The following is a 60,948-nucleotide window of genomic DNA, read 5'->3' on the forward strand; positions in this document are numbered from 1 at the left end:
TAATTGAATAGCGTGTTTCGAATATCGAATTCGGTATTCTTATGCACCGAGATGTAAGATCATCATGACATCAAAACTTGCAGCCAGGAAACCGATATATATAAGGTAAGTTTTCCATGTTTAGCATTGGGGTTCATTCCAATGCTCAATTATCTTTTTGCTGAGATCATGTATATTTTTTTTTTGTCGTAATATCACATTCAGTGCTTGCGACAGGTCAAATTACAGCATAAATAAGTAGTATACAATAAAAAGTACAAACAGACAAAGAAATTCATAAAAAACTAACAATATTAAGAATAAAAATACAAGTTAAAATCACAAATTAAAAACAATAGGTGTACTGAGGTATTCCTCTATGGAGTAGAAACAATAAGCTAAAAAATGATTTTTTATAAAATTTTTAAACTTAATGAAAGGTAAGTGCTTCACAGCCAGTGGTAGTACATTATACAAATCTATGCGGGGGCTATTATTTTTGGATTTGGAAAGTCTAAAGTATGGAATCCTCAGATTTTTGCGTTCCTAGTGTTGTAGCTGTGTGTAGTGTCATTAGTTGGGAATGTAGATAACTTTTTGTGAATTTCTAAAAGAGCAGTATACATGAATATTGATGGCAGCTGGCAGTGTGCTCTAAACTTAACCCTTATCGCTTTCTTCTGCATAATAAAAGCTTTGTTCGATTTGGGAGCATTTCCCCACAAAGTTACTCCATACAGTAGATGAGAATGAAAAAGTGAGAAGTAGCAGGATATAATGGTTTTAATAGATATTGCCCGTTTTAGAGTTCTCAAAACAAACAAAGACTTGGATAGCTTCGATACAACATAGTCAATGTGATTGATCCACGTCAACCTATCGTCGACACAAATACCTAACACTTTGGCGCAAAGGTCTGACGAAATCTTGTTGCTGGCAGAGAATGTCAGGATAAACTACACCGATGGTGCACTAATAATAAAGTGATTATTAACTTGGACAAAACTGTGTTGGTTCCTTTTGGAAGTACACGTAGTATCTGTAACACAAAAGATCTTGGAGTTGGAGGCTTAACCTGTCTAGAGTCGACAAAAATACTTGGCCTGACTGTTTGTCAGGATGTTACATGGTCCTTGCATATTGATAACGTATGTAAAAAATTGCGAAATTGTTGCTATTCGCTAAATGCTTTAAAAAATCTTTGCACTAGATCTACGCTTCTCACCCTGTATCATTCGAACTTTCACTCGCACATTAAGTACAATATAGTAAACTGGGGTGGTAGTGCTCAAGTACAACGCGTGCTGATACTACAAAAACGGGCGATTAGAACCATTTGCAATTTACCCTTCAGAACTTCCTGCCGATCATATTTTAAAGAATTAAATATATTAACAGTTGTAGACACGTACATTTTGGAAATATGCTGCTTCGGGTATAAAAATAAGACTCGCTTTATTCAACCTGTACATAATTATAGCACCCGACATAAAACTAATCTAAACCCTGGTAAACATAGGACAGCATTATTCCAGAATAATTTAATTTACCAATGCTGCAAAATTTTTAATGTATTACCAGACGCAATTAAAAATATCCCTACCTTTAGACAGTTTAGGTTAAAACTCAAACAGTTTTTACTCCAATACACATTTTATTGCTTAAGTGACTACATCTCGTTATCGAAATAAAAAGAAAACGCTTTCCGTAGTTATGTTGGCATGTTAGTATATCTGTAGATAATTTTATTTTTATTTATATTGTTTCATTATATTTATATTTACATTATGTTATATTGGTAATTTGTCAATCTTGTTAGTTGTTATTCTTTTCTATGTAATTTCTGCTGTTATAATTTATGACAAATATTGCACATACATCTCTGTACTGAATGTACTGGCAATATACAAATACAAATACAAATACAAAAAGTATATGCGTCTTATCCTTATTAAGCATTAAGTTATTATTTGCAAACCAATTAGTCGCTTCTTGCAACGTGATTTTGGCTTTATTGCATAATGATTTAAAAGTTTTATCTTTAACAATTATGGAAGTATCGTCAGCAAAGGCTATACAAGTACTGGGGTATACAAATTGAAAAAAATCGTTTACATAAATAATAAAAAATAGAGGCCCTAAAATAGAGCCTTGTGGAACACCATGTTTCGTAGCAAGTAGCCTTGAATACTCTCCATTAACAACAACGCATTGCTTACGATTGTAGAGATAAGCCGAGAAGAATGTAGCCGCTAAGCCTCTGATGCCACATTGAATCATTTTATTTAATAAAATTTCAAAAGAAACGCAGTCAAATGCTTTTAAAAGGTCGCATAATATCAATGCAGCTAGTTCACCCTCCTCCAGAGCATTGATGATTGTAGAAGTAAGTTTAGTAACAGCTTGAATAGTGGAGTGTTTTTTCCGGAAACCATACTGAAAACAGCTTAAGATATTGTGATTATGCAAATAACTATATAGCCTCTTGTTTAAAATGATTTCAAAGATCTTAGCAAACATTGGTATTATCGTAATGGGTCTGTAATTTCCCAGATCTCCACAATCTCCTTTTTTAAATAATGGCAGTACCACGCTGACCTTAAATGACTCTGGGAAGTTACCTTCACATATGCAAAGGTTAAACAGGTTGACCAAATAAATAAGATATATGTCAACTGTTGCTTTAATGATTCTCGCATTAATTCCGTAATAATCGGCACAGAGGGAATTTCTAAGCTTACTGACTGCTTGAAGAACATCTATTTCGGTAATTGGATGCAAGAAAAAGGAGCCGTTTTTAGAGTTTAATTGAGCGGTAACAGTTAAATTGTTAATGTTGCCAGACAAGTTTTGAATTATGTCATTAGCAACATTCACAAAGTAATTATTAAAATTCTCAGCAGCGAATGGGGGCTGTATTGTTTTAGAATGGGCCTTGTTTCTTTCAAAGTTAACTAAATTCCACATATCCTTAATTTTATTATTTGAGTTATTTAAGAAATCATCGTAAGCTTTCTTTTTTTGAACAGAAATTGCACTACGATATCGCTTCTTATAGATATTGTATGCATGGTAGTCTTTATTGACATCACAAATAGTTTTGATGCATCGGAGAGTGTTACGCATATCTTTTAATTTTTTAGTAAACCAGTTAACCGGATTTTTCTTTCGACTACATTTTAGGAAGCGAAAGGGAAAATGCACATGAATTAAAGACTGGAATGTGGTTACTAAATAATTTGCTAAAAAATTAGAATCTTTTTGACTATTCTCACGAATGTGCCAATCAACCTTAGACAAATCGCGTTTGAAATTTTCAATGCTGTAAGATGGGTATAATCTGACCGTGCGGAGGATTTTATTAATTGAGTTTTGCGTTTTAAATATTAAGTACTGGCCCTTGTGATCTGATAAACATGGATCGATCACACCTGATCGATATGAGTGTTTCGGTAAATTCACAAAAATATTATCAAGACATGTAGCTGAACTTTCGGTAACTCTAGTATAATCGTCAATTAAAATTTCCATGCCAAAAGAATAAGCCACGGATAACATGGATATTCAACAAAATAGCAATTATTATTGTGCCTTGCATGATACATTAAAGATTCGATGTAAATGAACGCGTGGCTAATAAAAATTCAGATAAACGTGACATGGAAACTACAAACCTTACCTTGACTTTACAGTACAGGGAAGGGAGTTTTTAGCGCGTCGATGCGGATTGTAATTTGAATGCTAATTCTCATAATTTCCAACTGGAAATGTCATTTTAATGATGGGCAACATCATCATCATGAATTATATTGAATGAATTTATATTTATTGAAAATTTGTACTTATATCTCGAATGTTGCTGTTCTATATTTACGTTATTTACATTGTGCAGTATTGACATGTCAAAGCCACATTTGGTACTCTGACAATAAATGATTTGATTTGATTTGAACATGGAACAGTCTTATCTCGAAAGAAAATTAACACGTTAAAAAAACGCGCCAAATGAGGGGAGTAACCCATACGACACACCTGTGCATGATGACCGTGGTACCAAACGTCAACCGTACAACGACGGGCTGGAGTACACTACAAACTATACCGAGTGAGGCTGGTATCTGGGGATTTTTGAACATGAAAATGACAAATCTGGAATTAGTTTTTGAAAATTCGAAACCCTGGGTTTATTTGGAAAAAGTGATTCCCTCTATCACCCGATTTTTTTTTACATGCGGTCAAGTAACACCCTGTGTAGATTTTAGTTGCTTTCAAGAACCACAGCTTCAACGTAATGGCACATGGTGTAATTCAATCTAAAAACCGATTACAATAATAATGTTGCATCATTTATTCCTATACCTACACGATGCTTTACTTCTTTTCACTATCGAAAAAGACAATACAACGCGTAAAGGATACTCATTATCGCTCAAGATCGACAAACGAAAGGACTATAATAAAATAGAATACTTCGCATACTTACTAATACTAAAGATCGCGGCAAAGACTACTTCATTAGCGCGCGCCGCTTAGTTAATATTAAAAAAAGCTGTGGTTTACTGAAAAAGTTTTCATATAAGTCCTTTATTCTTATACTTTTTAATATCGAACATTAAAAAATTGTAGGGGCTCCAGAATAAAAGTATCTTTAATTAATCCGAAAACTTCCTTGTTTTACTTTAACTTCTGCATAATGACCTGCGAGGAAAGCAGAATTAATTAGATAATGCGCTATGGATATTCAAAATCTTTAACCACGTACAAGAGAATGAAGTGTGTGTTTGATCCAGTTAGCATTTGTGGAAAATCCCGTGAATAATCAAGGGTAGCAAAAAAGAAGTAGGCGGGAAAAATAGGAAGATCGAGAATTATTGATATTAGCGTAGTAACGTATTGTACCTACGTATTTGTTTTGTGAATCGTTTAATTCATTGATAAATAAAGCACTATTAAAATACCGTGTTTTACCAATTGTCGATGCTTTTTTTCATGGTGCCGAAACCCGGGAAAGAGGAAAGTGAATCGTGGAACTTTAATAACGGACAATTCGGTTTCTAACGGACGTGCCGGTATTGACAGTTAAAGTGTAAAAATTTGATTAACGTCATAACGTGAACTGTTTGTCAAAAATAGTGCATTAACGGAAGCATATTATCATGAATCAAGCGCTAAAGAAAACGTATCGGACGCAGCTAACGAAACTTGTGGATCGGGCTAACGAAATGTCTGATGATAACGCGCCGGTTGACCACAAGGAAGCTATTGTTTTAATTAACAGACTGAAATCGGTGAACGACTCGTTAAAGCGCGTAAATATTGAAGTGGCAAGTCAGATACCCGTCGATAAGGTTCAATCAGAGTGCGAGAAAATTATCGAATACGAAGATAAGGCGGTTGCAGCGATTGCCAGGTTGGAATTCGAACTATCAGGCGCGGGTGGAAAATATGCAGCCAGCATCGCCGACGCCGAAGAAGACGGGGGGTCCATTACAGCCGAAGGACGTGCAGCCAGAGCAGCTTCTACAAGGGCAGAAACCAAAAGGGCGGTGAGATTACCCAAATTAGAATTAATAAAATTTAACGGTGATTATAAAATGTGGCCTGCCTTTTGGGAGCAGTTCGAGACTGCTGTTCACAATAATAACGATCTAGGGGAATCTTCTAAGTTTACATATTTAAAGTCTGTTTTAACTGGAAATGCTTCAATAACCGTTCAAGGTTTAACGTCCAGTAGTTCAAGCTATAAAGATGCAGTTGAGCTTTTAAAGGAGCAGTACGGAAATAACGAAAAAATTGCCGATAACTACACTCAACAGCTGCTAGCTTTAACTCCAGTCAAAACCAAAAATGATGTAGTTTCATTGAGAAAATTATACAATACAGCTTCAAAAATAACGCGATCTCTGCAGACGCTGGGAGTGTCTCCACAAAATTATGGGATGATGGTGAAATCTATTTTATTAAAAGCACTACCCTTTACTATGAGAACTGAATTCCTCAAACGACAGGTTACAACTAATGATAATGATGATAACGAGTCTGTTGCTGGAAGTGTCATAAGTTCTAAAGAAATCTCATATGAACATCAAATTTCTCAACTTTTAAACTTTATTAAGTTAGAAGTAGAATCAATTGAACAGGCTAAAGTTTTGGAAGATGAGCCTAAAAGTAACGAGAAAAATTCAGTTCACAAAAATAGATTTCAGAAATCTAGTGATAAAACGTGCACAGCAGCAGGTTTGCTTACATCTGTAAAAGAACAGTGCTTGTTTTGCAACTCTAACGATCATGGCGCGATGGATTGTGATAGCAAAATAACGCTGGCGCAAAAGAAAGAGATTTTAAAATCTAAAGGGCGCTGTTTCCGATGCACCAAGTCGAATCACAATTCAAGGTTTTGTCGAGTAAATGTATCTTGCGTAAAGTGTAAAGCGAAACATGCAACGTCTATGTGTGATCCAGAGTATCAGAAGAAATCTGCCACTGTAACTGAATCCACGAAAAATGACGCATCGAGTAGTAAATTTGAGTCGACAAATTTGTTAGCGAACGGGTGCTTAGGCAAAATAATTTATTTACAAACCGCTTGTGCACAAATAATAACGAACAGTGGCGTACCTAAGAGTTTTTTACGTATGGTTATAGATGGAGGTAGCCATTTAACTTTTATCAAAGAATGTGTGTCACGAAAGCATAACTTACCTGTTATAGGGACACACAAAATATCGATAATGCCTTTTGGAAAATCTGAAAGGGCTCCGGCTCGCTTATGTCGAAAAGTATCATTAACGTTGAAAAGCGAGTATATTAACGATGAGGTGACTATCAACGCGATTGAAGTGCCCGAAATTTGTTTTGATTCATTGAGCGCACCGTCATTAAAAGAACCATTGATACATGAGTTCAGCATAAATTATCGATTAGCGGATTTGTGCGACTCTAACGTTAACGTTCATCATGGAATATCGCTTTTAATTGGTTCTGATTTTTATTGGAAGATAGTGACCAATAACACGAAGAAAATCACTGAAGACTTGATGGCGATCGAAACCAAATTTGGTTGAACAATTCACGGTGTAGGCAGCGGACATTTTAACGAATACGCGTTTTCGGTCGGGATTAACGTGGCGAACATTTTACACGTACAGTGCGAGCTCGATTGTGAGACTGTTGGTAACGGGTTAGAAAACTTTTGGACTCTTGAAACAATCGGGATAAACAATGATAACGTGACGGACAAATCTCATACAAAACACTTTTTAGATGAGAATATAACTTTTGAAAACGATAGATATTGTGTTGCCATGCCTTGGATAGAGCCAAACGTACGGGTTGATTCTAACTTTAACGGTGCCTTCAATAGGCTAAAGTCATTAACGCGCAAACTCAACGAACGCGGCAAACTTCGGGAATACGATTGTGCGATGCGTGAATACATGAACAATGATTGTGCCGAACTTTTACCGGAAGTGACAAATGACATTCGAATTTATTTTATGCCGCACCGGGCGGTATATCGGGATGACAAAGACACTTCAAAATTAAGGATCGTGTTTGACGCGTCGGCGCACGCCCCTGGTATGCCTTCGTTAAATGACGTACTTTTGCAAGGCGAAAATTTAGTGCCGTTTCTTTTACGAATTTTAATGAACTTTCGTGTCGGACGAGTTGCATTTACAGCCGATATCGAGAAAGCTTTCTTGCAAATCGCTATAGCAGAACGCGATCGTAATTCTCACAGTTTTTTGTGGTATAGCGTTCCTATTGATGACGTCAATAATCTTCCACGAATATCAAAATACCGAATGAAACGTGTAACGTTTGGGATTAAGTGCAGTCCCTTCTTGCTGGCGGTTACACTTAAGAAACTTTTACAATCGCAGCCGGAAAATCTAGCAGACACTTGCGAAATTTTGAGGTCTTCATTCTATGTGGATGACTTGGTAGTAGCAGTTGATAACGTAACTCAAGCCGAACGTATTTACTAAGAGTCCAAAGAAATTTTAGCTAAAGCTAATATGAATTTACGTAAGTGGAACAGCAATGACGTTTCGCTCAGAAAATTGATGAAACGCGAGGAAAACGTTAATGCCAAGAAAGTACTTGGAATTTTATGGTACCATAACGATGACGAGTTAGCAGTAGATATAACTTCAGTTTTATATGAAATCGATAATAAATCTATAACGAAACGTGGGGTGCTACAAATAGTATCGAAAATTTATGATCCACTTGGCTTTATGAGTCCCTTTTTGGTAAGAGCAAATAAGATATTGCTCCAAGAAATTTGGAAACTTAAGGTCGACTGGGATTCAACCACACCTGATAATATCACCAATGAATGGTTGAGATGGTGTTTTGAACTGAAATCTTTGAAACATTTTTCGTTTACCAGATGTGCACTCGAAGACAGAAACTCCGAAGTTTCACTTCACATTTTTGCGGACGCGAGCCCAAAGGCGTATGGAGCAGTGGCGTATCTCAGAGTAGTTAACGAAAACGAAGTCGAATGTAACTTTATCATGTCTAAGGGTAGAGTAGCTCCAATTGACAAAAAGGGAGATAAGAGCTTAACGTTACCAAAACTGGAACTCACCGCGGCAGTCTGTGCAACTCGACTTCAGAAATTTATACTTGAAAATATTGACGTTAAATTTCATTCCTGCACTTTGTGGACAGATTCGAAAATAACGATATATTGGATCATGGGCAAAGCTGACAGGTGGAAACCGTATGTTCGCAGTCGTGTAACTGAAATTAAGAAGAACTCAGTTGGAGTATGGCGCCATTGTCCAGGGGCAGAGAATCCAGCAGATTTACTAACGAGGGGTGTAACATCTAAAGGTCTTATGACATCGGAAGTTTGGAAACATGGACCTAATTGGCTGAAATTTAAACCAGAAGAATGGCCTGAAGAAGATATCGCGATAGGATCTGAAGCATCTGTTTTGCTCGTACAAGGAGAAGAAGTAATCCAGAATAACGAACCAATCTTCAAACTTGAGAGATTCAGTAGTTTGGAGAAAATCTTTAGCATTACCGCTTATGTTAAAAGATATTCCCATAATCTAAGAAATAAAAAGAACAAAAGAACTGGAAGCTTGAAGGCTCAAGAGTTAAAGGAGGCTGAAAGATATTGGATAAAGGTAACTCAAGGACAGCATTTTTCAAGTGAAATAGCTGACCTAAGAAGAGGTAAAAAAATTGAACCCTCTTCTCGAGTTTTAACGCTAAGTCCCTTTCTTGATGAAGACGATATAATGAGATTAGGAGGCCGTTTACAGGAAAGCTCCTTACCGTACCAAACGAAATATCCTGTGGTGTTACCTAAAACGTCATTTCTAACGGATAAACTTATTTCGAACTCTCATGTTTCCACAATGCATGGTGGAGTAAACGTGACGATGGTACATATAAGAAAACGATTTTGGATTTTACAATGCAGGCAAAGAGTAAAATCTATACTGAGCAAATGCATAATTTGCAAGAGATTACGAGCAAAACCTGGCAATGAACCTTTTGCACCCTTACCAAGAAGTAGGGTGTCTTCAGCAGAACCATTTAAGGTAACGGGCCTAGATTTCGCTGGACCTCTATACATTATCAACGAATCGAGGCGGCAAAAGGCTTACATCATGCTGTTAACGTGTGCTGTGGTACGTGCCGTACATCTTGAAATAGTTCCTAATCTAACAGCAGAGAGCTGTATTAACGCATTTAGACGGTTCATTTCAAGAAGGGGAGTTCCGGATATCATTTATTCAGACAACGCGAAAACATTTAAGAGAACAGCTTTAGAATTGAAAGAATTATACAAAATAATTTGCACCGATAAATTTCAAAATTTTGTCACAGGACGTTGCATTGAATGGAGATTTATTGTGGAGCGCGCCGCGTGGTGGGGCGGATTTTGGGAACGAATGGTCAAAACTGTAAAAGATGCTCTAAAATTGTCACTTGGAAAGAAATCCCTTGATTGTGACGAACTACAAACCATCATTTCAGAAATTGAAGCTACGGTGAATATGAGACCGCTTACCTACTTGGATGATCAGCCCGAAAATTTAATGTTTTTGACACCAGCACATTTCCTTTTGGGTAGTAACGAATGTGGATTTCATATCAACACAACCATCCGGATATTAAAAGAAACCAAATTTTGCAAAAATGGAAAAAATCGTAACAGTTAACGCAGAAATTTGGAAGGTTTGTTCAAATAACTATTTGCAACAATCACGACTGTTCCATAATCAACATCAGTTCAGTCTAAGAAGATATAAGTTGGAGATGTGGCGCTTTGCTACATGACGATAACGTACCAAGACTACTTTGGAAGTTAGTCCGAATAATGAAGTTATTTCATGGACGTGATGGAAGAGTTAGGGCCTGCGAAGTGAAAACTGCCGACCAGACCGTTTTGAGACGGCCAATTTCAATTACTATTTCCCTTGGAAATCACTGGGCCGGGGAGGATGTGGAAAATCCCGTGAATAATCAAGGTAGCAAAAAAGATTAGTTAGAAAAATAGGAAGAATCGAGACATTATTGATTTAGCGTAGAAACTACGTATTGTACCTACGTATTTGTTTTGTGAATTCGTTTAATCATTGATAAATAAAGCACTATTAAAATACCGTGTTACCAATTGTCGATGCTTTTTTCAGCATGAAGCGTAGCTGTTTGTGTACTTACCAAAAGTAAAGTCCTACTAAATGCCAACTGAAAGATTTTTGTACAAGATGCAGAAATGAGCCAAGTGGGTGGTGGGTTGATATTAGTAGAGACAAGTCACTAGTGAACGGTGGAGTGAGAACATTGAATGTTACATGTTGTGTCTATACGTAATAAATTCTCATCACAAGATTTACTTTTGCGATCATAAAAACGTGTAAAGTGAGAGGCAACAATTAGTCATCTTTCTTTGCTCAATACATTACGTAATGGTTCTAACTGTAATGCGGTTCAGGTAGTATCTGTACTAGCCAAAGTAAATGTTTTTGTATTATTTACTTCAAACTAGAAACTCTGGAGATTATTTGAAAAGTGCGCAATTCAAGTATTCATACTTAATTAGTGTCTATACGCCATATACAAGTTTATACCGGTTTTACGAATAGGAGGTAAAGACCAAGATATCCTCATTACAATTGAATTAAGGAGATTAAACAAATATACATTTGTACACCGCAAACTACTCCCTTAAAATATGTAAAAATATGCCCAATCCCCACAGAATTAGCATACTTTCTGAACCCGAATGAAGATTTCAAAGATGCAAATACTGGTAGTTGGCTAGGTGTGTTTTGCACTCATCAGTTTTTCATTAACTACCCAAGGACGAAAGTAATATTGTATCGAGCTGCACGTATATTGAAATACCTAGACAGGATTGGTCACGCTTATGCAAAAAAAATCTCAAAACCTCGAACAATTTTATCTTAACAGGCGACCCTTTCAAATGGAAGTAATTTGCATGATTGGTCCACCTCTGACCGCTGAGCATTCGACCAAAACGCAAATTATTCCCTTACATACGTAATGGAGGGTTAAACTTCTCGTATTTGACTTTTAATTAAATAAACAAATATAAATTCTTGTGAGAAATGTCATTGCCGCTTTCCTTTACGATTTCAATAGAAACGCTAAGTGGAAAATGTTTCAATAATCTGCTGGCAGAGACTTTAATTAAAATATTTATGACAATACGACATTTTAATAACGGTCTCAATTTTCATTCATGCCCTTTACTTCAAAAGTCCGATTACTTTTTGATAATGAAAGATAGTATGTACTTAACGTTGTTTTTCACATCAAGAGATAATTTTTTAAGAAGTAAACATACCGTTTATCATCAGTATCCAGAATATCCCACAGTTTGACGGTTGATTCCAACAAAACATTCTTAAGGAAAGTTCGAGAGTTTCGAAAACAATATTCACAAAGACGCGATCCACTTTTACATAAAATGCCACAGATTTGCGCGAAAGAATTTCAAAGACTGAGTCATTTGCTTCAAAATTTCCGGATCTTGTAATATAAGCGTCTGCGCCAAATTCCTTTTATGTAGTGATAACGCCAATGAATCATTTGCACATCAGACAAATAGTGCATTAAGACAACGTTAATTCCTCCAAAACACGTGACAGTGTAATCGTTAAATGACACCCAGACTCCGTTTTGCTAGACTTTAAGTTTCATGAAATGTCAGTGTTCAAAATAAACTAAATCAATAAATTTAGTAGACGTTACTGAAAAAGCATCCCTAATGAACGTTGTTTAGTTTCTTAAATGAAATTGACTTTAAACACTTTCACTCACCCCTCAATGTAACCCATGAAAAAATTTACACGTGTAAGGTAACGTAATGATGTCTTGTATGTTTTTTTTTTTTTTTTGATATATGCGTCGGCGTGACAACCGTAAACACGGCTCCCCGCGTTGTTATAATTTTGAGCGATTTTAAAAGGGATTACAATCGAGTTAAAACCAAAAGTAGTGAAGTGAGAAAAAGTGCGGAAGTGTGACTTACAAAACCTTAAAATTAGTTAAATTTTAGTAAAATTTACAAGCACCTGCAGCTACGTTACAAAGTGTATAAACATCAACAACATAATAAAACCTTGACCAGTATCTACTGCATACAGCGTGCTAACGGTAAGTGGGTACTACAGCACACCTATCGTAATAACAGAACTATTTTTTCGCGAAAAATATTTATACTAGTTAGTAAATGAGTAAAAACGTAAAATCTGATGCAGCGAGAAAACTAAGTGTAGGCTCAATAGAAGAATTCTTATTCAAAAGGAAAAGAGAAGAAGAAGAAGGAAAAGGTCAGGTAGCAGAAAAATTTGACGCCTTCAAAAAGAGCAAGGTGATGCAAAGGACACCACCCACCGCAAGCAAAACAGAGAAACAAACAGATAATAAAGCAACAAGTATGGAAAGACTAGAGCAACTGATTACAGCGATGACCTTACAAATGCAAGAAGTTAAAGAAGAAATCAAAGAGGAGATCAAAAGCGCAAGAAGCGATATAAGAAGTACAAACGAACAAATGAAGAGATATGGTGAAGAAATAAGGATTTTAAATGAAGAGCTGAAGAAAAAAGAGGCAGAGTGGCAAAGCGAAAGGCAAGAATTACGACAAGAAATTAACCAACTCAAAAAGAGACTAGACACCCAAGACAAAAACACTAAGAAGAATAACATAGTAATTAAAGGATCAACATTGCAAGGAAATAATATGAAGGAGCAGGTCAAAGAGTTTATAGAAGAGCAAATTGGAATAAAGGTAGAGGTAGAATGTAGAAACAGCGTATAAGATAGGAAAACACGAGACTAAAGTAATAGTAGCAAAACTAAACAATTTTGAGCAAAAAGTTGAAGTGCTTAAGCATAAATACAAACTTAATGACCAAAATATATACATTGATAGCGATCTAACCCAGGAGGAGCAAAAAGTACAGGCCATGATAAGAAAAGTTTCTAAAGAAGAGAAGGCAAAGGGAAACAGCACTAAGGTAGGCTACAAAAAATTGGAGATAAACGGCGTGAAATATGTATGGGATGAAGAACATGGAAAACTTAAAGAGGCAAAAAACTAACGAAAATAAGACCAAACGGATATTTGACGACGAAAACGGCTACGAAAACGAAAATGAAGATGGAAAACAATATATTTTTGGCAACCTGGAACGTAAGAGGCACTTATGAGGAAGGGTTAATTAACGAGCTAACAAACCAACTAAAAAGATACAAAATAGATATAATAGCGTTGCAAGAAACTAAGCAGAAAGGAAACGAGGTTTATGATATTAATGGTTATACTTTCTTCAAGAGTGGTGGGAAAGACAGAAAATTAGGGACAGGTTTCATGGTAAGCAATAAACTAACGACAGCGGTGACACAGTTTACACCCATATCTGACAGAATATGCTGTTTACGACTTAAAGGAAAATATCAAAAAATAAGCCTCATCAACATTCATGCACCGACAGCAGAGAAGGAAATAGACGACAAAGAAAGATTTTACGAAGTATTGGACAATATACAGGGTGTTTTTTTGGGAGCTTTAGTTAAAAGTTTCTGGGAAAGTAAAATAGGTAGGTTTTTGAAAATTTGTACTTAGGAGTTACTCTGAAGGCCGAATCGATGTAAAATATTTTCAAAATGGCCGCACTTCCGGAAACACCGGAAGTAGATAGTAACTTCGTTATTTTAAATGGCAACCCCTATTTTTTATTGCATTTTTGGATTCTACGTGAAATTTCAGTTCTTTTGATACCCATATGTCGATATCTGCCATTTATGGTTTTTAAGTTATTTTGACTTTAAGAAAAAAAATGGCGGATGCAGATGGTACCTTGATAATTGATTACTTGAAAACGGTTGTAGTCATGGCAACCTATTTTTATCAGTGAATAGAGAATGAATAGGGCTTTCTTTTAGTGCACTTAAAACAAAGTTAAGTTGCATACAACCGCACCTATGGAGATCCAAATTTAAGAAACTTCAAAGTCTATAAACTCAGTTTTTTTAAATGGAATGACCATGTTCTTAATATTGCATGAGATAGAGAATCGAAATTGGCATATTTTGACTATACATGTTCCTATAGCTATCTTTAACAGTTTCTGATTTATTCCCATTCCATTGAATTGATCTCGGAATTGATGCCATTTTTTTCGCATTTTCTTTTTAGTAGTTGGCCATGATCTTATAACAATCGAATTTTAAACAAATCAAGGAATGGATTCTTTAATACCATTGATTCTAGTTCTAGTCTAAATAATTCATTAATAAATAACTCATTTATTAAGGATATAGGACGGAAAATTTTTGAAAAATCTAAACAGAGTCGTTCAACTGAATTTCTTAAACAAGTCTGGAAATTAAGAGAGGTAATGTGATATCTGTTCTAGCAACAATTCCATACCAAAAATGTTTCAACGAAGTTTTTTATATTTTGCATTGAATTTAATATGTTAATCTTGCATTTGCAATTCAATTCATTTTCTTAAATATTCTCTTGTAGAGCTTTGTATCACTTGTGCTTCAACGGTTTGTAGTGCATTAGGGGTACAAAATTTCCAAAATTCATACAATTTCGTTCCAGTTTTCGAATGAATGTACGGAAAGCACGCGCCGCGATTCTGCCCATTTCACCATAAATAACAATTAAATTCCAAAATAGGTGAAACCACTGCGAGTCATTTTTCGATTTTTGAAAAACTTATGTTAACCTATAACAGTGGGTGATGGATTAGTGTCACTAGATTTGTTTAAAATTCAATTGTTATAGAATCATGGCCGACTACTAAAAAGAAAATCCGAAAAAAATAGTGTCAATTCAATAAAATGGGAATAAGTCAGAAACTGTTAAAGATAGCTATAGGAACATGTATAGTCAAAATATGCCAATTTCGATTCTCTATCTCATGGAATAGTAAGAACATGGTCATTCCATTAAAAAAAACTGAGTTTTTAATCTTTGAAGTTTCATAAATTTGGATATTCATAGGGGCGGTCGTACGCAACTTAACTTTTTTTTAAGTGCACTAAAAGAAAGCCCTATTCATTCTCTATGCACTGATAAAAATAGGTTGCCATGACTACAACCGTTTTCAAGTAATCAATTATCAAGGTACCATCTGCATCCGCCATTTTTTTTCTTAAAGTCAAAATAACTTAAAAACCATAAATGGCAGATATCGACATATGGGTATCAAAAGAACTGAAATTTCACATAGAATCGAAAAATGCAATAAAAAATAGGGGTTGCCATTTAAAATAACGAAGTTACTATCTACTTCCGGTGTTTCCGGAAGTGCGGCCATTTTGAAAATATTTTACATCGATTCGGCCTTCAGAGTAACTCCTAAGTACAAATTTTCAAAAACCTACCTATTTTACTTTCCCAGAAACTTTTAACTAAAGCTCCCAAAAAACACCCTGTATATGAAAAAATCCCCAGATACGATCTAAAAATAGTGTTAGGCGATTGCAATGCTAAAGTAGGAAACGAAAACATGTACAGGCCAATATTCGGAAAATTCAGTATGCATTTAGAGACAAACGAAAACGGAAGACTGCTGATAGATTTTGCGATGAGCAAAAATATGAAGATAAAGAGTACTTACTACCAACACAAAACGATCCACAAAGGCACTTGGAGAGCACCACATGGAAACACGATTAACCAGATCGACCATGTTTTAGTTGACATTAAAAATGAAAAACTTATTAAAGATGTAAGAAGCTACAGAAGGCCAAATCTAGACTCTGACCATTTTTTAGTTGGAATAAAGATGAAGCAAATGATACCAACTAATACAGCAATACATAATGCAAGGCAGAGGAAACAAGCAAGAATAGGTATACAGGAACACAATTCGCAAATAAAATTTGAAAAAGCAATGGAAGAAAAGTTAAAAAGGAAAGAACAACACAAAAGTATAGATGAAAGGGTGAAGTGGATAGAAGACAATCTAAACTCTGCAGCACGGACGTGCTTTACAAGGCCACACAGACCAAATAAGGAATGGTACGACGCTGAATGCCAACAAGAGGTACAGCAAAAAGAAAAAGCCAGGATGAAGATGTTGCAAGCAAATACAGAAGAAAACATACGCAACTACGATGAGCACCGGAAAAAGTGTAAAGCAATATGCAGAGCGAAGAAAAGAAAACACCAAGCTAAAATATTAGAAGATATAGAAGAAAAATATAAAAACAAGGAGATTAAAAACTTTTACCAGGGCACAAAAAAGGTCAAAAGAGGGTTCCAGCCGACAACAAAAATGTGTAAGGATAAAGATGGGAATTTAATAGGAAATCAAAAACAGATAATGGAAAGATGGGCGGAATATTTCGAGGATCTACTCAACAAAAGTCGAGAAAACGAGAAACCATTACAAACGAATCTATCAGCACAGGCAAGCAACGAGGCACATGTCGAAGCTCCGGAACTGGACGAAATAATAAACATAATACTCAAGTTAAAGAACAATCGAAGCCCAGGAGCAAACGGAATACAAACAGAAATGATGAAATATGGAGGAAGAAAGCTACATGTACAAATATTTGAACTGGTACAGGAAATATGGAAAAATGAAAAGATGCCAAAGTCTTGGAGCGAAGCATTAATCTGTCCACTTTACAAAAAAGGTGACAAACAAAACTGTGAAAACTATAGAGGAATAGCTCTGCTAGATACAATGTACAAAATCTTAGCCACTTGCATAAACAACAAATTAAAAACTTACTCAGAAGAAATACTAGGTGAATACCAATGCGGTTTTCGACAAGGACGATCAGTAGTAGACCAAATATTTGTACTAAAGGAAATACAGGCGAAAAGTTACCAGTACCAACTCCAAACGCACCTTCTGTTTATCGATTTTAAGCAAGCCTACGACAGCATTAAGAGAGAACAACTATACATGGCGTTGAAGGACCTTGGAATACCGCATAAGCTGATCAGATTGATAAACATGACCTTACAAGACAGGACAAATATGGTGAGAGTGAACGGAGAATATTCAAGAAAGTTCGGAGTCAAGAACGGTTTGAGGCAAGGCGACCCACTGTCAACTACTTTATTTAACCTCGTGTTAGAAAAGATTTTGAGAGAAAGCAACGCCAATCGTCAAGGCACAATTTGTCACAACAGGCATCAAATCCTCGCATTCGCAGACGACTTAACAATCTTAACAAGGTCAAAAGACGAACTACAAAATACTGCAAAGAAGATTATAACAACTGCTAAAAAAATAGGATTAGAAATCAACGAAAACAAAAGCAAATATATGGTGTGGGACAATAAAAAATGTGACCAACCATTTAAAAATCACAATAGACCAAAACAGTGAGTACCGATTTTCAGAGGTAGGTGTGTTTGTGTATCTAGGGACAGTAATATCAAAAACACCCGGGAGTGCAGATGAAATTAGTGCTAGAGTAGCTGCAGGGACCAAGAGTGCTTTCGCGCTAAAATCAATAATAACGGGAAACGTGTTCTCTAGAGCAGTGAAACTCCGAGTGTACAAAACTATTATAAGGGCGGTAGTGACTTACGCATCTGAAGTGTGGACGATAAGAAAACAGGAACAGTTGTTACTCAGTATATGGGAAAGGAAAATTCTGAGAAAAATTTATGGAGGTAAAAGAGTGGGAGACACATGGGAACGGAGAACAAACAAAGAAATAAAGGAGCTGTATGACGATGCTGATATAGTAGGTGTAGTAAAGGCACAACGAATAAGGTGGATGGGGCATTTAATAAGGATGAACCAAGAAAGAGTTCCCAGTAAAATTTGGACAGCAGAAATGGGAGGTAGAAGACGAGTAGGAAGACCCAGAACCCAGTGGAAAAAGGAAGTCGAAGACGATCTAGCGCGACTACAGGTTCGGGAGTGGAGGGCAGCTGCTGAAAATAGGACAAAATGGGCATCAATTGTCCACCGAGCCAAGGGCCTACAAGGCCTATAGTGCTAATATATATATATATGTCTTGTATGCCTGCCTAAACCGTTCATCCGATTGCGATGAAACTTTGGAGAATAGTTGGTCGTATGTCCGGGAAGGTTTCTATATAATAAAACAATTTCCGTCTGTCTGTACGTATGAATGTCCCTTATGCTTTCCTAAACCATTCATCCGATTGCGACGAAACTTTGGGTAATGATTGGACATATTTCAAGGTTTTTATGTAAATAAATAACATTGTATACGTCCTGTCTCTTATGATGCCTCTGCCAGCTGCCTAAACCGTTTATCCGATTGCGACTAAACTTTGGGGGTTAGACGTACTAAACTATTCATCCGATTGCAGGACGGATGTCTGCGAAAGTCTATATAAGTATATAAAAATGAATCCGAATAGTGTATTCCGAATAGTGTACCCACTGTAGTGTACAGTGGGTACGACGAGCTACTCATTGGTACGGGCTTTCTCTCGCTTGGAAAAAGTGTCCCAGATAAGCATAATCTATTAAAGAAACAAAAATGTACGGTGTACTACGTAAAGTAACAACCCTCGCAATATAAGAGTGCTTTACATGCAGATATGAATGACTTAAAAAATTTCTACTGGCACAATATAATCCTGCTGGTTCTAGTCGAAACCTCAAAAGCGGAAGGAATTCTGTGGAGTATTGGACTCGATCATCAACTTTTTGAAGACACTCGGGTTTACATTAGAACCTAGAACTGCCGAAATTATCACAAACTATACTTTCTTATATGGCCCGTGGAAAAAGTACACAATGTATTTTAAATATGCAAAAAAGTGATTTGACACATTGCTTTTTTATTTCCACACCAAAAAACAAAAGATAAAAAGTTTTTGGAACATTTCTGGAAAAATACAATTTTACCTTATATCGTTTTTTTTTAGATTTAGAGAGAACTACGAGGCCTACAGACCCCATTTTACGCTTAATTTAAAGCTAATTAACAACTTCTATTTTATAAGTTCTACTCATAGGATCAATAGTTCAGCCGCAATTTCGATCTAAAGAGGGTGTAAAACTAAAATGTTCACTTTTTGGAAAAAAAGTGCCGGAATTCGGTAACTAATTGACCTACAAAGCTCGGGTTAGGCGCAAATTGTTACACATTTAATACTATTCAAAAACGTATATAGTGACTTTCGTCGAAAAATGCATAGTTAAGGAAATATAACGCAAACACTGCAAAAAGTCCGAAAATTTCGCGGTTTTTTGTATACTACACTTTTTCCACAACTTTTAGAGAGTTGCAAACTTGAGTATACACTACCCCAAACAACATACTAAAAAATCAGAGATACGTCATGCTTTGTTGATTTATTGTCGATTTTGACTGGCCTATAAGTAACATCTTCCATTTTAAATGTAACCTTTCTTGCTGCTATGCGATTTAAATAAATAAAAAGGCGGTTTATGTTGTAAAATCTCAAATCTGATAATTTTCTGTGTGATTTGTGTACAATTTGATTGACAGTTATAATAAATAATGCGAATCTTGTCTTCCATGCTCACGGTACCTCTATAAAGGATAGCGCTATACGTAATTAATGTGCTGAAAGTGATGGTAATAGATGGTAGGTCCTTTTGAACTATGTTGGGGTATGGCTGTATCTATGTATCTATGGGTGCCACTAAAGTCACTAAATATAAATAATATAATAAATATTCTATATCTAGTGACTTTAGGTGTCACCACTTAGGAATACGGCATTTACATTTCTGTTCATATCCTTCTTTTTTAGCTGTAGGGTGCAGACATTGAGTTAGAAAACTAAGGTGCAGGTGATCCTCGGGTAATGGCCCTAAAGCAAATGACAGCCCAATTTGGTAATGAATTGTTCAAAAATCGCATTTTTCGTATTTATTTATTTATATGAAGCAAAAGTTTATGGTTTATTAGAATTAAGAAATTAACGTTTTGTAAAGGCGCGCGTGTTTAGTAGAATTTTCTTCTACCTATATGCGAAGCCAAGGTCGACGGTCCGATGTTACCGCACTCTTAGGTCTAGATGCCAGGTGCCATGTTTTGGCTTCTTCTACTTTTGATCGCAGTAGTGACTATTGATTGATTTTAGATTTAGCATCATACCGCGTCGTTATGGTAGTCTACATTTACAATTACAATAGTCCCATTGTCACGTAGACTTTTTGTAACTTTAGTCTTCTCTAGTTATACTAGTACAGTATAAGTCGACAACTAGTTAACGGAATCGCGAAAACTTCGATTTGGATGCATTAAGCAACGTAAAACAAAAGTCAAGTGTTTTTAATTATTGTTGCAAAATGATAAGGTTATTTACTAACAGTTTGAGATATGATATAACTTTTAACGAATAGCTTGATTAGCTATAAAAACTCCACATTGTTATTCAATGATACAGTGCCAGACGTATATAATTACAACCAGTTTTATTCCTCCAGTGCTCTTATAGCGCAAGTCGCTCCATGGAAAATATGTTCACAATCGTCGTCATCTGCGGATCCGCGCGTTTTGTAACATTTATCGGCAATCTCCTGTGTTAGTCCATTTATTTCTTCGATCATCACCTCATGATTATACGTTCCTTTCCCTTTATTGTAGAACTTCAGCCTTTCAAAGATGCACACCACCATGCATTTAAACTGCGTATCATCTGGAAACTCCATGTTTTCGAAAGCGCTGTCGAGTCTCTCCTTGGAGATATATTCTTTGTCTACACACACATCATGTGGCGGAAGAGTGAATTTGTGCCAGGACTGAACGAGCTCTGGTTTAACATTGAATTTCTACAATGTGAGTTGTATTAAAGCCATTAAGTACCTACAATTCAGATTGGTATACTTACAAAGGACGCCAAACTTGCGGCGAACAGTGAAACCAACACTACTAGCTTCAGCATGGTGTGTCTAGACGAATTTAGTCGGTGATGTGAGACTTTATTTATTCACTTTATTGGAGATAAACTTTGATCCGCAATGTCGAATTAGGAGTAAATAACAATAATTCTTTGTTGCTTTATTTATTGGCATATCATTAATGGATGTTATTGTAGTATAACGCTCTACTATGAAAAGCACTGGACAAAGCGGTCAAATTTTTGAAAACACGCGAATACAGAAACGAATTATTCAGTTTCATTATATTAGCTTTTGGAATGAGAAATGCAAAAAAATATTTTCATAGAGTTTGCATTTTACCTTTCAGGCTGTCAGAGACGCCTGTTATGCCTGATTAATGGAAGAACCATGCAGGAAACGATTCCACGTCATAAAACCCTTCATTGTATAGAATTTTTATTATTCATATAAATCGCTAAAATGACCATTTGAGACTTTGTGCTGTATAAAAATGTACCGCTATTGTACAATATTCGAATGTCACGGGTTCTATTGTTGCCTTTGTAAAATTGAAATCAAAATTACAATATGTTCTTTTTTCCCGAATCCCAATATTTGCTTTTAAAATAAAGGTTCCATCTTAAAATATTTATGATCGATATAAGAGTATGGTATGTTTATTTTTCCTAACCGGGTAATGTTGAATTACAAATATTAGAATCCAAATATAAAATGTCCATAAGTAGATGTCACCGTTCTTAATAATTCCTTACAGTGTCGATTGTCTCCACTGGAAAATAGTAGAAAGCTACAACATAGATACAAATATCCATGCAGCAAGAATTAATCCAAGTATTTCAGAGTGATGGCCAGATTTGACTAAAATCCATTGAATAAATATTGCTTACGTGTTAGTCAAAGTCGCGTTTAATTAAGAAATCTGCTGAAACTTTATAGGCCTAATTAAGGTTGTAAAGTTATAAAAACTTAACGTAAGAGACCTGAAAATTTTGGCTGGAAAGGCATAAACTTGCGATATGATAAAATATAATAATCATTACAAAATCTCTGTTGTATTTACATACCTACATAATTTTTTACTGCATGGCATAAAAATTTTTCTTGCTGTTTAACTTAATTGCGCATAAAACCGAGGAAATCGATTCTAATCTTGTCGTTTAACTGAGAGGGAAGATAATAGTGTTTAACGACTGCAGTGAAAAATTGTACGAATAGGGAATCAAACAATAAAAGCTTTACTGGTATACTGCAGTTTGCAACCCCAACACCCTAAACAAAAACTGGCTAGGAATAATGTTAAAACATTTTGGGAAGGGGACAGACCTAAAAAGTAATTGCTCTTGATTTGGAACACACCTAGCGACTTAATGAATAAATCAAAGAACATTTTCGCTTAAACCACCACATGTCCCTAATTACCTAACGAATGCCAGATTAATCCCAAGTTTTAAAGAGAAAAAAAAACATTAAATACAAAGCGAAAATTAAGTCGCCGCAAATAAATTACTTATCCCTTCAGTTAAATGGGTGTGTTTGTTGTATTCGGTAAAGTTATTAACATTAAGCATGCAGGTCTACAGTTTGCAATAAAAAAGGCCGAGTGTGCGAGCCCTTTCAGTTAAAGTTTAATACGATTTTAAGTAAAAACCACGATACATGCAATTTAAATTTTAAAACGCGATGAATTAAAATTTATCGTGGCCAGTTACGGAAATTTAATATTTTGTGGTTAATATAAAAAAGGAGTTTCCAAGGGAAAACGCAATTATGGGCTTTTGAATTACCTTGCTGAATTGCGCAATATACCAACTTTTATATTTTATACAGCTAATTTGATAACGGTACGTTTACGCAACTTGTCAAAGGTAGAAATTATGCACGCTAGTAAATATTTCAGCAATGTAACCGAAGGTACAAAAGGGAAATATTCTATTAAGCATAATAATAATCTCCACTGTTGGTTTAATTTCACATTGCTTTGCGTATAGTGTCACTTTTCTGCAAATAACAGCCCTGTTCTCTCTTCTGTATATATTCTATAGATTCTTCTCTCAAAATCCACGAATAAAGGCTAAATAAACTAAAATCATGATCTTTCCCGTTTACTTTTTGGCAGTGAAATAAATTTGATTTATACGCGTTTATTTTAAATATTGAAAACTATGATTTTATAATATTTTAGAATGTTAGAATTTTATTTAGGCGGGATGCAGAGGAGGTGGATTCTATAGAGCTGCAAAATCCTCTTCCATTATACAGGGTGTTACATGACCGCATGAAAAAAAAATTAGGTGATAGAGGGGATTTTCCAAATAAACCGAGGGTCCAACGTGTTTCGTTTGGGAGCCAAAGAAGTGGTGAAATTTGGATTTCTTCTTTCATTTCCTTTTTTTGTGACGAACCGCCCAACTTAGGAATGGATCATTCTAAATTCATAAAGCTTTCAAACACACCTTTCGTGCGACAGTGTGACAAGGCACCGCGCACTACAAAATAAAACAAAACTACTACTCTACTTGGCCTGCCCCGGCCTAAAGAAGTTTCACTTCGAAAAGATTCCAGTTGGAGTCTCGAAAATTGTATTATTGTGCATTTCTTAAACAAATATAATTTTTTGAAGCGTTTCAAAAAGTTGCATCACATTACAGTACGCTGAACTCGTACTTTAATCTTAAAAGAAAGGAAATGTCGTAATTTTTACAAGTAGGCAAATCTTTTATGGAAAGTAATGTTTGGATTAGGGAAAAACAAAGGAATTTCTTTATTTGCTCCCTCAGATAAGATTTTCTTAATGAAAAAGTAACAATATTATATTACCCCTTTAAGAATGAAAATGAGAGAGGTAATACTATGCAAATCTTATTCCCAACATTCTTATATCCCTGACATTTCACGTTATCCTGATTTTTATTATATCATTCCAAGTGTTGTGCTGTAATTGAATACACGAAAGCATACAGCGCATTTTTACATTGTTCTAACGTGCTATTTTGCGTGTCACAGTTGTGCGCTATGGCGACTAAAGTTAACACACGATCAAATGATAATTATAATTAATGTCTCGAGTTTTTTGCATCATATAAAATTGTTTGCGAAAATATTCTGAAAGGCGTCATCAAGGTATGAATAGTACGAACTGACAACGTCACTACTCCTGCACGGGTAACGCCGCGATAATTGTTTACGTTATAAATTCAACTCGGTAGAAACGCTTTCGATTGTCAGTATGTGTAGTCTGTCGTTAACCCCAATAACCTCGAGACCTAGAAGGAGGCATATATTGTAAGATAAATTATTAGACGATGTATATATTAATACAGACATGTTTTCTGATATCCGCACGCTCTGGACACAATGGTACGGATTCCGGAATATCATGTGATTACTCTCTTCATATACTGTCCGTTGATAAATTTGAGACAGATTTTTGCTCGCAACACGTCGCCGATGTAATGAAATTCGGTGTACAATCAATCTTTTAAATTATTTGGGAATACGCCATATAAATTATTCTTATCTTTACGCATTACGGCAGACGGCAGCGGAACGTGCTTGTAATTTTAATTATGAATTTAATATTTAATTACAACCCCCTGTAGTAGTAGGTAGTTCTTTTCATTTAGAATGCGTGTAGATAACCTAATCGATACTCTGTACGGTAAAATAGTAATGAACATATTATCCGCGTTAAGATTTACATACATCGTAAAGTCGTGAGACACGGACACCCTCCTTATTGTAAATTTAATGCCGCCTTGTAATATTTCGTTAAATAATAAATGTTTGCGTATAAGAGCTGTATTAAAATTTTGTGACGCCATTTACCTTTCTTGTCATTTACTTGCAATGGATTTACTGACGTAAGGCAACAGTTTTGTACCTATACTCTGCACGAGAGGAGCAAAATTTATGTTGCAAAGGGTGGTGACCGGCGTGTGATCTGATTTCTTAGCAAATATGAAAGAGAAAAGATTAATGTCAACCGATTTGTTTTCGTGGTAACACACCTTGTTTTTTAGTAGGGTGGTCAGCGAATAGGACATTTCAGTGTTTTCCTCATTTGGCGGACATCATTCCCATGTACTGCTGTACATGGTTCTTACATTTAAAGTTAATTTTCGCATTAGTAGCCCTCATAAATGCCATATTTTGAATCAAAAGTATTGAGAAACATTGCCATTGTGCGTTTTTAAAGAAACAAATATGCTCATATCTGAACAATCTTGTAATTTCGATGTAAGAATTGCAAAATACAACATGATCTACGGTAGAACCCATTAACAATACAGATCTATATAAACGAGTCGTTTTATACTTCTAATGCCTTTATAGCGCATTTCACCCCATGGAAAACGTGTTCACAATCATCATGTGGACCGCGCGGTGTGTAACAGTTATTGGCACGCTCCTTTGTTAGTCCAGATATTTGTTCGATCATCAGTTCATGATTATAGGTTCCTTCCGCTTCATTGTAAAAGTTTAATTTTTCAAAGAAGCAATGGAATAAGCATTTGAAATGTTTATCTTCTGGAAAATCCATATTATCTAATGCACTGTCAAACCTCTCCGGAGAGATATTTTCTTTTTCGAGACACACGTTATGTGGTACTGATAGCTTCTTCCAGGAGTTAACATGTTTTTGGTCGACATTGAACTTCTACAGAGTGAATTATGTTAGAGCTAAGTAGTATCGATCAGGTTAGTATACTTACAAAGGATGCCAAGCTGGCGGCGAACAGAGAAACTAACACTACTAACTTCAGCATGGTTTGTCAAAACGAGTATCTTTGTCCAAGTCAGTCTGCTGCAAGGAACTTTTTATACACAACATACGAAAGATAAACTTTGATCCCTAAAATCAAATTAGCAGATAATAATATCTTCCTTTAAAAGAAAACATTTATTTATAACAAAGGATGAGATATTTCGTTCGTGAGGCCAACACAAATTCTGTGAATTGACGCTGAAAACGAAAATGAGCTTACGAGGTGACGTCACAAACATTGTTTACCTATGTTTCTTTTTGTGAATCAGGTTTTTTTAGCCTTAGAAAAAAACTGTACAGTAGTTGGGTTATCAGTACGCTTTGTACCTTGTCCCAAGGGGTCTCGGTATGTGTGGCAATTACGACATAATTTTAAATTGTTGAGAAAAAAATAGATTTCACAATCCATGCAGCCATCGGAAACATTGGAAATGATAACCGTATGCATTTAAGCATTCCGTATATGTATTTTGCACCTAGGGGATGCAATTGGTCAATTTCAAGTCTGCAGCCAATCAGCATCAAGAGTGCGAGACGGATATACGGTCGAATGCCATTTGGTGCGAAACTCGGACACGGAATGCTCAAGAATATGATGTTTTGATTTTCTCAAATCTTCAATTATATGAGTAAAAAATATGGCGTCATAGGAAGCCTAAATACAAAAAAAATTCAAACGTAAAGAAACCTTATTTAATAAGTATTATCTATCGTATTTCTTTGTTTATACACATTTAGTTACCTCACACCTCAGTAATCAAAATAATAATAATGTAAGTTTAGTATTTATTGTGTGCCATGTTTAATGGCATTGGGCTTATTGACTTTTACGTTTGCCGCCAAATTTCGCGCTTTTTTCTGTTCTCACTCACTCACTTTCAAGTTTTTAAGCAAAGTCATTGACACTGATTGTTTTAATTATTTTGAAATCTCTATGGAAACAATTATATAAAGTGATTTTAGCATGCGTGATTAGGTATCAAAATTTCACACATATGAATAATTTAATTTGGAAAAGTTATCTACATGTTGCGGTTTCAGGTAAAATTTTATACATAATACGTCCACCTGACTTGGAGGCATTAAAGAGATGTAAACGACCACTTTCATGACTTATTATGTAAATAACTATTACAATATATAACCAATGAAAATAAATACAAAATGCTTCTCTTGCAAATGGTCGTCTACAAAATGAAATCCGAGATAAGAAATGGTCTATGAAATTCCGTATCTAAAATGTTAACTTGGGAACGGTGCTCCGATGCTTGCCCATGTTGTTAATACTAAATCACATTTATTCTAAATTTGAATCCGATTCTTTTTCAATATAGGAAATTATGGCAGAATTCGATCCATGGAAATGCACGAGTCTTTCCCAGAATCACTTCCTTTAATACTTCATACCTTCGTAACACGTTTTTATTACAAATATGGGATTTACAGAGTCTACTAATGCGACATTTAAGCTTAAAAATTATACCATGTGTCCAGACAAAGCGGAATATTTGTATTTGCGCCATTAAGGTACGGCACTGTCGGGGAGGGGCGCGTAAGTCTTGCGGTACTCTTCGGAGATTTGGTGGAGGCCATCGTGCTTGTTGGCATACGGCAATAGCATCAGTAGGTATAACGGTTTGTTCTTCCGTATGTATGGTTGGTTGCCTGTTAGAATCGAGTACAGATTCATTATTTAAATTTTCAAAACCTGTAATTGTCCTTGTCCTTGTGATAACATTCCTTTACTTTTATCTTCTTTTTCAGGTCACTTTTGATTTGACAATGTTCTATTGCTCTTTACCTTCTCTTATATATGTTCCTTACAGCTTTTTGTTTTGGATTAATTGTACGTCAAGTAACGATTCTGTATTCTTTCAGGATTTTCTGTGTTTAGTCCCTTTCCTTCCTTTTCCTTTAAAACGTAGTGGCGCTCTTGTCAATTTACCCCCGCGAATCCCTGAGTTACAGCATCGCCTCCAAAGTGAGCTAGACCGGAGCAATACCGGTCCTGGTTTGCGCCAAAACCAAACCGTTATATGGGTCAAAATCCATCTCAACCACACCACCGCAACGGGACGACGAAGTTGGTTCCACACTCTTTTCCTCATATAAAATGTAACGAATATCATATTTACTCTCTGTACTCCACTTTTGAGGTGCCATTGTTTTATAGAAGTGCACTAAACTGATGGTATGATTGCTCTCAACTTACCGTGTAGGAAGGATACTGCCAGCAATTTATTGTTTATCCATGGAATTATGTTTTTACTACTTTTTGTTGGCTTTGTAAGGCTTCATTTACTAAATAGGTAGATATAATCAGATCATAGTTAATTTTCTTATTCGCTTTCAACGCCAATGAGCCGCAATTACAAGATAGCAATCGGTGACGATCTTATTCAAGGATGCATTCGGTAGTAATTCGATTAGCCTTTCATTACATCCCATGATGTGCACGCTCAGCTTTGCCGTTTGAAACGCTTTGCGAAGAATTTAAATCACTTATTCGGGCTTTCTATTCAAGTCCGCACTAGAATCTGTACCCTTTCACCTCAAATAGTACGATTAACACAAACTTTACATTTGGAATTTTATAGCATTCGAAATGAAGCACTCAAACTGAAAGTACTTTGAATAATAGAACTATTACTTCACCCCGCTCAAGATGCATTTCGGTAAAATTCCGAGAGAGGTGAGCAAATAATACCGAGATGAATTGATTTTCAAGCATAACGTTAATAGTTTATAGGTACTCTGTAGGAGACAATCACCCGTAATGGAACAAGTTTATAATTAGAAGTTTGGAAATTGTGTCTGTTTCTCAGTCATCAATCTAATATTTTTATATAAAACGAAAGATAGAGAATTGTGCTTTATGTCAATTAACAAAAGAAAATTATTTGCGAACGCACAGAAAATTAAATTTGAAATTAGAGCGACGAGAGGTCTATTGTTTTACGACAAAAGGATAATCAGAGAAGTAACGCGACGCCATAGCGAATTGTGTTGATTGTAACCATCAGAAGTTCAAATATGTGGAATGAGATATACCTACCAGTTTCTCCGTTTTCGTAAAGGTGATCGCCTGTCTCAATGTAGCGTAATATAACCAATAGTGCAGTAGCGTAATATAACCAATAGTTGACTGGCTCTCCACTTGTAAAGGCGTACACGTATTTACTTTACATACACATCTAAACGTTCTGCGTTCTGCGTTTTACATTTCATCGAACGGCATTAATGAATGCTTTTGATCAAGTAATTACTGCCCTAAGTATTCGTTTTTTGTGTTCCTATAAACTGTACTATTTGAATGAAACCAATTAATGTTCCATTCTGATAGCAAACTACGAACTAAATTTCCAATGAAACTGTTTTTGTAAACGTAACGATTTGTGTGCATGTTTTAAATTAAATGCTGTAATTAGCACTGTAGAGTGTGAGGGACGGTTAAATGTAAATTTAGTAGACTCACTGCACTTCATCATGGATATACTATGCGATCAAAAATGAGTTGCTGTCGAGTCGCCTTTGAAATTTTTGTTTACATGGAAAGGCGACTAGACAGCAACTCATTTTTGATCGCCCGTTACTCGTGATAGTTTTACCATGTATATTGAGATGTTACCTTTAAATTTAACAAGATGGAAGTTCTACTTTGGCGTATGAAAATCGCAGATTATTTTTTTTTTCATAAATTTCCAGATTATTGGAATGCACACTTTTCAGCATGTAGTTAACCCATCCGAGTAATTGCAGTTTTAGTATACGTTTATCCTCCGTATCAGTCGTTAGCATTGCTACTTGGCATTATTTTATGTGCAGCGCGATTCACTACCCTTTTTATTTGTTTGTTACGTTTTTATCTGTTAGAGATTTGCAGAACGCGTCGATTCTTGATTTAACGGTTGATAAAGGCAGAGGCAACATTAATTTTTTGCAACACATTTTCCTATTGATGATCTAAAAGAGAGATTTTAAGCATTTTTTTGGGTAATATAAAAGTAAGTTTTTCTGTATTGAAAAGATATAGTTGACAGCCTTTCTCTCTCCCTTTAAATATGCAACTCATCATACGTCCAATTTTTCCTACAGTGACTTAGTCGTTTAAGGCAAATTATAATTGCCCATTTACGAATCAAATAAAATCTCAAACCGAAGAGGCGGCAACGTGCGGCATACCGAAATGTATTACACAATTTTGAAATTTTGTAGGTTTAATCAAGAACGTCTAAGTGTAAGTTTCCATCTAAAGTTCGGTCGTCGAAAACTTTTATTGAATATAAGCGTTCGTCGAGATGATATATTATTGCAATTTTCGGATAGTATGTCGTACGCATTTTGTAATTTCCCTTATTATACCCATCTTATAAATTAAGGATGATTGTAGAATTAAACGCTGTTGGAGGGAAACATCTGTTTCGCACCGATGCTTTTGCATTATTCAACAATTTATCATATACCAACCTTCCGCATTACTTATTTACTAAGAATAGTACCTTACGCAAAAGCGCTAGGATTATAATTTCCCTTAGAAACAAATGTCGGTTGTGTGTTTTTAAATTAAAAGGTTGCGCCTAATTGGCGTCTTTATACAAACACAAAGCGTTATTTAAATTAATGAGCACGCCGTTTGTAAATTTAGACTGAATCTAATAATATACTATGGAATAACATAAGTTGCCTCCAGTTCCAGCGTAGGTTTGTATTGTTTCATGTTGGAATTCTACACGTTTTTCTCTCTAAAGTGCACGTATCATTGAGACTGCTGCTATTAAAAATGTACTTATTTTGTGGTAACGTAACCGAATCTAAAGATTTCACAGAATTTCAATTACCGGGCAAAGGCGCTTTTCAGTGATTGTTTTTGCGAAAATTCCAATCAAATTTGCATTTTAATAGGACACTTACGCGGACGATTGATAAAAAAATAAATGGAAGTATTTTCGGTTTAAGTTAGGAAGTCCAATAAGAAAGAATAGTATTCGCATTTTTCGATAAAAAGATTCACGCCGTTAGTAATATTGAAGGAAAGTTCTTAGTAAAATTAGTAATATCGTATAGGCCTATCAAATTTCATCTTGACACACAATTTATAAAATTTGCGAATATAAAATTTCATGTCGGAATATGAAAAATGTATTGAGCAATGAACCATTTATTAAATTAGATGATATATTAACCTAAAGCGAGAATAGATTTACATAAAAATTTGCAGTAGACGGTGAATGCCGAAACTGCTTAAGCCGCCTTACAATTCAAATTAGATCTAATTGAACATATAATTTTAAATTAAAACGGATTTCTGAGAAAAGTTTCTTAAAGATTTGCAATTTAGATCTGTCTTAAGGTGAATTTTATAAATAAGTGTCGATACATTTTTTTAAATATCCACAGTTTTTAACTATCTTCTGTCTGGCGTTACCTTAATAATAATAATCCTATAAATCAAATTATAAACCTAACAAACATGACTCAAGTACTATTTTTTAGGTTTATGTGACCGCGATATATACATGCCGGCGGTAATTGTGTACAATTTGGGCAATTTGGCTGTAAGACTTTTTTCGGTATCTTTTATAGTAAAGGAGTTATAATCCGAGGGATCTTAGGTGCTACACCCTGTACATGAAAGAATGAAAGAGAATTTTATAAAAATAAACACTTAGGGCGGCTGTTGCTACCTTAGGCAGACGCCTCACTGTAAAGTGGGACATCGCCTTCATTCAAGATAATTCAGATAATTTGCAGTGCCTACTAACAAATCCCCAGGAATAGATGATTTACCAGCCTTCTTAATAAAGGACATAGTTCAAAGTATAAGCAAACCATTAACGCACCTTATTAATGAATGTTTTTCATGCGGAGTTTTCCCTACGGCACTAAAACATGCTAGAGTAGTCCCGGTAGCGTATTGGCATTCTGTACTATTATTCAGAGCAGCTCTGGTCTGATTCGCAGTATACTATGGCTTCACGTTATGCGCAATTTGATAATACATAATACAATTGATTCAGAGCACCGATATGGTTTAAACTTTAGAGTTCTGAAACACTGTATTTATAATGGGTTTCTATAAAGCGCGTCATACACTTACAAGAAGTGTGTTTTTATTGTTAGCTTTGCAAGAAAAGTATATTTTTTGTTGTTTGTGCGTAATCAAGGTTCTCAAACTGCACTAAAATGATCTATAAACAGGTATTGGTTGAGATGTGCAACGAGAATACGTTTTCAATGATCGGATATTTGGAACTAGTAGAACATGGATTTAAAGCGAAATTTAAAAAAAACGGGTGAAGATATTAACAGTGTTTGGTGCGACAAGTGGTTAGCTGATTTTAGTAATAAAACAAACACTAAACCATATAGGTGCTCTGAATCGCAGTACATAATGTATTATTCATTTGCGCATAACGTGAAGTCATAGTATACTGCGAATCAGACCAGAGCTGCTCTGAATCATAGTACAGAATGCCAATACGCGTCCCGGTACACAAAAAAGCAAAGGATGAGATACAAAACTACAGACCAGTTTCCATACTCTCCATATTTTCCAAGGTTTTAGAAAAATGTATACTGGCCCGTTTGTATAAGTATTTTGAAAAAAATAATCTCATAAACCAAACCCAAGATGGATTTATGCGAGGTGGTTCAACCGAACGAGCTATACTTTCCACTATCGACTTCATCTACAAAGCATTAGATAAGCGAGAATATGTTGCCGGAGTATTTTTTGATTTATCTCGTGCGTTTGATATTATAGACAATAGCTATTTATGTTACAAGCACATAATCTATGACTTTATTGGACGAGTCGAATTTTATTGGCAGGGCCAATAAAAAAGACGAGATAATAAAGTCTGATTATGTACGAGTTTATGTTCGATTCGGAAAATGTAGTATGTATTGAAAATTTGCTGAAATTTGGTATTTAATAACCAGAAATAACATAGTGTGCCTTTTGTGTTGTCATAGATGCGTTTTTTTTGGAAAAAAATCTGTTGATGTGTAGTGTCAATTTTGTTGGGTATTAACTAATTCTCTGTACCTAATCCCTAGATGAGTCCAGAAGAAATTGATGGGTCCAACAGTATACAACAATTAGCCTGCAATGCCAGAGAGATGCTTTTACCAAGCAAATCAAAAACTGTATACGAGGCGGCATACAGGGAATACCCCCTACTGGGGGAAGAAAATCAATTGCACCACGGAAGACTGTATATTGGCGTCCTTTAATAGGTCTCCTATAAAAGTTCTTCTTTATGGAGTAAGTACTCGATGTTACGATCGACAATTAATTTAAATGAGGGAGTGGATATATAAGCAAATTTTCCAGCCTAATTCCTTACCTCAAAAGAAAAGGAGATTCTGACAGAGATCTGACAATTCTAAAATTAGTGTTGCCAGCAAAATTTTGGGAACGGAAACCGTTATGGCAAATTCTTCGTTCATAAATTTAAAAGCCGTAGAGACCACCGAAATATTGCATCAAAAAGGTACATCGGTAATTAACATTACCAACAATAACAACTGTGTTATTAACATTAATTTAGTATAATTATTGAAATGTATAACATAGATATGTGTTCTTAAAATTATAGCATTCTGTTCCGTGTACTTCTTTAAAACAGATCGTAATTTTAAAACGCATTTTCCAAAGAAATTGACAGTGACAGGAGTCCAAATTACTTTATCATTATGGACTAGTCCAATAAAGTAGCAGATTATGGACGCTAAACAGTGTCATAACTCAGCGTATTATGATCGAGTCGAACATAAAGATATATTATGTAAAAAATTACAAAGCTATGGTGTTGAAGGCGAAGCTCTGAAACTCGTACATTCATTTCTAACCGACAGAACTCAAACGGTGGAAATAACGGAACATCACAAGTCCATAAGTAACTACAAATACAGATCACAAACTGCGCAGGTTAAGTACGGTATCCCTCAAGAATCGATACTTGCCCCCTTTCTATTCGTTATATTTGTCAACAAACTAGATGATGCTTTTGAAAAAATTGATAATTTAAAAATATGCAAATTTGCTGACGATACTTCAGTTATAATAGGGGCGAGAACGTTTACCGAATGTCAACATAAAGTTAACGAAGTAATTCAATGCATGAATGACTGGTGCTCGTTCAATAATTTAGTTCTAAATGTGGATGTGCAATTATTCAATTTCGGAATCCAAATAACAAACAAAAGTTTGTCGGGAATGAACTACGGACGGACTACGGAGGGGTTGAGCTGCAAGAAACAAGTACAGAAAGATGTTTAGGAATAAATGTCTCAAATACACTAAACTGGTCTGACCAGATCGACAAGGTATGTGCGAAACTCAGAAGTACAAGCTTTGCGGTACTATCGCTTAGAAATCTTGTAAGTGTCGAGTCTTTGAGGAGATTTTATTTTGCGCATGCGCAAGGCACAGCCACATGTCGTACGGTCTAATTATCTGGGGCATGGCTTCGGATTGTCAGCGAATCATGCTCCTGCAGAAACAAATTTTAAGAAGAATATCATTCGCTAGTAGTATTGAGCATTGCAAATCGTTATTTATTAGACATAAAATTATGACAGTGTTTACGGCATTCATATACAAGTGTATACTGCACACTTATACAAATTTACATACGTTTAAGAAAAATTCGTATTTCAATAAAGGTATGTCAACAAGGTACGCTGAAAAACTCAGCACACATGTTTATCAATAGTAAATTTATTTCTATGGTAATTTTTCTATTAAGCTGGTTGAGAGAAAACAAAATAATTATCATTCTGCTTCCCACATCCGTAACAAAGCTATTTACTTTTATTTAATGAAGTACTAACTAGATTTTAGGACAAAATAGGACGTTGTACGTTGGTTTTTGAATATGTTGAAAAGAACTTTCAAAGTTTTTGCTGACTGTTCACATGCTGTCAGAATGCAAATAGGGCACGAAACAATAAAATTTTTCATCTTCCCTTTTGTATACACGGGAAGATGCCGAATTAGCAATCTGTTTTTAAGCATTGAATTTAAATTTATTAATGCGAAGCATTATTTATTTAGCGATCCGATTGGAAAACGTTTACAAAACAAAGCAATTACACCAAATACCAATTTTGTGGTCAATTCCCCCAATTAGTTTTTTTAAAAATAAATTGTGGTAATTATCTTCGCTTATACATCCCTATAAATTAATGTACTTCATTACAGTAAACTCGGCAAATTTTTCATCTACTTAGCTTCTGAAGTGCGCGAGGGACGAAAGAATTCGGAGAAAAGGCGGAAATAAAATATGCCTTTTTGGCAGTTAATTAATTGGGGTTCTTTCGTACACATAAATTAATGTTGAACGATATTTCCCTAGGTATGTATGGCGAAGTGGTGATGATGATTTATAAAGATGTATCGCAGTTTCGGGATTACACACATCAATTTAATGTAGGTTGTCGTGGATTAAAATCGTTGCAGAATTATACGATCAATTTCCTTTGTAGTTTTGACGGTTTCGTTTGTGCTTCGCAAATGGCAACGTTTAAGATTAAAATCCGTTACATAGAACGGTTGAAGAAATCGCATTACAAACTCTCTGCTTAAGTAAAACTAATGAGTTTCAATTTAATTAATTGATAATTGTAATACAAAACGTCGCCCATCATAACGTTGGAAATTTGATTATTCTAGAATAATCTCTGTATGAGTCATACCGCATACTTGTTTACCTACTTAATAAATTTAATCCTGCACAATTCCATCGTTCGAGAATGTCTTAGACAATCCACGAAATTAAGGCCTAGGTGTAGGACGAGACAGTCTCAGTAAATTAATGGCAAAATTCCATTAATTAATAAGTAAGTTTGGAAAATTTACCGCAGCCCAAGGCAAAAAAACCTCAACTGTTTGACTTGAACGTTTGGTACAGGATGTGTATGTTTTTTAAATGCGTTATTAGATACCGCCGCCGGCCGCCGTTAATAAATTCAGCAAGCTTATAAGGTGTGACGATAAATTTTACAAATTTAGATTTAATAAGGAAGCTATCATTAATCTCACATTAATTTCGAGGGGATACTTTAATAAAACGTGGCACCTTTCAAAACTTTGTAGCGAAAAATTAAAATTTCAGATAACACTCGGTAAGGGGTAACTTATCTTAATGGATTATAGGTATTACGTTTTAGCAAGTAACGTATATTGCAAATCGGATAGAGATGCCTTTATAATTCGCAATTCTTCCAACTTTTCCTGTCTCAACCGGCAACCTAAATACAATTCACGCTAGATTTTCTGCTACCCGCTAAAAAGTACTCGAGTATAATACGGTACTTACTCTAGATACACTCCACGATCCTTCCCTTCTAGCACTGTTGAAGGGCCAAATAAATTTATGCAATGTTTTTAGTCGTTAAGAGCGTTTAAGACCATTGAGGAGCTATATGAATCATTGAGACTTTCTATAAGAGAGTCTTTAAAAATCTCCTGAGCTTTACAATTTTTACGATCCTTGCCTTTAACAGCTGTCAGCCGTTTAACAGGTTTTATGAGTCTTTAAGGACTTCAAGAGTATATAAAGGGTCTTCAATGGCCCTTTAAATCGTTTTAGACCTTAAACGTTTGAATTAATCTTTAAGAGCTAGGCCTTTAACAGCTTTTATGAGTCTTTTAGAAGCCTTTAATCGTTATGATGGAAAAATAAATGAGATTCTTCAAAACTATACGGTGGTTTTCAACCCTAAGGTATACGGAACTTATTATACACAACTAAAATGTGGTAGTTTCTACACATAGCAATACGGAGCCATCGGGAATAATGGTCATCCAGGGAAAGGTACTCTTCTCCAGCATAGTAGACCTTTTGGAATCGAGAAGTGGATGGTGGGTCGGATCTCAGTGGTTTCTTCTATTGGGGTAGGAGAAACACTGCATTTCCTACAACAGCCAACAACAGCCTTTAATCATTAGATATTCCTGCCCAAAATACGGTTTGTCGTGCTCTGCGGAGGGTTCGCTTTTGCCCTTGATGTGAATATGAAGTGTCCGACTCGGATGACCACAGGATTCAGATACGGCAGCCGAGAAGTATGAGGTTAAGTTGTTCTTTATTGTCCAGTACGGCGTCATGAAGTTCGCTTTTATCCCGGAATGCTCGATGAATTGTCGAAGACGTTTATATTCAACCACGATTCTGCGGCCTGTGGAACTGTTATGAGAATGAGATCGGCAACAATCTGGGGACCCGTCTTCTTGTTCTGCAAACTTGGAACATTTTTGCGTTCTTGGCAACGCTGTAGCACTTGCTGAACTCGTCGGATATGGGTCGGCAGGTCATATATGAGGATGTCCTTGACTATTTTTTTATGGATATCTTTAAGGGTTTTGTCGCCGCGGCGGTTATGCTCGTCTCCAGCGGACTCATCCCATGACGTTACGGAGGTACCGGAAGTGGCGATGAAGGTTGTCAGTTTCTTGCTCTCTTCATCCAGGCGAACCTGCCAATATCCTTGTCTGGCGTCCAGGGAATTAAATAGTGCTGGCCTGGGGAATGCGAGCTATCACTTCTTTTGGGACTTTAGTAGGATAGATAGGACGGCGAATCAATTTTTTGAATTCAGTAAGAGCTCGGAGTTCATCAGAGCCATTCTTTGCGACGATAACCATGAAATGGCACCAATCTATAACTTCTCAAACTGGAACAGGTCTAGTATCCTGTTGAGATTTCACAGAGTCTCCAGTGAAACGGGATGTGGGATGTAGTATGTAGTATGCGGTATAACGGAAATTCTAGAAAGATACTGCATTTTTAGAAAATGACAGACTTTTGATCGAATTATATTTTTAAGGCACACCGGGTCGTGTAAAGTGTCTAGACTTCTGTTTTTGGGGTCAGGGAATTCATTTATGATAACAAAAATAACCTACTGGCATCGGAACTGCATGAGAGGCTTCCCTACTGCACTTTTTGAAGACGTCGCACGCGGTGAAACCCAAGATATTCCAAAGTTTTAATATATAAACTTATATTATTTTATTTAATATGTATGTATGTATGTATGCTTTATTGGTGATTTATACTTACAAGTATTTTCACACGTCATTTTTTCACAGACATAATTGACCATAAATAAAATTATCTACCAATACAATATAAATTTAAAACCTATTTTCTTAGACAAGATGACAATTAGGTAAAATGACAAAGGACAAAATAAATATACATTTAGACAACAAAATCGCAACATCTTCACAAACAGAGCTAGCAATCTAAGTCATTGAAACTATTGTTCAAAAATTCGTTTAGTGAGTAGAATGCTCGACGTTTTAAATATTCCTTTACACTAGCTTTGAATGATAGTGAATCTAAGTTTTTAGTTTTCGTGGGTAATGCATTATAAAACTTCATCCCATAATATGATACGCCATCCTTTGTTTTATTGAGCCTATGAAAAGTTATGTAAATGTGTTCTTTGTTCCTTGTGTTATAACTATGCAAATCCTGTTTTACAGTTTGTGAAACTATGTTCTCTTTAATATAGAGTAGGCATTGAAGTATATATGTACAAGGGAGTGTCAAGATACCTAGCTCAACAAAACCACTCCTACAGCACTCTCTGTACTTGATATTTTTTATTATTCGGATACACTTCCGTTGTAAGGCAAATAAAGTATTTGCATGTTTCGAATGGCCCCATGCAAGAATTGCATATGATAAAATTGAATGAAAAATGCCATAATAGGCTGTAATTACAGTTTCCATTGAAGCAACTCTTTTAAGATTCCTGATAACAAATATAGCTTTAGATAATTTAGCACTTTGAATAGCTACATGTCTGTTCCAAGTTAGATGTGGATCTAACGTTACTCCCAATATCCTAAAATCTGAATTTTGATTAATGAATTTTTGTTTCCTTAGCGTTAGTGTCATGGTTTGTGTCTTTGATGCATTTAAAGCGCTGTGTTGTTTGATTTTACCCATTTATCAACTCTTCCTATAGCTAACTTCATGCACTCATTGATTTCTTCTTCACTATCAAATTGTTTAATAAGAGAAGTGTCATCAGCAAACATAATGTGGTCGGTGTATAGGTCACAATGCGGAAGATCATTAATATATATAAGGAACAAGATGGGCCCCAAAACAGATCCCTGTGGCACACCGTGCTTTAATTGTGACAATTTTGAAACACCATTATCGTAAATTACATACTGTTGTCTATTTGATAAATAAGAGTGGATTAACTGTGCACTTTTGTTTCCAAAACCATAATTTCTTAGTTTATCGATTAAGATTTTATGTGATACGCAGTCAAATGCTTTGGTAAAATCAAGACCTGCTAAACTAATGTATTTTTTATTTTCAAATCCTTTCATAACTGTTCTTGCTAAATTACTCACAGCCAGAGCAGTAGACTTCCCTTTTCTAAACCCAAATTGCGATTGACTAATTATATGATGATCCTCGAAATAAGTTTCCATTTGAAGTTTTAAAACAGATTCAAAAATTTTGCTAAACACGGGCGTCAAAGAAATAGCTCTATAGTTATTAGGATCAGACAAGCAACCTTTTTTAAAAATTGGTACTACTTTAGAAATTTTTAATACGGAAGGAAACGTACCACTCGCAATACATTTATTAATTAACTTTGTCAATGGAGATAGTATAACATCCTTCATTGACTTCACAATTTTTACAGTAATGTCATAAGGATCTTTGCTACAGCTATTTCTTAGTCGATCGATACACTCCCTAATTGTACTAAAGCCCACTTCTTTAAAGCTAAAGGTAAAATGGCTCAATTCCATAAAATCTAAAGGATCTATATCATGATCTATTGGAATATTGTTAACAATGTTATCAATTGAGTCAATGAAATAGTCATTAAAAATGTTACAATTCAGTTCAGCGCATGGCATAATAAAAATACACATTAACAAAACATAAGATATATTAAAAACATGGGGTAAAAAATGTATAAGCCTATGAAGAATCACCAAGTACATCGCTGACTTTAAGCCTTGCATTATAGCATTGTGAAATATACTATAAGATTCGAAAGTTCACTACAACCGTTCGTAAGTTAATAATTAGAATACAGTTGATTGCTGGAATCGCATTATGATTTATTTACCCAGTATATTAAAGATACAGAAAAACATATTTAGTTAGCCTTAAGTATAATATGTTCGTCTAATAAGTAAGACGTAGCTAGGTTGTTTTTAAAAAATGGCACCATGTCCTTATGCATATCTTACTATTTATTGGTGTCAAGAAAATGGTTTTACCGTAAGCAGTATTTGAGTCAATCATATATTTTTTTGTCATTGGGTTATTATTATATATATTGTCTTATTACAATTATTCAATTGTTATTATTTAGAGTCAAATGCTACAGGTAAACTTTTTGGGTCGAAATGTTACTATGTTAATAATAAATGCCTTCTTTTCTCTCAGTGTTTTGGGAATATTCACCCGGTATAAATATTAAAGGTGCGGTAGTAAATTAGGTATATCCGAAAGTATACAATATTCTTACCCTTTGTTTGAGCAATCTCCCATACATTTTTGGCATGCAGGGGAACATGGCAATCCGTGTCGCCGGTAGTTGCACTAAAGGGTCTCGCAGCCACACCTGTCCAGAGCACGGACTGCCTTCCATACTTGTGGCAGCTTGGGCTACAGAACTTTCCAGCCTTTGGCTTCAAGAGTCCATCCCCATCCTTCTGGACTTGTAGAGCTTCTCATCAACTGGTTTGCACATACCCAGATATGGCCAGCGACACACGCCGTCCTCCTTATGTGCTCCTCCAACTCGTGCTGCGGCGACACGGATTACCATGTTCCCCTGCGTGCCAAAAATGTATGGGAGATTGCTCAAACAAAGGGTAAGAATATTGTATACTTTCGATATAATTTACTACCGAACCTTTAATATTTATATGTAAAATTCCTTTTCAGTGGTGATAACGCAATCTCAGAGGAAGTCAGCGATGTACTTGGTGATTCTTCATAGGCTTATACATTTTTTACCCCATGTTTTTAATATATTTTATGTTTTGTTAATGTGTATTTTTATTAAATAAAATATTACAAATTTATATAGGTATTAAAACTTTGGAATATCTTGGGTTTCACCGCGTGCGACGTCTTCAAAAAGTGCAGTAGGGAAGCCTCTCATGCAGTTCCGATGTCAGTAGGTTATTTTTGTTATCATAAATGAATTCCCTGACCCCAAAAACATAAGTCTAGACACTTTACACGACCCGGTGTGCCTTAGAAATATAATTCGATCAAAAGTCTGCCATTTTCTAAAAATGGCGGCTTTTCACGGACTTCCTGTATCCGGATTACATTTCTGGCGTTACCATTGGATTCCTCGGGTTAAAATCATACAGTATCGACACCCAGATCTCGTCTCTAGGCCATATTTAGTTTTTAAAAAAATTTTACAATAAATCACCCCCACCCCCTCTAAAATCTACCCACACGGAAAATGTCAAGTGTTCTTCGGGCAAAAACGTCTAAATGGCTCTAAGGAACAGCTGTACCAAGTGGCACCTTGGTATAAGAAAATGCAGTATCTTTTGGTATACCGCTAGTACTAATGGAACCTTCGATCAGTTCAATTTTCATCGGGATTTTCGTTAGATAGTCGTTGGTGGATGTGGTTGTTTCGGATTGAGATTTGAATTTAGATCCAAGACCTTTCTGGGATTGGTGTAGCGGAACCGCATGTTAGTTTTTTGAATTTCCCGCTACATAGCCTACCAGTAGTACAAACAGGAAAAGTGGTAATAAAAAATATATACAGCTGTGAGTGTAGTGAAATAATGGCCTACTAACTCACCAGGTTCCTGGTTGACACTATGGAACTCTTGTCTGTCCAGTAGTGAGTTTCTTAGTCTTCTAAGATTATGCTTCCTTTTTCTCGAGAATGTCATCCATTTGGGTAGAACTTGTAATGCTAAGGTGAGAGCTACTCCACAGTATAGTCAATTCAGAAACAAACACCAATCGAAGGACCCCATGTTGAATATTTCCCTTGTGGGACGATTATATCGTTTATATGTATAATAAGAAGTTCGGTCGGAAGCACTCGAAATTAATAACGTGACATGGTAGTGAGATTCATCCACGGTTCCCGTAAATCATCGTTAAAAAAGGAATTACGAATTAGGTATTGTGGATTATTAATATGACCAGTTCCTGTTTCCGGAAACAGAGATAAAGCCATCGATTCGAAGAGTATGTAACCATGACACCATTAATTTTCTTTTAAAATTAATTCTTCCAGGGGCAGGACGATGCCACGATGTTTTCCAAACCTTCTTGTTTGTGCAATTGAAGATCACTCCTTCAGAGTTCTCCGAAAAATATTCAATTTTGGAGAACATTTCGAGGAACTTTGACCTTTAACTTTGACAATTGACAGCCATGAATCTTATTGCTATTCCTGTCGCAATTAGCATAGGAGCAACACACTGTCTAGACATTCAAAAATATAACAATATTTGATTTCACGGACACAATTTTTCTTTAACCGCAACTTGGATTTGTGAAAGTCGGGGGTCAGTGGTGGCAATTGTGTTTCAAAAAGAGAAAGTTTGACTAGGAAAAAGGACCGGCTTAATGCAGAACTTTATTTCGAGCTAAACAATTTAACAGTTTAACGATATCGGCACCTAAATCGACACCTTTACTCGTTTTGCAAATAAGAAGAGCCCTGTCTACGTCCTTCTTTGAAAAACTCGGATCGCGCAGCAGGGCATTTTTTAACAGGTAGAAATCGATTTTGTTATTGCCATCTACGAAACCGCCCTCCTTAAAGGAACACTCGTAAAATTGGTTTATGATGGGACTGTTTTCCTTGAGATACTCATCTTTGTCACTTTCGCTTACGACGATCGACTCTTTCTCATTTAATCTCTCATAACATTTTGCCATTCCCTGGGATAAGTCGTCCATTACGTCTCGCAACGCGAATATCTGAATAAGAAAATTTTATGTAATGTTGAAGATTTGTACATACTTATGTCTTACCTGGTATACCAATGGGTGTACGAAAGTTAACAACAAAAGAATGTTCATGTTGTATTAGCATTAAAAGAATAACAGCTAGGCAGAAAGTACTGCGCCAGTTTAGTTTGCTTACTCGTATCAGTTTTGTTTTAGCAATGAATAGTAAATGCTTTGTATAGAGCAACTGTCGCAATGTATATCAATGACCTACATACAACAGTTAAATACATCTAAAGTTGATATTTCTAAGACTAATTGATATTTGTGTTTTACACTGTTTATTGTTTTGGTGTGACATCTGAGCAGATTCACGTAAGTTGGCGTAGTACATTAATTTTTATTGTGTGGTCCACCATCCGACACCTGAAAGATAATCTGTGCGAATAGCTTTTCTTTTTCAGTTCTGACCATGCTTTGTTGCATGGCCTAAATATCTTATTAGGCCATGCTCTGTTGTATGTTTTATTAGCGATAAGAAAGATTTCCTTCATTGCATTGCATAAAAATTCATCACCCACTTGGTCCAATCATTATCACTGCATCATCTCATAATACAAATACAACTAATTCTCACCTCATCCCGATTCTTATTCCTTATCCTTTTTTCCTTACACCGATCCGGGTCCCTCCTTTCGGTGGCTCCGAAGTGACGTAGTTCTCAGAGCTTGGAAAGTGTGTTTCCAGGAGATATGTGAGATCTTCGTTTAGACTTTATCGGTCGTTATACCTGCGCTGACCGATCTTAAGATCTTCCCAGTCCGCAGGCAACTGAGTTCGTATGGTCATATTCCACCAAGGCGTTCTCTTTGTTCCTCGCTCTTATGGCATTGCTCACTAATGCGGCCGCCTCTTCCACCTGATCTGCTTTCTGACAGAGCAAAGTTGGTCCATCCAATCGCTCTGACAGTTTCGCCACATAGTAGACCCAGTCAGTAGATCGGGGAACTTACCGGGTCCGCGGTTGGATGCCAGGTTTAGTTAAAGACAATGCGCCTGTGGTCCGAAAGGGGCGGCTCATCAGACACTCTCCAATTCGTGATCATGCGATCTATTGAAAAAGAGTCCAATGTCAGATCGATAACCTCTTGGTTCCGCGTCGTGGCGAAAGAAGGGCTGCTCCCTTATTTAAAACATTCCCCGCGAGTTCGTGTTCGTGCTGCCCCACCCAATACGTTTGCATCACAGCCAACCACAAGATGGAGATTGGAGACCACTATTTCGACCAACTCAGCCAGCTCTCCAGTCGATGGAGCTTCCTCCGAGTCGTACGGGAGATAAGCTGAGCAAATCATTAAGTGCTTGCTCCGTCCTGTGCCATCTTTCAGCTGAAGTTTTAAAGCTACGAAATCTTCGAAACAGAGATCAGCCATTAGATAAGACTTTATTCTTCTATCGACATAAATGCAAGTCCTAGGGTTCAGAGTTGGTTATCCCTCTATAATAAAGATGGTCCTCCACCTGGCGCAAACATCGCAACCGTCTCTTACAAACCCAAGGTTTTTGTATGATGAATACGCCTGTCTGATTTACGGCAACTTGACGGCCTATTAAACAGGTCGCCTCTTTACTGTGCTGCCAATTGCTTGGATAATTTATTTATTTATTTGTGCTTAATAAAAACCTGCCGGTAGTAATCCCGACGCCTCTTCGAGGTCGATAGCGAGGGATTGAGCCCCCTCCGTCGCAACGGCACTGGGTCTCGCTGCTTCGGTGGAGCCCTCTCTCTTTTACTTGACGCAACCGGAGCCTTTCTACTACTGGACGCCTTTTCCCTCAAGGCATGCATCTTTCACGATTTTCTTACGCTTCCTTTCTTTATGCCTTTTTTTAAATCCACTTCTTCATGTCTATTTCCTTTACGATTGCCTTAAACCTTCTAATGTTACGCTTACCCCTCTCTAGTGCCTGCCGCTTGCTCTCTTCAGGCATTCTTCGCGCTCCCGTGTATATTTGCGCGCGACAGTCTTCTTTCCTCCACGACCCTGGACGCGTTTTTCACTTCTACTTCTACTCCTCTGCGTTTAGTTACTTTCCTTCACGCCTTATCTACGCCTGCTTCCTCCACGCCTTTCTGGTTCATGTTTCTTTCCTTTACGCTTCATTTAATCATGTCTTACAAGTTTCTTCCATTAGCACTCTCGCATTCATTTTATTGTATTTTTAATTGATTGTCTTTATTTTATAGTGGACGGAGTGTTAGCTAATTAGCTTCCCACTTATCCCAAAATTCACAAACAGCCATGCCTTATCTGGGATTCGAACCCAGGACCCTTGTAGCCAAAGTTAGGGCTTCTAACGTAAACTCACCTGAGCTACGCAGGTCGAACTAATTTTATCCTTCATGGTACTCTACTGAAAGGTCTCAACGAAAGGAATTAATTTCTACCAACCATAGCCCTCCTCCTCGACCTCGTGTTCTGGTATATTCCCTTATACCTCAAGAACGGATTGTCGGAAGAGGGTACTCACAAAGGGCGATTACGTCTGCAAGAAATACAACAACAGAAACAAAAGCTATTTCGGTTAAAAAAATGCGCTTTATCTGCACAGGAGTTATGCACAACTTATACTTGTTTACGTTTGGATCTTGTATTCTGCAATTACCACATCATCTTTTACGACTTCTTTCGCTAGGGCTTTTTCAGGCAACGTTCATGTTTTATTTATGTTTTTATTTATGTCCGAAACAATGCGTTTTGCTATTTTCCAATGAAATAGGCTACATCTTGGCGATTGCATGATCCTACCTACTACAGTTTTGATTTTTAAAGCAATAATACAAATCGACATTAACCAATTTTGATGTGAAAACGCCCAAACGCATTAGTTTCATACATAATAGTCGATTATTATCGTTTTATGCAATTTATTCTATCGGCTAGACTTAAGAAAACGCATTTCAGTGGCGTCTGCACTGAGTACATATTCTGACAAAGTTCTATGCGTTGTCGCAGCTACTTCCTCTGTCCGTTGGGCCGTTCCTACTACTTCTACCGTTTTCAAGATACTGACTGTGTAATGGCAGGTTACAACTGAAACAGTAATCCCTAAGAATCACTATGTTTGAAATGAATCTGTATGAATGTGTGCTGATAACTGATAATGGTCTTTACTTATAACTTCGTTGCCTGTTGTGAGCATCCCCAAGGTGATAACTTGAGAAAATTTTGATTGCACGTATCTAAGAACTTGTGCGAAAGAAAAACTCGTTGACTATCGAAAGGCTAGTTAAAATACAGGAACCTCCTCAGAGGTGACTTCCAATAGTTTTTGTTGGAGTAACGTGAGCGGTAACGTGAGGCTATTGAACCAAAGAAATTCCGTAGTGGTGTACATAATAAGTTTGGCAAGAGTCATAGTTCCGAGCAGCTACCTCCTCGTGGTTCCCGGTTCCCGTCGGTAACCTTGAGAGAGAGATCGTTTATTGAACCACTTTTGTGGTATAACATTGGAACAATTACAACTTCATATAAATGTATAAAGATAAAATGTAAATAGACTATAATATAGATCAAACAAACAACAACATAACAATATTAAATGTATATAAAAATTTCGATAAAAAAGTACAGTTAATAAATTGCGATATTTGTGAAGAAGTCTTCCAGTGAATATGGTGCCATTGTGTTAAGTATTTTCCGAATTTTATTTTTAAATGGGACGAATGCCGATATAGATTTGATATTTCTAGGGAGAGCATTGTAAAATCGTAGACCCATTTGTAGATGTGATGTGTCATACACTTTACTTTTGGAGGCGGTTATTGCAAAATTATTTTTTGATCTTGTATTATATTTGTGGTAATCGGAATTAAAGGAGAATAATGCCTTATTTTTAAAAACATAACACAAAGATTCAATAATATACAAACTATACAGAGTAGGAATGCGGAACTGTTGAAAGTACGGCTTACAGGTTTCCATTCGCTGTAGCGAGAATATTGTCCGAAGCGCCCGTTTTTGAGTTTTGAAAATGTCGCTAATTAAATTTTTATTGGTATTTCCCCACAGTAGGATTCCGTATCTCATTTTCGCTTCAAAAAGAGCATAGTACACTTTGATTAGCGTATCTTTATTGCAGAACTGTCTACAGCGCGAGAGCGCAAAAATTGATTGGTGTAATTTTGATTGTAGTTGTTCAATGTGTTCCTTCCAGTTGAGATTTCGGTCTAATATAACTCCGAGAAAGTTACAGGAATTACTTGTTCCGATTATTGTCGATTCGTAGGATATGTTTGAAATAACAGAAGTTGAATTTTTCTTATAGACAAGTACATTAGTTTTCTCAACGTTAATTAAAAGTTTGTTTGCATTAAACCAGTTGATTAGTTGTGCCAAAGATTTGTTTAAGGTGAATTTTAAGTCGTTTTGACTGCAGGCAATAGTTACACTAGTATCATCTGCATAAGTACAAATGTGACACGTATCTATTAAATTATTTGGCAAATCATTCATGTATATGATAAATAAAGTAGGACCGAGAATGGAGCCTTGTGGCACACCATAATTCACAGGTCGTACTTGTGACTTTACTTCAACTATTTGTCCCGAACTATAGACTTTGTCAATTACAACATATTGATATCTGTCACTAACAAACGATTTTAATAAATTTAACGGTACGCCTCTAATTCCGTGCGCACGGAGTTTTGACAGCAGTAATTCCGGATCTACCAAGTCAAAAGCCTTGGAGAGATCGCAATTTATCGATGCTACAATTTTACCCTTGTTATGGAAATTGTAAACAAACTTTAGCATGCTTTGTAGTGCCGTGTTCGTCGTCGTCCTCCTTGTGTGGAAGGGTTAAGTGCTGCGAAGGACTTACGTACTAGGCAAAAGGGCCAAACGAAACAGAAAACGTAATGCGCAACCCTTCCTAAAGTACAACGACCAGTTGGAATCCGCCGATCTCGCCACGTACTTGCCGATGGTTGTGATGGATGTTACGTACATACCTCTTTGAATACGCGCTCGACTTATTCCATTACTTCTGGTCAAGCGGACCTTTGTATTTATTGCTGTTATAGCAGATCGAGTTACATGTATGGGGTGATCATAAAGTAAGTGGTATATTTAAAAGTCTTATATAACTCTCGAACATTTACGTTAACCACTGGTGGACATAAGAATTCCTATTATGTAAGAAATCGTTTTCATTTCACATTCTATTGTTTTAGTTTGTTAAAAATACATAATAATCTGAAACATATCCCTTACTTTATGAGAATCTTCTGGTTTAACAAAGAGTTTGATGCAGTGCCCAACTAAGTGGAATTTTGTAAAACAACTCAGTTTAATCATTAGCTTTAATGAGGTTGTCTTTGAATACTCTACAATATTAAGTTTTTAATTCCATTCACCTTATATGTAGTATTATGAAGAATAACAATTGTAAATGCAAATTTCTTTTGCATAAATTAAAGATTTTCAACAAAAATTTCCTAGGTCACATGTTATCACAGGATCAATTCCAAAACATTGCATAACGGTTAACATCGTCTAAGAGTAATAAATAGAATGGCTAATAGGAATATAATCATTAGAAGTAATAATAAATAAGGTACAAACGTTTGCGCTCCCTCCACGAGATACGGATTTTGGTAAAGTACGGCATCCGGGTTGTAAGCGAGAATTTCGAACTCGTCGTGGTCATACCAAGATCCGTTTTCGATTGTAGTCAGTCTTATGCAATTTGTTTGACTGCATATTACTTTTCCAACGGTTAATTCTCCATGGGACTGTGCTCTGCCAATGTACGTATCGTAGCCTTTTTCGTAGCCGCCTTGAAAGAAATGTTTATCAGTCATTCGGAAGACTTCATAATATTTCACTTTAATCCACTGAAATCTTTCTGGGTGACGTGCACATAATATCTGTAACCATTTATCTTGGACCATGAACTTTGTAACATTTCCTTACCTTTACGCTCTCGTTTGCTGTGTACGCTCTGTAGAATTCGAAGTGTACTTTCGTGTCGCCATAGTGAATTTTGCCAGGAATCAGCTTGTTCTCGAACAAAGCTTGACCAACGTAAATTGGATCTCCATTGCGATCGGTGCCGCACTTGTAAGCATCCAAGGGAGTTTCGCCGTTGTAATCTCGCCAGCAGTAGTCTGAAAATGGAAACGTAAATCTCGGCCAACACGCTACTCTAAAGACCTTCGATGTAATTTTCGCTATTCACGCACGTTAAGTAACAAACAATGATGAGGAGGTATCGCTTCATTTCTCTTAGAGCAACCAGGTTTTACGCATGCAATGGCCCAGGACTTATGTTTTTGAGATGGAGACGGTACAAGAAGGTACTAGGATATAATCGGAATATGTTTACTGAATTTTCTTATTTAATTATTGATAATTGGGTCGCTGTTGATAAGTGGGGTCATCGATGATTTGCGGAAAAATTTAAATTCGAATTAATGTGGGCTATCGCTAATCGTATATGGAAGGCTATTGATGTGTTGCCTAGCTTTCATTTGTCCAGCTACAGTCTTAATTCTGGCAATCAGATATTCGGGTCATGTACGGTAGAAAATTAACGCCAGCTTCTATCTCTCGTTTTCATTAGTTATTGGAGAATCAGAAGTCAGAACTGGTTAACTTTAAATTCTGCTACTACATTCGATGATGCGTTTACTGTATTTTACAATACTTTTGTCTCTCATTTCAATTCATCGTTCCCAGAGACCAAAATTTTAAAACGTAATACCTCATATGTGAAAAAAGGATGGGTAAACAGCACCGTTAAAAAGCTTAGCCAAGATCTTAAAAACTTACCACCTCCAAAAAATGTATCCCGCGCTTAAAAAACTTTATTTAACACACAAATGTAAATACCGGCAATACATTATGAATTGTAAGAAATCGTTTTATGGTAACTTAATCAAATCCTCCGATAATAAAAATAAAACAGTATGGCGCCTTATATCTATACTTAACAATAATGAAAAGTCGCACAAAAATATCACTCTTAAAAATTCAGAAACAATCATTGACGATCCACAAACAATTGCAAATACTTTTAATGAGAATTTTATTAATGGCCCTCAAAATATTCAACATTCTATAAAAAGAAACATTTATTCGACTAGCAACTTTGAGTGTAATATGATTATTCGCGAAAGTATGTGTGCACTGCCTTTTAGTGAAACGGAATTATTAAATGGTTTTAAAAAAAGCATAAAAAATAAACATTCCTCGGGCTCCGATGATATACCTAGTTTTTTGCTTAGGTCAAGTTTGCATATTATAATAAAACCTGTCACACATTTAGTCAATATGCCCTTTTCAAAGGTTGTCCTCCCGAAAGAACTTAAGCTGTCAACCGTACATCCCGTTCACAAAAAAGGTTGCTCTCGAGATTGCTCGAATTACAGACCAATTTCTGTTAGCTCGGCGCTGTCAAAAGTTTTTGAATACGCCATGTTAGAGAGGCTAAGTAGTCACCTTGTTAAATATAACATTGTAAGTAATAAACAACACGGGTTCTGCAATGGGAAATCGACAATTACTGCCATTAACTCCTTTGTTAACGACATCATTTCACTTCTTGATAAAAAACAGAATGTCCTTGCTATATTTTGTGACCTCAGCAGGGCTTTTGATACTGTTGATCACTTGTTACTGTTGGAAAAATTAAATACTTACGGTATCAGAGGCGTTGTTGCCAATTGGTTTTCATCATATCTCTCTGGAAGGTGTCAACAAGTAGAAATTAAATTTAAAACCGGTTCCACTATTGCAAAATTTTTATCCACAGCTTTGCCTGTTAATATGGGGGTTTCATAAGGTTCTGTTTTAGGACCTATTTTATTTTTATTATTTATTAATGATATTGTCATGTTCTTAAATTGCTTGGTTTTATATGCGGATGATACGACGGCATTAATATCCGGAAAGAAGCAAGAAAATATATATCCAAAAGCTGTTGAGATTCTAAATAAGCTAAGTAATTGGTTTAATTTTAACAAATTATTCTTAAATCACGATAAAACATTTTTCCTACCGTTTACAACTTTTGGAAATAACCATTTGTCTGACTCAAGCAACAAAAACATTAATATTCTAGGCACTGGGAAGTTTCTGGGGATCTATTTAGATCAAAACTTAAATTGGAAATGTCACTGCGAAAATCTTATTAAAAGACTAAACACTTATTGCTACCAGATACGGAATCTTAAAGAATTAATGGATGTGAACCATACTTTAAATTATTACTATGCTCAAATTCAATCCAGATTGTCGTATGGAATAATTGTTTGGGGCTCGTCAAGCGCGGCAAAAAATGTTTTTCTGGTACAAAAACGAATAGTCCGGTGTATTGCGGGTAGTAAGAAATTTGATTCGTGTCGCCCGATATTTAAAAAATTGAATATTCTTACACTTTCATCACTCTATATACTTGAATTGTTAACTTTTATTTTCCATAATCAGCAACATTTCTTACGCCATAGCGCAGTTTTCATAATTACAACACGCGCAATAAACAACAATTTATCCACCCCTTTAACAAGGCTTAAACTTGCCCATAATTCTCCCACGTCAATGGGCATTAAATTATTTAATGCTCTTCCAAGTACACTTAGAAGTGAGGGAACAATAAAGTGCTTTAAAACTTCTTTAAAAAAATTTCTTCTAGTCAATGCACCATATACAATTGATGAATTTCTAAATTGTATTGATAAAAATTGCGGATCTCTAGTGTAATTTATATTGCTTTCTTTCTTTTTTGTCCATTGTATTGTGTATGACCAACATTTTTTAAATTGTATTTAATTAAGACTTTTCGCTCCATATTAGCACGATCCTATTCCAAAAGTCGCTAGGATCTTAAGAAAAACATAGATTGTAGATCGACACAAGGTGTGCTTTGACCGGCAATCTTTCCTGGCGAGAGTAATATAACAACAGCTTCGTGCAAGTTTACAAACATTATCAATATGAAAAAACCAGGTGAGATCATGGCTTATTGTTAGACCGAGCATTTTAATAGTATCGGAGCCCTTCAAAGTATTGGATTCAATTCTTGTGGCATCAAAAGGGATCACGGCAGTTTTACTGGAATTAATGACCAAATTAGTATAATTGAACCACTTATTTATTTGATCTAGCGTGTGAGTAATTTTTTGTTTTAAATCTAGTGCACTGTTTGCCTTTATTAAGATGAATCATGATTAAGATAACTCTCTTTATCAAAAGCTACGAGATCATTACTGTAAATGACAAATAAAGTAGGACCCAGTATGGATCCTTGCGGGACCCCTGACAAGATTGACGTTGCTACACTGCGCTACCCATTAGGTAATTCAACTAGCTGCGATCTGTCCCGTAAGTAGGATTCAAACAATTTTAGAATAGTTCCTCGAATACCGTAATGGGATAACTTACTAATCAACTTGTCATGGCAAACAGTGTCGAAAGCACCAGAAAAATCAACAAAAACACCTACTTTAGAAAAGCTGGACAGTAAGCTGATCGGCCCGTAGTTGCAGACGTCACTTGGATTTCCTTTTTTTAAAAGTGGCCTTACGATCGCTATCTTTAGACGATTCGGAAAAATACCGGTTAGTGCATTGATATGTTACATTTTTTTGGGTTTAGCGTGCGTTTGTCAGAGGACGCAATTTTATTTTTTAGATATCAAGGAGAGGTTAGTCTAAAGTTAAATCCAAGTTTGTGGGGTTGCAGCCCTTGTCCCGGTTTTTATGGTTTATCTGGCAAACTATTGGTCTCACAAAAAATTTATTCATACATTTTTGAATAAAAATAAAATTCTCTATAACTTCGGTCCAGTAACTTTTAGTCGTAGAACCAAAAATAACAAAGTTATAAACGGAAATTGATGAACATTTTGAAAAGAATTTTCATTTGGTCGTTATAACTTTTTTTTCTGGTCATTTTACAAAAAAAACGACGTTAGAGCATTTTAATAGAGGGGTTTTCAAGGAATAATTTTCATTACAAACTTTTTCAATTTTATTCATTCATTAAGATTTTATAGCGCCTAAGTATTAAACTATACATAAATATTAATGATTTTAACGTAACTTCCTAATGTTCTAAAATCTAAAGGACATGCGATTATTACTTCCTTGGTTTTTTTTATGGACTAGGCTGCCAATCATAATTTTGTTGATTTTCATTATCAAATAGTTGAGGGAAAACCAGAGAAGAAAATGGCGTCATTGTCGGCGGTTCATCTTCAAAATCATTTTCTTCAATTAATTTTGATATGTGCATTATGTTGCTGCAAGTCTCCCCCGAACCATGAAGGCACGCTGCAGAACACTTGTGACCTGCTTTCCGACATCCACACACTGCTCCACAGTTTCCTTTGCATCGGCAGAAAATCAACTTCAGAAGCACAGGGGGGTTTTGAGCTTTGTACTGGCACTAACAAAATTATATTTATTGTAAAGTGGTTTGAATAAATATTATTATTATCAATATTATTTGTCCATTTGTCCACTGGGTCTTCAGGGTCGTCGTAATTACCCAACCACGACTGGACTTGATGGTAGACTCGGAAGCTGTGAAAGCGGACTGTATCTTGCGTTGGAGGAAGTGAAGACAAGTTGAATGTACTCTTTGGCACTGACTTGGCGAATCATTTGTGCGACAAAAGCAGAACGAACAATGAGAGTGTCTGCATCGGATTGTGCTTGGTTGACAGTGAAACCCACCTCTGAGAATGAAGTTTTGAGAAGTACAATGAAATTAATTTTTAAATCTATGACCTTTTGTTGTAATTCATAAAGCTTCGGAGTTATCCATTTACGTTTACTCTTAGAATTTACCAGGGTTAGAGGTAAATTAAGATTAAAGTAATACATAAAAATATTAAAAAAATTATCAAGAGCCTGTACAGGGTGATGATAATGCACTGCAGAATACGTACAAGAGTATACAATAATACAAGCAGCGTTACCTCTTCTTTGGCTCGGTCCTAACAATGTTATCTTACGTATAGAATATTGAGTATAAAGTATACAGTATAGGGTATAGCGTGTATGGTATAGGGGGAAACTCCTCAAACCGTGCCCCCCCCCCCGTAAATCAAAAATTAGTGAGACATTCTTCGGAAAATTTTATGAACTCGCTCTCATACATTTTTTGGTGGTGATGTATCGATGATTCGAATGAAGACATATTTGCGAAGCAGTTTTCACTACGTAAACACATATTTCATTGAAATTAAAAAAAAATATCTGGTTAAATTATGAGGTTCAATTTAACCAGGAGAGGAGGTTTCCAATTTTTAGAACAAACCTGCAATCGAGTTCTGAGCTCTAATAAATTTAACAAAATATTTGCCGTAAGCCAACTGTATTTCAACCTCGACCAAACCAAGTTTATGAGCTTCATATACCGAAAAGAGATGGTCTAGACGCCTGTTTGACAATACAAAATACGGAATTCAATGTTGTAAATATTAAAACATGCTGAAGTAAAAGTAACGTGTAGGTTAAGGTACGGAGTTTGTTATTGGTGAAACTCTATCAAGTCGGTTGGTGTATATAATGCTTAACAAGTACACATTGTGCACAACTCTTGTGCAGATAAAGCGTATTATTTAACATTTAACACCCTGACGAAATTTCCTCATAGACCGGGGTAAAGCATTTGAAATGAAGACCCCGTGAATATTACTAATTTGAGCATCCTCGCACAAAAGTTGCCTTTAAAACCAATAATGATTAAAGTATATTAACTAATTTAAATTTTGTCTAAATTGGTCACACTGTCATCCATATCATTGTTCCATTTTCCTTCTGTGAGTACTCCCCTCCGACACTCTGTTATCGACTATTCGCACTTAAACTGACGTAGCCAATAGATATGTTTCATCCAGACGTTCCTTCCCTCTTTCAACACTCCTTTTTCGAAGGATTCATTTTGACATCACCAATAGGTATGTCTTGTTCAAACGTTCTCTTTTTCCTTCGTGGGTTCCCTTCTCCTCCGGCTCCGTTCTCAAGATATGTAACATGTTGACCTCACCAATAGACGTGTTAGAACAAAACGTTCTAAATCAACCGCTCTATATTAGTACTCTCTTTTGACACGATTCCCACTCAAAGCTTTGACTGCACCAATGGCACGCCGGCGCCGTTCTCTAGCTATTCACACTTAAACTTATAACCTACCGAGTTTCGTCCAGACGTTCCATTTTCTCGTTGTCAGTACCTCATCCGATAATTCATTCTCGAGATATTCGTACTTGAAGCTTTCACATCATCCATAAATATGTCTCGTACAAATGTTAGAATCGCTCTTTGTGAGTAACATCTTCGGACACTCCATTCTCGATATTTTTGCACAGTGTTAACTCTCCCATTAGATATGTTTTGCCTAGACATTGCTCTTCCCATCAATTTTGTTAAGAGGTAACAGAGGTAAGGGGGGGTAGTTGGTAGAAAATAGTTTCTTTTGTTGAGACCTTTAATTACCGTAACATGGAAGATAACACCGATTTAATACAATAAAATGGTAAATAGAGATTTATACAGTGTGTCCCAGGTATAACGCACCACAGGGAAACGACAATTTTTTCGCGAAGGATCCACGAGACCTTTAAAATTAGCGTTCAACGTACAATTCCGATCTCTTTCTAGCATCAGGCAAGCGCAATAATGTACGTTTAACACTAACTTCGAATACATACCACAGGCGTCGTGATCCTTCGTGAAATAATACATTAATTCTGTTTCCCTATGGTACGTTTTCCCTGGAACACACGGTATATCAAAAGATATAAACATAAACTAACTCGACAATCATGGGTCCAAAAGTACAACAATTTACCATAATCAATAAGACAAATAGTGAATCTTAACGCTTTTAAAATAATAATAATCTTTATTTGTCATTCCACCAATCCTTGGCTTCGACACGTCATTGACACATAGCATCCAATAAAAAAAAATACACATATAGGTACATAAAATAACAAACAAATACATTGATACATGCAAGTATAATACAACAATAAAATTATTCATTAACTAATTCATTAACAATAGTACATTTTTTAAAACAGTAGAAGGTATTTTACATTAAATCACAGGGTGTGTTTAGGTATGCGCTTACAGAGTAAAAGCAGTGGTTCAGAAGATGGTTCTTAATAGTATTTTTAAACTGATTGAATTGTTGACATTTAACAGGATCTGGAAGATAGTTTGTACAACTCTTGGACTATTATTTTTTGATTTGCTTAATCTGTAATAAGGAACCCTTATATTTTTTGCGCCTCGAGTACCGTAATTATGAGAATAGTCATTTGTTGCAAAGTGACGCTTGTTTTTATGTATATCCAATAATGTTGCGTAAATGAAAATACATGGTAGCGGCATGATACGTAATTCCTTGAAAAATGGTTGACAATGAGCAAGATATTCGGCTCCTACTATGATACGAATTTTTTTTTTTTTGCAATATAAATATCTTGTTTACTTTGGAGGAATTCCCCCATAATGTTACACCATACTGTAGGTGGGAATGAACCAAAGAAAAAACAGCCTAAAAGAGTACCTACCTACCTGATTTTGAATTGTCTTTATTCCCTATTGATTTACGTGAATGTCAGTGTTTATATGCTATATAAAATTGTATATAGGATGCATCTATATGACGCATCCTATACATTGCAACGTTATCCACGGAAATTAATAAATATTATTGATTATAAAGTCCAGTGCTAGTCGTGAAATTTATATATCAAAGAAACATACTGAACGATTCATGAACACCATTATTAGAGGTTTATATCAAAGAGAATGATCCAATAAATTTAATGCCTACTAAATTATGTAACCTGCCTACTGGCATTATACTAATATAAACGTTTCCATAACAAGCAATCAAGCAAGCAGTTATAAGTTTTAAGTGCAATTTCGTCTTCGTTGAAGTACTCGTTTACAACACACTTCTTCAAACACTCGTCGATAAGCACATTCAGATCTTTGACGTTATTTACTTCGAGCTCCTGGTGTAAATCTCTTAAATCCCATTGACTTAACCACTTCCTTATACCGGTCACGTTAATGTGGTTATTGTCGGTGATGTAGCCCGACTTGCGAAACGAGCACTTCATAAATTCGTAATTATCCCTGTTACCCTCGTCCACTTTAAAATTTTCTCCAAATGAGGATAAGACTACCTCCTTCACTAGTGCGAGTTCCTTTATGCACTCCAAATCGTTATTGTCGAGAGAAATTTCATACTTCGTTTCTCCAAAAATCTAAAATTTTGAGATTGGATGCAAGTCGGTTCAATGAGGTACACGCACCTGATTGAATGAAACTGCGACGAACAGGAATTTAACGAAACCTTCCATCCTATTAATATGAACAATGATCAATCAAGCGTCTTATACACAGAGGTCAAGTATACTGATTGTTGATTAATTTTATTACTACTAAAGCAGAAGTTCTAATCGTTATTTGTGAAACAAAAATGTACGATAAAAGTAATACGTACCATATTTGAATCTTTCCAATTCGTAGTTATAATAACTAGGTACGTATGGCATGCTTTTTTAAAGCGATGACATTCCAACAACGGTAATCATATCTTGAACTGATGACCACCACTTACTGGTAAAATACAAGCCAAATCCCCAGAGTAATCCACTCTATAGAAATTTGTTGGTGCGTTCGTAAGAAAATGGTAAATAAATATTAAAAATTCTATGGGGAAGATGTTTACGTAAATGAGATACATTCCTCAATATACTTAAATAAGCATACAATGACCAGTAATTACATATTCAACCTTCCAAGCCAAATGTGACCACCATTCCACTCCATTTGTACAGTACAAAACACGAACTTTCCTAACCAATTTTCATTACAAGTTAGATAACTGCGCTGTGTGCAATACAAATATTTTGGCAGATAAGGATAACAAGTAGGCGCATTTAAAATGTCAGTTTCTAGTCTTCGTATGCGGTCTACGTGTGTAATTAACAGTAGCAATAATTGCTTTCGAGATCTTAAAAGTGAGGTATGTTTTTAAAGAATAGTTTCACTTAATTTGTGTGTGCGAGTGGTGTGTAAAATTGAGAGGTTCCGTATCTTCCCATGAGTCAAATGATATTGTAATGCCCACTTAAGATTAGTGAATGGCCGATTTGTTTAAAAATAGGATCACTGAACCAGCGAAAGATCAAGATGTTAGAATTTATGTAAGTGATTTTACATCGACTATTTGCGTGTGTAAATTGTTTTGAAATTGACAGTTTGGTACCAGTGACGTATTTCAATCTCCATATCTTGTTTACCTATCGACTGTCTATACCACCATAAAGCGCGGATCTCTGTCCGATGAATGAGGAATAACAATTTGTAAGCGTAAGCGATCAAATATGGTAAAAATTCTTCAGAGCAATGCAGGTAGGCATTATTGCGCGTTTCCACTCTGCAATATTTACTGATTCATTCTCCGATCTTTCGAAGTACTCTTTTTCTTAACTACTCAAGTTGACACGCTGTTGGCTTGGTTATCATTGGTACAATGCACCCCTTCAGCCCGGATAAATAAAAAGTTAAATCAACCAATTTTTGAATTCTTTGAGCAGTTTTGTCATCATTTCCGCATTAACTAGCAGGTTTGGAAAGCTGTTAATATAATTCTCGGGATGCATTGTTCAAGAATGCATGTCTTTATAATTAGGGATTGGTATAACATGAAACATAAAATTTAATGGAAAATGTAAAATACCAAGTTACCAATATTCTATTATTGAAAATGTAGCAGAGTTTTAAATAATCCCTCTGTCTGCCTTATGATTGAATGAATAATTCCTAATTTTGGAACGGAATGTAACAGAACCGATTATTTCGTTCAAATATCGTCAAATTTCGTACGTAGTGCTGTAGAGAGATGCTGCTTGTTTTCAGACCAGTTCTCGTTAAGGTTGACAGAAATTCATTTAAACCTCTCTATTTCTTTAATACTTATTGGAGGAGGAAAAATTGTATTTAAATTTTGTCTTTCTCCTTAATAAAAGCTATAATTTTAAAAGAGAGAGTGCTACACTTCAAAATCTATATTATGCCGATGGGTGCCTTTCATTTTTTAAGTGTGAAAACTACCCCTATTGACAATTTGGCTCGGATAAGTTGAGTAATAATTGTTAAATGCTTTAGAAAACTATTTCAGAATATTTCAACCCTTAAAAATAACCGTTATTAAGACAAGTTATATACACTAAAAAAATAATTTTTAATTTATCACAACGTTTTAATTGTATTACTTTTTTTTTTTTTTTTTTTTTTTTTTATGTAGGTGGGGAACTGCACCTTAAGCACACTTCATAGAGAACGAAGTAGTGTGGGGCTCCCCCTTGGTAAGGCATACCCACTAAAACCCCACCTATGGCTTCGGCTGCTGTGGCCATTAGCCTTTTACCATTGTTTATATCTAAATGACATTTACTATTACTACATTACGGGATCATATTGTGTGCAATACTGCTATATTCCGCAAGAAGTTAATTAATTTTGTACATTTCGATGGATTTAAAGTTTTCTTCCCACATTGCCTTAATATCGTATAATTGTCGTTGAAGGTCATATTTTGCGCATGCACATATTATGTGTTCGGGGGATATTCCCACTCCACAGGTTTCACATCGAGGTTGTGCTTCCCCGGTAAGAAGAAAACGGTGTGTAAGCGCGGTATGTCCCAGCCGGAGTCTGTAAATTTTTGCCATTGTGCTACGTTCAGCAGGAATTTGAAGTAGCGGTCCTATGTTAGGCTTGACTTTCCTTAACGTAGCATCTGAATTTACCCACTGTGCCTGCCAGTGTTCCCACACCCGGTCTTTGACATTCTTTTTTGACAAGTCTAACAGTTCTGCTTCGCTCAAGTGCATTTCTCTCAGACATTCTCTTGCTCTCTCCCCCAATGATCTGCACCTTTGTAACCGCACGCTTTTGTTATCGTTTAACAGCATATCATGGTTCGGGTGTTCATTATCCAAGGTGGTCTTCAAGTAATAATTGATGATCATTTGTTTCCGACGCAAAGCAAGGGGAGGAATACCTGCCTCCACATACAGAGTACTAATAGGGGTCGTTATAAAAGCACCAAGGGAGTATCTAATAGCCGAGTTTTGGATTTTATCTAGTTCGCTCAACATTGTATCGCTGCACGTTGAATATGCGTAGCAACCATAGTCCATCCTAGACATAATCAAGGCTCGGTATACATCAAGTAATATCTTAGGATGAGCTCCCCATTTGTGGTGAGCAAGTACCCTAATGACGTTGAGCGATTTTCTGCACGATACAATAAGATGTTCTAAATGCTTGGTCCATCTTAGCTCACTGTCGAAGATAAGTCCCAAAAATTTAATATCCCGGGTTACGCTAATTATTTGCCCATTAAGAAACAACACGGGGTCGTAGTGAGGTCTACGGAGTCGACAAAAATGCATACATCTTGTCTTTTCCTCCGAGAGCACATACCCTATATCACTTGCATTTCCGTGAATACGTTCTATAGCTACCTGTAGTTTCCGTGTACTTTCTCCGACAGTTTTACCTGCGTAACAAATCATTAGGTCATCCACGTACAAACTTTTGACGACTTCCTCAGCGACACCTAAAGCTATTTCATTTATCGCAATTGCGAATACTTATTTTTATTTCGTAACCCAACCCTTAAAAACCAGCCCTTATAACATTGCAAAAAACTACTTTAATAGGTAAAAGTAGACAAATTATTATTATTATTATTATGTATAAATTTAATTTTTTGTACCTGTGTAGTAGTATTCTCTTTAGTCATTTTTACCTTTTTTAACTAAAATTGTTTATAATCTATATTATTCTGTTTTATCCACA

General features: G+C 35.9%; 6 protein-coding genes across 7 annotated transcripts; 1 reads left to right on the top strand and 5 right to left on the bottom strand.

The window, feature by feature from the left end:
• Positions 1 to 7,997: 7,997 nt before the first annotated feature.
• Positions 7,998 to 10,169, top strand: LOC116179518. Its single transcript, XM_031499315.1, has one exon. It carries the CDS (start codon positions 7,998 to 8,000, stop codon positions 10,167 to 10,169), a length of 2,172 nt encoding a protein of 723 aa, XP_031355175.1.
• Positions 10,170 to 20,737: 10,568 nt separating this feature from the next.
• LOC116178704 (general odorant-binding protein 99b-like) lies at positions 20,738 to 21,457 on the bottom strand. The gene is made up of 2 exons (XM_031498281.1): positions 21,314 to 21,457; positions 20,738 to 21,254 (listed from the first exon to the last, which is right to left on the bottom strand). Exons 1-2 carry the CDS (start codon positions 21,365 to 21,367, stop codon positions 20,898 to 20,900), a joined length of 411 nt encoding a protein of 136 aa, XP_031354141.1. The 5' UTR covers positions 21,368 to 21,457; the 3' UTR covers positions 20,738 to 20,897.
• A 4,075-nt stretch (positions 21,458 to 25,532) lies between these two features.
• On the bottom strand, positions 25,533 to 26,172 carry LOC116179095. Its single transcript, XM_031498805.1, has 2 exons — positions 26,039 to 26,172; positions 25,533 to 25,983 (listed from the first exon to the last, which is right to left on the bottom strand). Exons 1-2 carry the CDS (start codon positions 26,090 to 26,092, stop codon positions 25,636 to 25,638), a joined length of 402 nt encoding a protein of 133 aa, XP_031354665.1. The 5' UTR covers positions 26,093 to 26,172; the 3' UTR covers positions 25,533 to 25,635.
• Positions 26,173 to 42,707: 16,535 nt separating this feature from the next.
• On the bottom strand, positions 42,708 to 43,372 carry LOC116179520. The gene is made up of 2 exons (XM_031499316.1): positions 43,122 to 43,372; positions 42,708 to 43,067 (listed from the first exon to the last, which is right to left on the bottom strand). The coding sequence occupies exons 1-2, from the start codon at positions 43,167 to 43,169 to the stop codon at positions 42,708 to 42,710; spliced, it is 408 nt and encodes a 135-aa protein (XP_031355176.1). The 5' UTR covers positions 43,170 to 43,372.
• A 5,019-nt stretch (positions 43,373 to 48,391) lies between these two features.
• On the bottom strand, positions 48,392 to 49,423 carry LOC116179754. Its single transcript, XM_031499579.1, has 3 exons — positions 49,259 to 49,423; positions 49,019 to 49,212; positions 48,392 to 48,972 (listed from the first exon to the last, which is right to left on the bottom strand). Exons 1-3 carry the CDS (start codon positions 49,323 to 49,325, stop codon positions 48,589 to 48,591), a joined length of 645 nt encoding a protein of 214 aa, XP_031355439.1. The 5' UTR covers positions 49,326 to 49,423; the 3' UTR covers positions 48,392 to 48,588.
• A 6,514-nt stretch (positions 49,424 to 55,937) lies between these two features.
• On the bottom strand, positions 55,938 to 57,759 carry LOC116179106. Of its 2 annotated transcripts, XM_031498819.1 has the most exons (3): positions 57,578 to 57,759; positions 57,387 to 57,435; positions 55,938 to 57,338 (listed from the first exon to the last, which is right to left on the bottom strand). In XM_031498819.1, the coding sequence occupies exons 2-3, from the start codon at positions 57,432 to 57,434 to the stop codon at positions 56,931 to 56,933; spliced, it is 456 nt and encodes a 151-aa protein (XP_031354679.1). In that variant the 5' UTR covers position 57,435; positions 57,578 to 57,759; the 3' UTR covers positions 55,938 to 56,930. The 2 variants fall into 2 exon arrangements, with proteins under 2 accessions (XP_031354679.1, XP_031354678.1); XM_031498818.1 differs by lacking the exon at positions 57,578 to 57,759 and having other exon boundaries at positions 57,387 to 57,525.
• Between the last annotated feature and the right edge of the window lie 3,189 nt (positions 57,760 to 60,948).

The sequence above is a fragment of the Photinus pyralis genome, unplaced genomic scaffold, assembly GCF_008802855.1.
Source record: "Photinus pyralis isolate 1611_PpyrPB1 unplaced genomic scaffold, Ppyr1.3 Ppyr1.4_LG8, whole genome shotgun sequence".
Taxonomy (NCBI): Eukaryota; Metazoa; Arthropoda; class Insecta; order Coleoptera; family Lampyridae; genus Photinus; species Photinus pyralis.

What these genes read in the sequence shown, in the direction of transcription:
- LOC116178704 (XM_031498281.1), bottom strand. Translation starts at nt 21,367, where the DNA reads ATGCTGAAGCTAGTAGTGTTGGTTTCACTGTTCGCCGCAAGTTTGGCG. An exon ending in CCGCAAGTTTGGCGTCCTTT is followed by an intron (nt 21,255 to 21,313) that starts GTAAGTATACCA and finishes CTCACATTGTAG; the next exon opens with AAATTCAATGTTAAACCAGA.
- LOC116179095 (XM_031498805.1), bottom strand. Translation starts at nt 26,092, where the DNA reads ATGCTGAAGTTAGTAGTGTTAGTTTCTCTGTTCGCCGCCAGCTTGGCA. An exon ending in CCGCCAGCTTGGCATCCTTT is followed by an intron (nt 25,984 to 26,038) that starts GTAAGTATACTA and finishes TTCACTCTGTAG; the next exon opens with AAGTTCAATGTCGACCAAAA.
- LOC116179520 (XM_031499316.1), bottom strand. Translation starts at nt 43,169, where the DNA reads ATGAACATTCTTTTGTTGTTAACTTTCGTACACCCATTGGTATACCAG. An exon ending in TACACCCATTGGTATACCAG is followed by an intron (nt 43,068 to 43,121) that starts GTAAGACATAAG and finishes TTTCTTATTCAG; the next exon opens with ATATTCGCGTTGCGAGACGT.
- LOC116179106 (XM_031498819.1), bottom strand. Translation starts at nt 57,434, where the DNA reads ATGGAAGGTTTCGTTAAATTCCTGTTCGTCGCAGTTTCATTCAATCAG. An exon ending in TCGCAGTTTCATTCAATCAG is followed by an intron (nt 57,339 to 57,386) that starts GTGCGTGTACCT and finishes TCAAAATTTTAG; the next exon opens with ATTTTTGGAGAAACGAAGTA.
- LOC116179754 (XM_031499579.1), bottom strand. Translation starts at nt 49,325, where the DNA reads ATGAAGCGATACCTCCTCATCATTGTTTGTTACTTAACGTGCGTGAAT. An exon ending in TAGCGAAAATTACATCGAAG is followed by an intron (nt 49,213 to 49,258) that starts GTCTTTAGAGTA and finishes TTCCATTTTCAG; the next exon opens with ACTACTGCTGGCGAGATTAC. An exon ending in CAGCAAACGAGAGCGTAAAG is followed by an intron (nt 48,973 to 49,018) that starts GTAAGGAAATGT and finishes AAATGGTTACAG; the next exon opens with ATATTATGTGCACGTCACCC.
- LOC116179518 (XM_031499315.1), top strand. Translation starts at nt 7,998, where the DNA reads ATGAATTTACGTAAGTGGAACAGCAATGACGTTTCGCTCAGAAAATTG.